The sequence below is a fragment of the Rhinichthys klamathensis genome, unplaced genomic scaffold, assembly GCF_029890125.1.
Source record: "Rhinichthys klamathensis goyatoka isolate OS25496 unplaced genomic scaffold, OSU_Roscu_1.1 h1tg000174l_1, whole genome shotgun sequence".
Taxonomy (NCBI): Eukaryota; Metazoa; Chordata; class Actinopteri; order Cypriniformes; family Leuciscidae; genus Rhinichthys; species Rhinichthys klamathensis.
Genome location: NW_026606704.1, coordinates 566,998 through 639,086, shown reverse-complemented (window position 1 = coordinate 639,086; position 72,089 = coordinate 566,998). Strand labels below are relative to the sequence as shown.

Genomic DNA, 72,089 nt, shown 5'->3' with positions numbered 1-72,089 from the left:
TCTATAGTCTACATACATGTTTTTATATCCACATTTTGTTCTAATGTCACAAGTAATAATCTCAGGGTTTACTGGATTTTACGTACACGATTCTTTTTGTAGTGTTATTGGTGGTGATGTAGCCTACTAAAATAAACATCGTCACGTGTGGACCTTTCTTCTTCTCACCGTTGATTCCTGATGGTTAAGAGGACAATTACTCGAGTCGCCCCGTCGTTTCACAGAATAGTACAATGGCGAGCGCGTCGAGTATAAACGCCTCGTCCGTTTGGGGAGGTGCGCGTGGAGTCAGCGGAGACTCGCGCTGCAGAGACCCCCTGTCTCCGTCTCCGTCTCCATTTCCCTCTCTCCTTCGCACCGGCAGCTATGTCACTCAAATCGATCTCTATGGCAACGGTGCGCACGCACCACTAGACAGAACTTTACACACAAGCAAACACGGCTTGGGTAACGCAGGAAAGCGCGTTCCTATAGTATAGTAAAGTAGTGTAGTTACCGATATTTTTAGTGTAATGCGTTACTTTACTTCGTTACCCAAAAAAGTAATATCGTTACTGTAATCCGTTACTTTGTAACTCGTTACCCCCAACACTGGTTGTGGACAACACTAAAGTGCAGGGCCGTAAACACCACAGACACTGAGAAATGGACCAGTTTTCCCTCTCCGTTTTTGATATTGATGCTGCTCTATTTGTTGTTAGAATAACAAAGGTTTCAAAAGTTACATTTTTAGGTCAGTCTGCCTCAGAGGTCTAACAACACTCGTCTATAGCCCTATCGGACGGGACTAGTGTAACATGGAGAGGTGGGGTTTTCCACGTTTTTTTCAAGTATTGAGGTGCTTGATGAAGTATTCAGTTCTTTTGCACAAATCTGTGGCATATAAATCTAGCTTATATGTGTTTGCACACATGATATCAGGAAGCAACGTAACACACACATGACGACAGGGAGGTGACGGCGCTGTGTAAATCCAGTTACTCTCCCACTTCTGCTAGTTTTACTGAGATCTCTTATCGTGTGCTTTATGCGCATCTAAGCAATTAATACGGCTCTATCACAGTGCTTGCCATCTAGACATGACGTAAAACACACGACATGTTGTAATGGAGGGCATGGAGTTAGCCAATCACAGCAGTGCCCGTTTACTTCCGTCTGGATGGAGAATAATTTGGTGCAAATAACTTTTAATTCCTTTAAATAATAAGGCCATACAACCCTTCCTCCCCCAATATTCAAGTTGTGGTCATGGCTTTGCTGTTATGGCTTTGCCTTCTTGACTTTCCTTTGAGGTTTAAGGATTTGGTGCATGAACACACTTTGATTGAGGCACTGGTATTGCATGTAGGGCATGTTCAAAGCATCCTCAAAGTGGTTGTTTCTCATCACATGACCATCCTTGCTCTGGTTGTTTGAAGAATCCCCCACAGCACATCCATGCTCTTCCAGGAGAAAAAGTGACACTTATCAAAGCTCTGCGACAGAAGCTCTACCTGCCAGAGTACTGAATAATGGCATAAGATGATATAACCATTGAAGAGAGGAAAGGGAATGAGATGAACTATACCGTTTAAAACTCAATAATACAATCCCCTGTAGAGTCATTATGCTAATAGCTTATTATACCTGTTAGAATGCGATTATTGGTAGAATCAATCACAGAACTGGACATAAAACTGACACTCCAATTTTACATGCACTGTAAAAAAGAAAAGAAAAAAGATAACTTGCATTTCTCATTTAACACCATGTTTTGTTGGCACATATTAATATATTTAGTGTGGTACATTATATTTTTAAGTAAAGTAAAATTTGTTGATTTGGATGTTACCAAGAGAGTCAGCTTTGAGCAGAAGTCATGATGTCTACTACTACTATCTACTACTAATCAAACTATTATTGCATACGAAATTATGATTGGTTTATGTTTTTTGCTGATGATACTCAATCAGTGAACATAATCTCATTTACATTCATGGGTATTAAACACACTTCCATTATTGTACATTTGGAAGAACTGACTATTGTATTCATGAGATATTAAATGGAATTGGTTCCAGCTAGATCGACAATGACAGCGTTTCATTCTGTCCTGTGTGATTTTTAAAGATAATGGTAAGAACCATTGTGACATCAACACAACTCAACAACTTATGTGTGCTAATTATTTCATCATTCATGCAAAAAATGCAAATGACTTTTATTAGTTCCACTTGCATCATATTTATAAATATATTTGCTATTGTTATACTGGTGTAGCCTGACATATTCATTTTGATTCAGTCATATTAAATTAAATCTTTTTTGACTTTAGTAAAACTTTTTTTTTTTCAGTAGAGCACTTCATAATGTAAAGGAAATTAATTTCAAAAGATAATTGCCTTTGCACTATCAAGTGCATATCTTTTCAAATCTTCTCCACTTAGCTATCCATTGTGAATGCATTTGAATAATGTAGTACTTTCAATTTCATTTAATAACTCACATTTTATGATCTGACATAATCTTCCACATGCATTTATCAAAGTAATAACCTGTAGAAATGGCTGTATCAAAGCTATTGCAATACTGTATATAACAGTGTATGCATATTGATAACGCATTCAATTGCTACGTCGTAGGGATAGATAGAGCAATGTAAAAGAACAGCTAATCCCAAAATGAAAAATTCCATCTATTAAAACCCACAAACATCAAGCCGAAACCATATGCTGTTTTTCCCAAAGTATTGTATAAGAGTCCAACATTTATCAGGCTTCAAAAAATATAACAACTTTTAATTCAAACTTCAAACAATCCTAAACAATCCTGTCATATTTACCTGTGCCCTTCCTTCCTGTCTAACACATACAGAACAATATACAGAAATTGAATAAAGTTATCAAACAGTCTGCACTGCATTAGATTAAATATAGACTAATCCTTATTAAAGCTACAGAAGTTCTTTAGTCAAGAGCAGGGAGTAATTTCCTCTGTTCGCTTTGTTCTTTGATTAACTTTGATGATAGACGGCTTTCTTGGCTGCTGTCACTTTAAAACCAGCCGCTGCTGATCTCATTCTCTCACAACTCTTTAATTTAAGACTTTATTTAACTCATTTAAGTCTGCTCTTATGTTATGAGGATACTCGACAAAACGGATTGGCATAATTGTGTGTGTTATGGTTCGTTCAAGCGCGAAAGAGAAATGTATTCTGGCACACAGTCTGCGCACACGATACTGGCGTGTGTCGTGTGTGTGTGTGTGTGTGTGTGTGTGTGTGCCTCACATAGACAGAACATTCACAGTCAGCGTGTTCTTGTCACGCTCGAATGGTTTTAAAGCATTTGCATGAATAAGAGCAGGATCATATAATGTAACGCCACGCTAGCCAAAGGATGACGGTAAAACGGATGCTGCGTTAACTGTGTTAAACTGGACAAAAATAATAGCATGCGTTAACACGTTGACAGCTCTAATAAATATATAATTACAAAATTGACAGCTGATTTTTATAAAAATGTAGTTTGATCACTAACATCTCAGTTTTTTAAAAGATTAAAGCAATTATCAAAGTTTGATCAATGTTTGATAAAATGCAAAGCAGATTTATATCTGTGCAAATCTATGGGATTTATGTGCATTTACAACTGCATCACTTCTTGGGAATTGGATTCTGCATGTCATGATTACACTTTGTAACAAGAGGAGGCTCACACACACAGCACTGTATTCTAGAGGTCATCTTTATTAAAGCAGAAAAACACACATTACTATTTACTGCCAAGACGTTGTTAGTTAAACTAACTACTCAGCCTTTTATCCCGGCAATTTTTAGATCTACCCCACCAATTCATTGAAATGTCTTCTGGGTTCATTTAGAGATTAGTAAAACTGCTCCTATGGGAAACATGTTGCAGTTCCCTTTCGTAGTCACTCCGAGTTACGTCGGATGACGGAGAATGGGGGTTTCGCCAGAAAGCCAATCCTCTTCGAGTATTAAAAAACGAGCCAATGGCAAAGAAATGCCATGGGTCTGCGGAATTTGCATAATGTATCTCCGCCTCACTGCGTGAGTATTTAAGGAGAAACACCTGCAACAGCAGATCATGTTTTCGCTTCGGAGCCAAGAGAACCTCTTCACTCCACAGCCACATCTGAGTTTACAAGTGACTCACCTCTTCGAGACGAGCGAACTCTCCAGTGTTGGTGTGACGGCGGTACCCAGCGAGTCTTCACATTGCCTGCGATCTGTGCAGTGGTCTGCCTGACTTTGTGTTTTCTCCCTGGTCGCCTCAGCATTGCAGAGTTTTTCCTCTCCTAAAAGAGCTGCACGTGGCACGTCTTTTTAAAGATGTCTCGCCCGTGTTCTTCTGGTTGCGGTCGATATTTGTCATCTTCTGATGGGCACGAGCGCTGCTTTGTGTGTCTGGGCTTTGATCACGCTAAAGCAGCGCTCGTGGATGACTCATGTTCCTTCTGTGGGAACATGGCCATCGCAACACTAAGATTAAGACTCAATGATCTTTCAGTGAGAGTCCCCGCGTCCACCACCCGTTCTGCTTCCTCCACGAGAGGTGGTAGTTCGGCTGGGGGACAGGGTGATCTGAGGGTGACGGTGTGGAGCAATCCGACGATGCGTCCTCGGACCACGCCCCCCTCCGCTGTGTTGCAACCCGCGAGTGCCGCGGTGATTCAGGCGGGCTCTTCTTCGGAAGCCCCGCGTGTTTCATTCGGCGCTCCAGAGGATGACGCGATGTCGATCGCGGCATCACAAGGTGGGCTTGAGTCTTCAGGAAGTGAGGATGCGGCTGCGTTGCCTCCTTCGGGAGTCCCAGCGTTGCCCGTATCGGATCCTGAGATGACAGCCATGCTGTCCCGGGCAGCCGTGAGCATCGGGCTAGAGTGGAACCCTCCGCCCTGCCCCGAGCGCTCGCGGTTGGACGATTGGTTTTTGGGTGCGGCTGCCGCCTCACGGCCTCAGCCAACCCCAATTCCTTTCTTCCCGGAGCTGCATGAGGAGCTGTCGAGATCATGGAAGGCTCCTTTGACCTCCCGTGAACGCTCGTCAGCTTTCTCCGCCTTTCCTCCCCTCGATGGCGCAGCTGCCCATGGGTACACTGGGATTCCCCCGGTGGAGCGCTCTGTTGCGATGCAACTGTGTCCTCAGAGCGCCTCCTCTCGTGGCAATCCTAAGCACCCGTCCAAGGCCTGTAGATTCTCGTCATCTATGGTGGCGAGGTCTCACAGAGCTGCAGGACAGGCGGCTGCTGCCCTGCATGCGATGAGCACCTTGCAGGTCTACCAGGCCCAGCTGCTCAGAAACATGCACGAGGGCAGGACTGACCCAGGGACGTTCGACGAACTGCGTGCCGCCACTGACCTCGCTCTCCGGGCGACGAAAGTGGCCTCACGCTCCCTGGGTCAGGTGATGGCCACTAATGTGGTCCAGGAGCGTCACCTATGGCTGAACCTGGCCGATATGCGGGACGTTGAGCGGACTCGTCTGCTCGATGCTCCCATATCCCAGGCCGGCCTCTTCGGCGGAGCGGTTGAAGACTTCGCCCAGCAGTTTTCAACCGCACAGAAGCAGTCTGAGGCGATCAAACATATTCTGCCCCGACGGCCAGCTGCTGCCTCCACCCTGCCGTCGGCACAGACGCCTCAGCCTGCTCGCCGCCGAGGGCGCCCTCCTGTGGCTCCCGCCCCTCCCGCACGGCCCCAGCAGCAGCCTTCACCCGGGCCGCGTCGTGGAGGAAGCCGCAGGAAGGCGTCCCAGCCCCCTCAGGCCCCGCGCCCCGCTAAACGCCAGGCCAAGCGGCGCTCCTGAGACGGGCTGCTCAGTGATGGTGTCGGTTTTTTCACAGGAGGCGGTTGCAGGCCCCCTCCTTCCCCCGGTGGAGGGCCGGGGGAGAATCTTTTGTTCTCCACTCCCCGCTGCTCACCCACGGGTGGGCAGCACCCTAATGTGGTTAAAGAAAGAACCGAAATGTCCATCACTGAGCACACAGAGCCGGATGACAGTGCGCGACGCCCCCGTGCCTCGCCACTCTCGTCCTCCTCTGTCTCTGAGGGCGAGGATGACAGTGCGTGCCGTCCCCGGACCACACCACTCTCATCCCCCTCTATCGCCAGACCCCTGGCAGAGCAGACCCCCGTGGAACGCTGGTCCTTCCCTGGTCTCCTCTGTCAGGGCGCGGAGCTTGGCTGTGCACACGCTCAGGGCCGCTATGCCACCCTTGCCTGTGCCGGTCACTCCGCTCCGCTGCCCCTCCGGGGGGACGCCTGTGGCTCGGATGATTCCGCTGGATAAGTTTTTGGCGGCTTGGTTAGAGCTCCCCAATCTGTCCCATTGGGTCGCCCGAACTATCAGGCTCGGCTATGCGATTCAGTTCGCACGGTCTCCTCCCCGCTTCAGGGGAGTCCGCTTTACTATGGTCGGTGGCAATGCCCCGGTCATGAGAGCGGAGGTTGCTACCCTGCTGGCGAAGGGTGCAATCGAGGCTGTCCCTCCAGCCGAGATGAGGTCAGGGTTCTACAGCCCCTACTTCATTGTCCCCAAGAAAACCGGTGGGTTACGGCCAATCCTGGACTTGCGCGTCCTGAACCGCTCCCTTCACAGGCTGCCGTTCAAGATGCTCACGGCCAAACGCATTTTCGAATGCGTGCGGCCACAGGATTGGTTTGCAGCGATAGACCTGAAGGACGCCTACTTTCATGTCTCCATTTTACCTCGACACAGACCGTTTCTTCGGTTTGCTTTCGAGGGGCAGGCATACCAGTACGAGGTTCTCCCATTCGGGTTGGCTCTGTCTCCTCGCGTCTTTACGAAGGTCGTCGAGGCAGCCCTTGTTCCCCTACGCGAACACGGGGTTCGCATCCTGAATTATCTCGACGACTGGCTAATATTAGCTCACTCTCGAGATCAGGTTTGCGAACACAGAGACCTTGTGCTCCGGCACCTAGCCCGTCTGGGCCTTCGGGTCAACTGGGAGAAGAGCAAACTTTGCCCCGTGCAGAGGATCTCTTTTCTCGGTATGGAGATAGACTCGGTCGCCATGTCCGCGCAGCTTACGAGCGAGCGCGCACACTCACTGCTGACTTGTCTTCGACAGTTCGAGGGCAAGAGTGCGGTCCCACTGAAACTTTTTCAGAGGCTCCTGGGGCATATGGCATCCGCAGCCGCGGCAACGCCACTCGGATTGCTTCATATGAGACCGCTTCAGCTGTGGCTTCGCGATCGAGTCCCGAGGTGGGCATGGCATCGCGGTACGCTCAGAGTTCCAATAACTCCGACCTGCCGTCAGACCTTCACCCCGTGGCGGAACCTCAGCTTTCTACGGGCCGGAGTTCCCCTAGAACGAGTTTCCAGGCATGTTGTCGTCTCCACAGATGCCTCTGCCACGGGCTGGGGCGCCATGTGCAACGGTCATGCAGCCGCGGGCTCCTGGACAGGACCCCAGCGCCTTCTGCATGTCAATTGCCTCGAGTTGCTGGCAGTACGCCTTGCCCTGCACCGCTTCCACGCGTTGCTCCTGGGTCAACACGTACTTGTCCGCTCGGACAATACCGCGACAGTAGCGTACATCAACCGTCAGGGTGGTCTACGCTCTCGCCGTATGTCGCAACTCGCACGCCACCTCCTCTTATGGAGTCAGAAGCACCTGAGGTCCCTTCGTGCTATTTACATTCCTGGAGTGCGGAACCTTGCAGCCGACGAGCTGTCACGGCTCCGGCCAACCTCTGGCGAATGGAGACTCCATCCCCAGTCGGTCCAGCTGATATGGGACCAGTTCGGGGACGCACAGATAGATCTGTTTGCCTCCCTCGACTCATCCCATTGCGCCCTGTATTACTCCCTGACCGAGGGCACGCTCGGCACGGATGCACTGGCGCACAGCTGGCCGCAGGGCCTACGCAAGTATGCGTTTCCCCCAGTGAGCCTTCTCGCACGTACTCTGTGCAAGATCAAGGAGGACGAGGAGCAGGTCATATTGGTCGCCCCATACTGGCCCACCAAGACCTGGTTCTCCGAACTGATACTCCTCGCGACAGCACCTCCTTGGCCAATTCCTCTGAGGAAGGACCTCCTTTCTCAGAGACGGGGCACCCTATGGCACCCTCGTCCCGATCTTTGGAGACTCCACGTGTGGCTCCTGGACGGGACGAGGCAGGTTTGAGTACCCTGCCACCAGCGGTGGCGGCTACCATCACTTCCGCTAGAGCATCGTCCACGAGACATGTCTATGCGTTGAAGTGGAACCTCTTCGTTAACTGGTGCTCTTCTCGCCGAGAAGACCCCAGGAGATGCTCGATCAGCGTTGTGCTTTCCTTCCTGCAAGACGGGTTGGAGCGAAGGCTGTCTCCCTCCACCCTGAAGGTGTATGTGGCCGCTATCGCCGCATATCACGAAGCAGTTGAAGGTAAGTCTCTTGGAAAACACGACCTGATCCTCAGGTTCCTGAGAGGAGCGAGGAGACTGAATCCTCCTCGCCCTCCTCTCGTTCCCTCTTGGGACCTCTCAGTGGTCTTAAGTGCCCTGCAGAGGGCTCCCTTTGAGCCTCTGCAATCAGCTGAGCTTAAGATCCTGTCAATAAAGACAGCGCTCCTGGTTGCGTTGGCCTCCATCAAGAGGGTAGGGGACCTGCACGCATTCTCCGTTGACGAAGCGTGCCTGGAGTTCGGGCCCGGTCACTCTCACGTGATCCTGAGACCCCGGCCTGGATATGTGCCCAAGGTTCCCACCACTCCCTTCCGGGACCAGGTGGTGAACCTGCAAGCGCTGCCCCGGGAGGAGGCAGACCCAGCCTTGGCACTGCTCTGTCCAGTACGCGCACTCCGTGCTTACGTAGACAGGACGCAGTGTTTCAGGACCTCAGACCAGCTCTTTGTCTGTTATGGTGGGAAGCTGAAGGGAAAGGCTCTCTCCAAACAAAGGTTGTCTCACTGGATAGTGGACGCCATTGCTTTGGCATACCAGCAGCAAGGTCGACCATGCCCCCTTGGTGTGACCGCCCACTCCACCCGGAGTGTGGCGTCCTCTTGGGCTTTAGCGCGTGGCGCCTCGCTAACAGACATCTGCAGAGCTGCAGGCTGGGCGACACCTAACACATTCGCCAGATTCTACAATCTCCGAGTGGAGCCAGTCTCCGCCCATGTACTGTCTTTTTCAAGCTAACATGGGAGCTGTTAAGTGTCTCGCTTGCTCGCCATTCCACTCCACGGACTGGATACGTGCGATATTTCCTCAGGTAGCCTTCCTCTCTGAAGCCCTGAGTCCTCCAGCACTGTTGACGCTGGCGCCAGTGTCTATTGCCTGTGCGTCGGCTAGGTGCCTCCGTGTGCATGGTTCCTCCTCTGAGTAACCCCCACATGTGTATTTTCCACTGTAAGCCTCTTTGAGCATGTGTCTTTCCCTCGGCAAGTCACCTGCCACTCCTGGAGTTGAAAGTAGATGCCACCCTACGGGCTGGTCACTCCAGTGTTCCTCCATATGTAGCCCCCTTGGGCCATATGTGTATTCTTAAGTCCTCCCCTTGGGTAGGCATGCTGCGGCATATCTCCCTGAGATATGCTTCCCAGTGTACCTTGGTATTCCTGTGTTAAGTAGGACTCCTTCGTCCGTGCCTATATCACGACAGGGAGGTCAGACTTCGCAGGGCACTGGAAGACAGCTGTGAAGGTGGCGTGATTACACGGGGACCCCCATTCTCCGTCATCCGACGTAACTCGGAGTGACTACGAAAGGGAACGTCTCGGTTACGGATGTAACCCTCGTTCCCTGAGTAGGGAACGGAGACGTTAAGTCTCCGTGCCACTTCCGCTGTACCGCTGGGTAGACGCCTGAGTTCAGTCTCGGCTCCTCAGCGAAGACATGATCTGCTGTTGCAGGTGTTTCTCCTTAAATACTCACGCAGTGAGGCGGAGATACATTATGCAAATTCCGCAGACCCATGGCATTTCTTTGCCATTGGCTCGTTTTTTAATACTCGAAGAGGATTGGCTTTCTGGCGAAACCCCCATTCTCCGTCATCCGACGTAACGTCTCCCTTCCCTACTCAGGGAACGAGGGTTACATCCGTAACCGAGACGTTTTCCATAATCCTGGACTTGAGGTGAAATGTATCGCTGGTATGGCCAGTGTGTCTTTCTTCTTTTCTCTGTTTCTCCTGTGTTGCTTGTATGTTTTGTAGCCTATATCTATTAATATGTGAAATTGTACTGTCCTGAAAATGTTGTATCAGAATTAGACTTTCCTGAATAAATACAGAATAAATGTTGCATAATCATATTTGGTTTGAGAGCTCTGGTGAAGGGAAAGATTTTTTTCCAAATAACGACTTTGTCTCATACATAGACATACAGCCTCATAAGATGCCTTTTGGTGTTTTTTTTTAGACTTGAACTACATGGTCACAATGAACAGCATTGAACAGCGTAAAAAATCTTCAAATATGTTTAACAGATGAAGAAAAAAAACACCATAAAGGTTTTGAGCAACATGATGGCGAGTAAATAATGTTTTATTTTCTTTCTTTTTTTTGTGTGCAAAAAATCCTGTAAAGTGTGTCATTTTGAACCCAGCCTGTTGGAAAACAGATTGCTCTGTCCAAAACTCACTGGTTGAGGATTGCAATTCAGTTTGATGCAAAAAAAAAAAAAAACATAAATAAATACTCTCTCACTGCACCTTTAAAGAGAATAGCACATGAAAGATGTCACTAAAGCATTCTGAGTCAAGTAACATTTCAAAGGACCCACAATTAATATGCTAAAATTACTTAACCAATAATCTTGGATTCAGATCATTTGGGGGTTGATCATATTTGTAAACTTCATATGTGATTGTCCTCCATCCTCAGTGGCACACACAACATTTAAAAGCACAGTATTACATTCATAACGTCTTTCATTCTGAAAGCAAATCCGCCACAGTTTGTTCCAAAAGTGCAATGCAATGCGTGATTTACCAAAGGTCTATAAATAGAAAGTCAAGGAAGAAAGAAAGCTAGAGGCTTGGAATTTTCTTAAGGTATGCATTGTGTATACATGAATATATTTTTTAAATTGACAGAAACTCAAATAATAGAAAAATAAATAAGGCAAGTGCAGGCTAATTGCATTTTTATAATACATTAGTTGCATTAATGACTTTAAAAATCTGAACTAACTGTAATTGAATCCTTTTTACTGGCTTCCCCACTTCTCTGGTAACCAGTCAGAGAAGTAAAATATAATATTTTATGATTATTTTGTGAGATGCCTTCCTGTAAATTAAAGAGTAAAGCACGCGCTAGCAACGCCAAGGTTATGGGTTTGATCCCCAGAGAAAGCAACCGATAAAATGTGTACATTATTTGAGCATCCGCCAAATGCGTAAACATGAATGTAGATCCCATCCGCAAAACATGGTAGGCAACATGATGGACAGAGCTGTGGAATGCTAAGGCTATTCGTCTTAGTATAAAAAAATTTCAAAGCACTTCTGAAAAACATTTTTATGAGTTCCTCTCGCGCTGCAAACTTACTTACCCAATGTGTTTCCGACCAGAGATACAAGGAAAACCATGATATATCCAGCTATGAGCACCCATTCATATTGTTTAGGATGCAAATATTCCCTCCAAATGTACTTGAGAAGTTCGTCGTCGTCATCAACATGAGAATGCGAGTAAATTTCCGTGGAGTTCAGATGCAGCGCTGGTGTGGAACAGGCATCGCACGCGTCATTAGCGGTGATCGCGGACATGTTGCGCGCGGAGCCGGGCTCTCTCTCCAGCATCGCGGATGACTGACATGAGTGAGTGAAGGGGAAAGAGAGAGGGGAAGGGGGATACAACTCAGAGTTGATGGCGTCGTGACGCAACGTGCACCTCTCAGCCTATTATCAATTAGTTACCAAGACAGAGAAGCGTTATATGAAGTCAGAGACGCTATAGATTCTATCGAGTGCTTGCTGCATGGTTCTTAATGTCTCATGAGGATACTCATGTTTATTCAAGTGTAGCTGTCAGTTGTATGTCGCAAAATAAATGATAGCCTACCCACAGTCAAACAATCTTATTATGCTGTACTAGAATTTTTTTTTCCCTCTTTGTGACAGGTTCATCATGTTGAATTATAATGATTTATGGTAAATAATAAAGTAGAACACAATGCGATTTTGGACATCACTTTTAATGATGCATGGAGGTTTATATCTTCACATAGGCCTAATGGTGCCCAAATAGTGTTGCATTTAAATGGAATTTAGTTAGTTTGGACTTTTAGGCTGCGTCCGGAAACTAGTTTAGACCACACTTTTTTTCAACTAAAAAATGTAAAAGTTTTTATGCGTTTTGGCCATTCATTTACAGGACAACAGCATTTTTTTGGGGGCCTGAAACCGTAAAATTTAGGAAAAGGGGTTTCAAGGTTTTGAAAACGAGGCCTTTACAGTCTCTTAATTTGTGCAAACGGTGACGTCATTTTACGCAGGGTGTTTCTTGACAAAGAGACATCGCCATCTACTGGCCTGACAGCAGAATACAGCCTTTTAAATCATTTTTGTAGATCCGTGTGAACGTCTCGGTTACATATGGTAACCCTCATTCCCTGAAGTCGGAAGTCCAGCCAAGTCGGAGTGATTCCAATGATAGGAATCTCGCTAGAGAGTCAATCTACTTCGAGTGTAACTAAACAAGCCAATGCACATTGGCGTACATTCATTTGCAGCAGCTGCTCTGCCACTTTCAGATTGCACTTCAGTTTTTCGCTGAGGAGCCGAGCAGTTGGCCCGGCCGCACAGCGGGGTACAGGACATGTGGCGAGGGGACGTACGTCTACGTTCCCTCCATCAGGCAACGAGGGTTACCATACGTAACCGAGACGTTCCCTTTCAGTCAGTCACATTCGACGCCACGTCGGAGTGATCCGACTAATAGGAATCCCTACCAAAGTGCCAAAGCTGCTGCCCCCTTCCAGCACCCTGTGCAAACCGCCTGCCCCTTCTTGCCTGGAAGGACGATAGGAGAGGGCTTACACAGAGAGTGTCTGTCACTGTGGCAGTGCTGAAGCGGCCTCACATGGAGCAGCCTGAGCGGTGTTTCTGCTGCTGCCACTGCCATATGCCCCAGGAGCCTCTGAAAAGAGTTCAGTGGGACCGCCGTCCTGAAAAGAAACGTATTCAAGCAGTTCAGCAACGATCGAGCGCGTTCCTCTGTGAGGAGTGCTGTCCGTGCGACCAAATCCAAATCCATACCGAGAAAAGAGATCCTCTGCACGGGGGAAGAGTTTGCTCTTTTCCCAGTTGACCTGAAGACCCAACTGGCTGAGGTGACTGAGCACCATGTCCCTGTGTTCGCATAGCTGATCTCGAGAGTGTACTAGTATGAGCCAGTCGTCGAGATAGTTAAGGATGCGAACACCCTGTTCTCTCATGGGAACAAGGACCTCCTCCGTGACCTTCGAAAAGACGCGGGGAGACAGAGACACTCCGAAGGGCAGGACCTTGTACTGATATGCTCGACCCTCGAACGCAAAGCGCAGAAACGGTCTGTGGCGAGGGAGAACCGAGACATGAAAATACGCGTCCTTCAGGTAAATCGCAGCAAAGCAGTCTCGGGGACGGATGCATTCAAAAATGCGTTTCTGCGTGAGCATTTTGAACAATAACTTGCGGAGACTTCAAGATCGGTCGAAACCCATCGCTTTTCTTGGGTACAATGAAGTAGGGACTGTAGTACCCTGACCTCAGGGGGAGTTAAGGAACACAAGACACAGCCATAGATGTTATGGAGCTAGAAATGTGTCTTTATTACATGCGAGAAAATGAATGATCTGAGAGAAAAAAAAAAGTTTGAGAGAAAAAATTATCACACTGATAGCAAAAAAAGCATTTCATGAGAAAAAAATTATATTTGAGAGAAAAAAATGTCATATCAATAGCAAAAGATAATATTTGAGACTAAAAAAAGTTGAGAAAAAGTATTTTCTCATAGAACATAAAAAAATATAAATTAGAATTTTTTTTTATTATTTCTGAGAAAAAAAATCTCTCTCAAAATACTTTGAAAAAAATCTTAAACATATATTTTTTTGCTATCAGTGTGAAAACATTTTCTCTAAAAAAAAGTTTCTCTCAAACCGCTTTTCTTTGTTCTTAATGCATTTTGTTGCTCTCGTGTCAGGATTTTGCTTCCGCTGTGAAAATTGTGTCATGGGCGGGGCCACGTTCTTTTTTTCCTATTGGAACGTTCCTATTGGCCAGTCGGGTGAGCATCGTCTTGTCTTGGGAGTCGAACTGAATCATTACACCATTGTTCGCGTTCGGTTCACCGTCCTAGATAGATGCCGCCTCTGCCTTAGTTGAGCACGGACACTCCAATGTTTGGGTATATGATGACACACACAACTCGATGGGTAGCTGGCTGAGCAAGTTCAGCATTACTGAAGATTAAACATTAAAAAATAGCACTCATGCAAGTTTACCAATCATGATGGCTAATTAATAATTAGCTTTACTAGCGATTAGCAAGCTAATAATATAATACACATTAATTCATGAATATGAGTGCTATTTTTAATGTTTAATCTTCAGTGATGCTGAACTTGCTCAGCCAGCTAACATTCAGTTGTATGTGTCATCATCTTTTGCGGGAGTCCCACAAATCGTTTTATTCTCCCTGAACCCTCACACACAGAGTGAGTGCATTACAGCCCGCGCTCGCACTAGGCCATCAAATCTAGTCCCCGCCGCACTCTTTTGCGTTGGGAGTGCACGTCTCTAGATCAAAGGCCCGGCCCGAGGATAGTGACGGGAAATATCGACCTGACCTCGGGCTCGGGCAGAGAATCTAAAGGCAGAGGAGGCATCCATCTAGGTCATAGGTCGGCAACCCGCGGTTCTAGAGCCGGATGCGGCTCTTAAGCGCCGCCCTAGTGGCTCCCTGGAGCTTTTTCAAAAATTTGAAAATGGAAAAAATATTTTTTGTTTTAATATAATTTCTTAAGGAGGAAAAACATGACAAACATTCTTAAAGTTTTTCAACGTTGTAAAAATGTGTATAATAAATATTTAATTTCAACATTTCTGTCAACGAAGAATTTACGTCATAGACTGTGACACACGTGTCTGTCAGATCGGCGTGATGCCAGACCGGTGGCTGACAAACTAACCGGGTTGGGTTGCCGACAACATTTTGGGTTGCCGACCCCTGATCTAGGTGAACCGGACAATGGTGTAATGATTCAGTTCGACTCCCAAGACAAGACGATGCTCACCCGACTGGCCAATAGGAACGTTCCAATAGGAAAAAAAGAACGTGGCCCCGCCCATGACACAATTTTCACAGCGAAAGCAAAATCCTGACACGAGAGCAAAAAAATGCATTGAGAGCAAAGAAAAGCGGTTTGAGAGAAACACTTTTTTTTGTTTTGAGAAAATGTTTTCATACTGATAGCAAAAAATATATATTTAAGATTTTTTTTCAAAGTATTTTGAGAGAGATTTTTTTTCTCAGATATAATTTTAAAAATTTCAAAAACATTTTTTTTTATGTTCTATGAGAAAATACTTTCTCTCAAAACTTTTTTTAGTCTCAAATATTATTTTTTGCTATTGATATGAAAACTTTTTCTCTCATGAAATGTTTTTTTTTTGCTGTCAGTGTGATAACTTTTTCTCTCAAACTTTTTTTTTCTCTCTCAGATCATTTATTTTCTCGCATGTAATAAAGACACATTTCTAGCTCCATAGAGATGGCGTTCCTGGACCACCATGGTGGACATCGCATGACCGACTCTCTGCGGAGCTTCTCTGGCTCTTCTCTTCTCAGCCCCTATTAGAACTATGATATTCTATTCTATACTTTTATGAATTCTATTGAGAAACCATGAGAAAAAGGTGAATAAAGACTGAGTCAATGTTCAGAAATTATTATAATGTTTTGAACTATGCTGATATTTTCATTATTAAAAAATGCCATTATTTTATATGAAAAAGTTATTAATTATATTTTATTGACAAAATATTTCAGTTTGTCTTGTACATTTTTTGATTAGATCAGATAACATTGGGGGCGTGTTGTTCACATTTCACTTCCGTTCTGTCAGGGTAAATCAAGAAAAAACTATACACGGTATTAATGTATAAGTGGATTTACACAAACTGAGAAAGTCAAAAAGTGTTTGGTTTGCCCCGATACATCGTTGTAAACATACCATTAGGCAGCTGACTTTCCTCGCTGCCCTATCATGCAATGACTTTGTCAGCTTTTGTGCATGAAGATACCTCATGAAACTGTTTTCTGACAGACTTCTAAAGCAGCTACGGTTTAATGATCTACAGCAAAACAGAGTGAGCTTTGGTGATAACTAAGCAAATATTTAATAAATTTCTCGCTATAAATGACATCAGAAGTGGAAAACGTTGGTCAAAAACATACATTTACACACAAACTGAGGATTGTGGGATATCATAGGCAGCGAATGATACATATGCTACCTTTTAAAAATTGCTCAGATGAAGGTTTCTCAGGAGACAAGAAGTGGAACTAACATTGGATTAGGATGTGTCTTGATGCCTTTCTACCTTTGAATGCATTCTGCAAAGCCAGCAGGTTTCGGATGCAGCTATTGTTTGTTTATTGCCTGTTTCCGGTTTTCTTTGTTCTAGTTTTCCCGCCAGTCAACTGTTACCATGGATATTCATTTAATTATCACAGCTGATCATTACTGAGTTCATTATCATTGAGTATTTAAGTTCCTCATTTCCTTTCTGTCTTGATCCGGTATTGTTGGTGTCTGTCTCGAGTTCTTCGCTTTTGTTAATAAACCTTGTTACTATATTGAAACTCTTAACCTGCCTTCATCATCTTTAAATGTGACGTATATATTTAGTAGACTACAAATTAATCATTATCTTTACATATATTACCATCACTTTATTAATCTTAGGCTTACTAATGTAATTTTTTATTCAGTGTGCTTAAGGAAGACACCAAATGACACTATAATTCTGATAGAGTGACTCGTAAAAACAATTCTAAATCTTAAAAACAAAGGTTTCAAAAAGAAGTTATTGCAGCGATCCAATATAAACACTAATTTTATACTATTTCAACAGTTATTAAATAAACTTTTTTTTCTAAGTGTGAAGAAATTTTTTATATAATCTAAAGAACCATTTTCCACTATAAATATCCTTTTGTGGAATATAAATGTTTCATGAATGTTAAAGGTTCTTCATGAAACCATCAATGCCAATAAAGAACTATGAATTCAGATGGAATGATTTCAATCAATTTGGCTATATGTTATGATGAAGGGCCTTGACAAAGGCTGTTGTTGTGCTGAAATGTTGGTAATAAATGTGCTTAAGAGAGTATGGAGTTATTTTTTCTTTGCAAAAACAACAGCAACAACATGCTACCGGGGGCTTTCTGCCCCAATTTTGAGGGGCTCATCTTACCGCAAGGGTCTCACTTTAACTTTTCACTTCAAACTTTACCCTATAAATATCAATGAATAACTGTGTCTGCAAATCAGCCATCAACAAACAGACATAAAAACTTTTAATATTCAATAAATTCCCCGATCACTATTATCCAGTAAAAAGAAAATTTAACCTTAAAACTATTCAGCTGCTCAAATCTAAATCTGGTTTCCGTCCCCACCATAGCACTGAGACTGCTCTAGTCAGAATAACCAATGAACTACTGCTGGCAGCTGACTCTGGGCTTTTAACCATACTAGTCCTTCTTGACTTGAGCGCTGCCTTTAATACTGTCTCACATAGGTTCCTTTTTGACACGTTAGTTTCTGTTGGTATTACTGGCACTGCTCTGTCTTGGTTTAGGTCATATCTATCTGGACACAGAGTCAACGAATTCAATTAAAAAGTTTTAGATCACGAATATCTACAGTCACCACTGGTGTTCCCCAGGGTTCTGTTTTGGGCCCGCTTCTTTTCATTATTTATATGCTCCCTCTTGGTTATATTTTGAGGAAAAATGTTATTAATTTTCACTGTTATGCGGATGACATCCAACTTTACCTGTCTGCCAAGCCCACCAGTTCTTTTCCTCCATCGTCTTTGTCCAGCTGTTTAGCTGAAATTAAAAAGATTGGCTTTCGGCTAACTTTTTGAAGGTAAATGGCAAAACTGAGGCTCTGCTTGTTGGCACTAGATCTGCTGTGTCTAAATCTAATTGTTTTTCTTTGTACATTGACAATACTGCAATCTGTCCTTCATCACAGGTTAAAAGTTTGAGTGTTATCATGGATGGCACACTATCCTTTGAAGCTCAAATTAATAATATCACGCGGATTGCATACTTCTACTTGCGTAATATTAACCGTCTCCGTCTCTTTCTTTCAAATAATAATACTGCCGTTCTTATTCACGCACTGGTCACTTCACGTATAGACTACTGTAATGCTCTTCTCACAGGTGTTCCCTCCAAACTGCTACATAAGCTTCAGGTGGTTCAGAATTCTGCCGCTCGTGTTCTCTCTAGAACACATTATACCGAGCACATTTCTCCAGTTCTTCAGCAATTGCACTGGCTTCCAGTAAAGTATAGAGTTGAATTCAAAATCTTGCTACTTACTTATAAAGCACTACAATACCTTACTCAACTTCTCAATGATTACACTCCTTCATGTGCTCTCAGATCTTCATCTTCAATTTCTCATATCCTCCTGAGACCCAGAAAAAAAAAAGTTTTTTGAATTGAGTTTTTTTCCATGTCATCACACTGTTTAGAGCACAATAAACAAATGGTAAAAAAACACATATATAAAATAATATTTTATTCATACGTTATGCTATGTCCTCTGTAGTGGACGCCAGGACTAAGTTGTTTAAAAAATAAAATGACATGAAATTATATGTATAGGCAAAAACAATGGGATTTTTTTTCAATCACCAATAAATGTTGGGGTTTCAGGATTTTTTCAACCAAAATTTGTATAAAGATTATTCTCAACTATGTTATGAAAGAAATAATGGAATAAATTGATACACCATTTTACTTTTAGCAATATGTGGGTAAAATGGCCATAAATTAATATTCCCATTCAATGCAATGAATCTAATTTGCACATTAATGTGTTCTTGGAGCAACATTTAATGAAAAAAGAAGTGTAATAATTGCAGTAATAATTGGCAACATTTTAATAATAATATCTAATATTTCATAGGAATATTGATGTATAATTTATTTCCATATTCACTTGTTGTGTCTCCAGAATGCCTGATAAACATGATTTAAGTCCTGATGTCCTCTACAGTGGACACGTTTGAAATCAATGCCCTGTTCTGTAACAGAAAGTATTTTTTTTATTTGAAGCCCCTTAACATTTTTCTGAGATGTTTTTTTTATGAAATACAATTTGAAAAAGTAGTCCAATTTAAATTATAATTACAATATATTATCATATTTCCATAAGAATGCTACATTTGATCACTAAATTAATGTCAGACATTTTTAAAGATCAAGGAGAAGTTGTTTTCATGGTGAAACCTTCAAACATTTGGTATCTCTGAAAAGTCCTGAATGTGCTCTTTGCAGGACACCCAGGCTGTGTCATGTGACATGTATGATGTCAGAGATATTCACTAAAATATAATGTCCACTGCAGTGGACAAAAGTCTATTGTTGGGTCCGGTACCTCGGATTCGACTTACTGCCATGGGTGCCAGATCTTTTAGTTATGCTCCCCGCCCGCCTATATATGGAACTCTCTTCCCATTGATGTTCGCAAGCGAGTGCTTGTTGACTTTTAAAACGCGTCTTAACACATATCTTTTTTATACAGGCTTTTTTATAACATGTTTTATTGAGACTTTACTGCACTTTACTGTATATGCGACTTGTTTGTTGTGTGTTTTGTTGTATATTGCTTGTGAGGTGACCTTGGGTGTTACAAAAGGCGCCATTAAATAAAATGCATTATTATTATTATTATTATTATTATTAAAGTATTAATGCCGCTTTTCAAACTTTTTCTCTATTTTCTCAAGTCAGGTAGAACAGATAAAACATTTTTGGCCTTCTTCTGTATAGACAGCCAAGTTTAATTAAAAAAGCCCATTTGCCAGCATGGACCCTGTGCATCGTACCTAATTACACGAATATGTAACCAGCTAATTTCATGTGTGCCTCACGGTATTTTCTACAAAACTGTGTTGAAATTCAATGAAAAGATCCTGTATGTTGTAGAAAGAGATATCAAATTAAGACTGACGGATATTTACCTAATTGGTACCAGGTCCTTAATTGGCCCGCCACTGTATGCTATGAATACAAATTGGATTTTACACTGGAAAAATGCTTTAAATTTACTACCTATAGCTCTATTAAAACCAACATGAAACCAAAAAAGTCAACAGAAGTAGAATTTCATTGTGCCCTGAACAGCATGTTTATATATACTATATATATATATATATATATATATATATATATTTAAGTCATGCTTTAATCATTTGAATATATGTTTGTAAATTAATTTTGAATATCCCTTTAAATTTTGCCTCAGCCAACATATCGTTACAGCAGTCATACAGAGAGTGCCTGTAGTTGTATGGCATTGAGGGAATACTGTGAAATGCGAAACACACTAAAGGTTTCCAGGTAATACGGCTAAAACGAGCACAGGCTGAGATCCCATGGGAGGGAGGGATAATCAGGCAATGCATTCCTGACCACTCCAAGGTCAACCTTGGAAGCATGTTTCTAGATAGATGCTGATATAGAAATACGAGATATGTTCGTGAGGAAATCACATATGAGGGTGGCTTTAAAAAGCACAAATTAAAACTCTGTTCTTTTAAATCATTTACATATGAATAAATAAATTTTTACAGTTGAAAGAGGTTGTCAAACAGAAATGTGCAAGAATTCCAGTTCACGGTGAAATCTACCCTTCAATAATACAGATGCACTAAAAGTTAAATATTTTGCTCCATTTTCAGGAACAGATAAATGTATCCTGGAGGTTGGTGTTCGTATGAACCATGCATTATCCCCTGGCTTACAACAACCTGGCAGAAATGATTTTGTTATCTGTGTCTCACTGGTATTGAATGCACATCATCTATAGCAGAAAGGTCCACAGATTTGTGCAGAACACCTGCCTGTTGGTTCACACCTGGAACATTATTATTTTGTAAAGTAAAGGTTGTGCAAAGTATCATTATGAGCATAATTGTCATTTTTAATTAAAATATTTTCATTTCACAAACTCATCTGAGATAAGCTCATTTAGCAGTGTTATTTTAGTATCATTGAGATACTATAGTTTTCTTTATTATTTTTAATTTGTATAACTATAATATCCCTGTGGGTTAGGGTTGCATTAGAATATGTACTTGTAAGAAAACGTAAGATTTATTGGTAAACCGTGAAGGATCAGCCCTTCTGGAGCAGATTGTACATATGAGTGTTGTTGTCTGATGTCTACAAATCCACTCATATGCCAAGGAGGATCAACATCTGCATCTCTTCAGCCGTCAGATGATGAACTGCTGCTGTTTCACTGCATCTACCCTGATGTCTTTACCGTTCAGTGCAAGATGGACCTCAAAGACACTTACACCCTTACATTTCAATAAAAGCAGTCAGTCTATCCACATAATTACTAACACATTTTAGTTGCCTGCATGGATTCTCCCAAAGGCTTTCTTTTCCCTCAGGTATCTAACATCAAACGGGCAGTTTCCTATGGCTTGCACACCAGGGGACTAAAGATATCATGTTCTGTGAACTGTATTACATGTTATGTATAAGTATTATGACATGACTTTCAGTTAACATTTTAGGGGTGGATGATAATACCAAAATCTTAAACACCATTATTTCTATGTGTTTTTACCAGTTGATGCACATCACCAAATAGTAATCAGGCTTGTCACCAGCGTTGGAGAAAGAAATGTTATGCATCAAAAAAGCAACAAATTAACTTTTCTATTACTTTTTCTCACCTGGGCTGAGCTTGCTTGCAAAAATAAATAAATAAACTATTTTGGTAAATGTAAAGGCCCTTTCTCACCAAAAGGGAAATTACTCAAACAAACCTTTTAGCTGTGCTTCAGTCTGGATGGCAGAAGAATAGAAAACAGGAGAAGAGAGTTCAACACTCTTACAGCAGCAATAAAAAAAAGAAGAAGAAAGACACACAAATCTGATGTTTAACTTAAGTAATTTTACTTATTAGTATGGTTAAAGATTAGATTAAACACATAAAGTATAATTGTATAAAAAAGTATAAAAACCATGTGTAATGGGAAAAGTGCTGTAAACATTTTTTTTTGCCAAATCTTAAAATAGAAAATGTCCTGAGAGTGTTGAATAATGCACTACTGTTGAATAATGTACTGCAGTTTCAGCTTAAAATAGATCATTGAATTAGCTTTTTCCCCAAATGGACTTATGACAAAAGAAGACTATGGACAACAATAGATGCACTTTTCTTATTAAAATGTTTTACCTCTAAAGAAATTAAAAGTAGATTTGGTCCCATTTTATATGTACTAACATTTAATCAATCAATAATTTATTTCTAAAGCACATTTAAAAACAACACGAGTTGACCAAAGTGCTTTACAGACTCAGCATGTCGACAAAATTACACAAACACCAAAAAGCACAAGACACTCAACACCACATGTGCCTAAGAGCAGCGGAGAATAAATAAGTCTTCAACATAGATTTAAAGCACTCAATGGAATCACAGGATTTGATATACAGTATATAGAAAGACTATTCCAAAGACTCGGTGCCGCCACCGCAAAGGATCAATCTCCCTTAGTTTTCCTTAGTTATTTTAATTATTTAAAATAATAATTTGATACAATGCACTACCTTTGTACATGTTTTACATTGTACTTATATATATATATATTAAAATCCCTGCATGTACAGTAATTACAGCTGTAGATTACATCTATAATTACACTGTTGACCTTCCCTTATACTATAACCCATGATTACCCATCCTTAAACCTATACCCATACCAGCAAACCTGTCCTAACCTTACCCATATCCAGCTCAATAACAGCACAAGTGTTTTGCAATACAATATGAACACAATAATTGTAGTAGTAAAGGACACCTAATATAAAGTGTAACCACAAATTGGACAGCTTAAACTGATGTGCACATGAAATTATGAAAAAGCTGTTTGGGTTTTGGCGTAAACCGCCTCAGTGGATTGTCACATGACCAGACAAATCTCAGTAACCAGATACTTTTGCCTTTGTGTGATGCTTAATCCTCACCAATAGGTGTCAGTATAAAGTCCAGGACTACTGACCATATTTGCTGCCTGTCAACTCATATAGGTCAAAATATTTCGTTTATTTCCTTGTAGTAAAATGACAGTATTTCATATAGCACTTCATGGCCTCTTTCTTTTCGCATCATAAAATAGTTTTAAGTCAAATCAGTTTCATGACCATTCATTTATTTGGTAAGTACCCTGTTAGTTTACAAGCAACAGTGATAGAGTTTTTATTTTATTTTAAAAAGACATGATATTGCAACCATATTGTAAAAGAATGGCATTCTGACATTGTTTGTCCTTTCCAATATACTTTACTGTACATGTGCACTTTGTGAAATGAGAGCCATTAATGAATGGCTTTTAAATAAAAAAACAGTTTCATAACACAATCTAAACACAAACAAAATCATGACCTATATATAGTGCAAAGCCAGTATATGTCAGTATTGTAAGTCACCCTTAAAGATATCTAAGCACCATTTACCCACAAACCAGCATTTGTTCCAGCATTTCAATGTCAATTAAACAACAACAATCTGGGTTATATCGGAAGAGGGTTCGAACAGGCTGAAGAGCAATTTAAGGTTGTATGGATGATTGACTAAAGCTTTTAATCAGACCAAATTAGAGGTTTTGTCCTCAGGAAATGTTTCATAATTGCTTTGATTCAAGTGACAGAATTATAAAGCCAATCGGCTCATATCCCCACTCCAGACATGCTTTTAAATTTACCAATATTATTGGTGAAAAATACTAGTACAAAGTAACAGTGTAATAGTCCTTGCAGCATTTTTCACCAGTTATATTGCAAACCTTCAACACTGGCGTTAGCGATAACGCATTCAAGTAAACAGCACCGTTCTACTTTTAAAACATTTTTGGATCTGAAAATACTCTCTCCTATCCGAGTTAAATACGCAGAACCAATTTAAACAAACCATTCGAGCACGAGCATCCCAACCGGTCTGACATAACAAGCTTGGCTCAATCAAGTTAGAGGCAGGACGATCTGTAAGTCTGACCAATGGAAGGGGAATGGTAGTGCTTGAGAAAACTGTTTGAAAACAATTATTTGTGCAATGTTTGCAAATCCATTTGGTCAGTCTAGTGGTGCACATGTCAGCTCAGTTCACTTTCAGTACTTATTCTTGTGTATTAAATTTCCAACCCTTTGAATGAACCGGCCGAATCTGTTGTCTTGCCCCTGTGATGTATAAGTGTTGTGGTCATTCGTTGGTTGTGTTCTTAAAAAGACAGTATTCCTTGTTTTGTCACTTACGTGGCTCTGTGGAGACACATGGGCAGGCTGGCCCGCTGCGGGACGCCTGGGTTCAAATGAGCAAAGCGGCTCAAATCTGCTATACAGCCTGTTTGCTGATACTTGTTGCTTTGGCAACAGATCTGATCTTGTTGGTCGCGAGTCTGTCTTCTCTTTCTGAGCAATAACCGAGGATTGTTCCTGTGTGTTGGAAGTCTCTGCACTTGCAGGTGTGTGAGGCGGAAGAAGCTCTTCAGTGCTAAAGCGAGGCGCAGATGTCTCTCCCGCCAGGCCTTCATCTCCAGGGATCTTCCCATTAGCTGGCCTCAGTCGGATGCTCTCAACAGACTTGGTGGAATTGGCAGTGCTTCCATGGTATTTCTTGTCTCCTACGGTGTCATCATAATCCGAGAGAAGTGTATCCGTGCTGCTTCCCATTTTAAGACTTTGTGCATTCTTTCCTTTCGTTGAGCCGTCCCCCTTTTGTGGGATGTTTAGAAAGGATTTTATTTTCTTGGTGCTCTTTTTCAAGAAGCGTTGTGATGATGCACTGTTTGGTTTCGAAGGCGGACTGTCCTCTTGGTCCAGAAGCGATGCGGACACAGTTCTCAAAGGAGGATCTTGCCATGTGTTTCCTGAGGTAGTTGTGCTCTCATCTGCCTTTTTGAAATCATGATGTGAGACGGACCTTTGGTCCTCTTTGAAATTTGGAGTGTACGCTTGATTTCTGGGATTCTCCTGAACAGACGCATTGCAGTTTCTGTGTTTTCTAGGTAAAGATGCATACATGTAACTGGAAGGCCCGTTTGAGTCACTGTTATATGTATTGCCCCTGGGATCGGCCAAACTGTGCCTCTTGTATCTGTCCTCTTGCTCATTGTTTGGAAATCTACTTTTGGCTCGGTTTAAACTTGCATATATTGCATCCCTCCCGGAGCTATAGGTTGCATTACTCCCTGAGTTTTCCAAAATCTGTAAACTGCGCCTCTTTAGCATGAAGTCATCGTGCTGTGCTGTCTGATTCCAGTTTGATGAAGAATAAATCTGAATCTGAGCATTTGGCTGAATTCGTGCTGGATCGTGGTTGGAGGACGATGAATTATTGGAGTAGCTGTTCATCTCTGGTTGTTCCTGTATGGTGGGCGTGAAAACAACCGATGACCTGATGCGAGAGTGTTGCGGAGGAGCCAATTTATTATCCTCGTATTGGTCCAGATAATCGTGGTTCTCTCCATAAGGTGCATCATTGTGGTTGTTGAGGTAAGACTCTAACCTCCACGTCCGAAGGAAAGACTTGGAAGTACTTGCTAAACTGGGCATGTTTTGCCTCATGTTGAGAATTTGTTTGTCGTGGCCATGGTACGATTGCCGCACGTTTGAGCCTCTGAACATCGGGTTGGTGACGTAACTTTCATACTGGTTGTCCACATGGTTGGAGTAACCACTGTAACGGTGGCTCTCTGCTGCCACGTTCCAATTACTAGAGCCAAACTTGGACAATTTCGACAGATATACAGGCTCCTGACGTTCACCCGCGTAGCTGTGTCTTTTGTAAAACTCTGATGTGTCTGGAAGGAGTCGAGCATGCGGTGTAACAACCGGCCTTTCTTCCACCTCTCTCAATGGTGAAATCCCTGATCTCCTTTCACAGGCTTGCCGGTAAACAGCGTCAAGTGTGTGCCTTAAATGATCTTTCCTTTCAAAGGGGTTGGTGGAATGTATCGAATAGCCATCCATTTTGCCATTGGGCTTCATCTCACACTGGTTCACGCTGGCAGTCTGAAACGGATCTGGGATTGTTGATCGGGCGTATAACGTCCGAAATTCCTCGTCATAAGTCTCCACTAAATGGCCTGTTATAACCTGAACCATGCTGAGGTTGATCTTCTCATAGGACCACATGAAGCTGCCAAACGAGAAATGAAGATAAATATAGCAATTCAATTCAGCCTTAGAAACATATGCAAATACTTTGGAATGCAGTTTATCTTGGGTAAGGTGTAAATAATTGCATAATATATGCTCTTTAAAAACAGGCATTTGATTGACAGCATGTTTGTTAACATGTGCTGAATGTTAAGCGTAAAAAGTTAAACATAAAATGCAGTAAGTCCTTATAAAAAAAGTGTTCCAAAATGTATTTGGTCACTTAAGCCCCATTTAAAAATGGTTTAGAATTATATAATCATTTCAAAACATGTGCAATTTATTTTAAAGAAACATGCACAATTTCAGAAAACAAAAATTCGGAGTGGAACTATAGAACTATAGAACTTGTGAGCCGGTGTCTACACGCCAATCTGATTGGACGAACGTAGTGACGACACAGAGTCCGAAAATAGACGCCAGAAATGTGTCGGCAGCTGCTTTGTCTTCAGACATGTGTCTGCCTTCAATCCTGTGTGCGTGTGTGATATAAGTCAGGAGTCAAGCTTCTCAACATGTCAGGGTTAACACCAAGCCCCCGCTTTATTTCGGCGGATGACTCACACCAAATGTGCCACAGATCTCGCCCTTCGTGCAACCGCTCAGGCCAGTGGTGTAGATCCTCTCAGCTTCTGATGCTTAGGTAGTCACAATAGAGGTAATGCAGTCACCAAGCAGAGTATGTCGCACTGAATTTCAGATTCTGTCACCCTCTTCTATGAGGCACGCAGGATGGCTTCGCCTCTAGGCATCAGGACCCACTCCACTAGGAGTGTAGAGTCTTAAGTTCTTGTGAGGGGTGCACATTTAAAGGATTTTTGTGGTGCTCTACGCACACATTCATCAGGTTCTACAGTTTAAACGTGAATTTAACCCCAGGAACTCGAGTCCTTCAGGGTTGACCCAAGTCTAGTCTGCGCTCAACAAGCTCATACACAGCCTTGTGGGCTCTGTTACCTTGGGTGTGGCGACGTTGATATTGAATTTCCGATAGCGTCAATGCCATGACCATAGACTGTAAAAAAATATGGACGTAGTGTCCGTGACGTTTCTGAAGAGCATTATTTAAGCCCAAAGAGGGCGGAGGCGGTCGTCGCCATCTTGTTAGCGTGTCACTCCCGGATAAACGAAAATGGGCAAAAAGGCAGAGATTAGTTGAGGTGACGTGACGCTTACAGAAAGCAGACAAACGGCTAGTAGTGACATCAGCGACAATCCACCTGTCACTCAAGTGGCCACGCCCCTTAATTATGCAGAACTTTAAGGCTTAATATAATTTAAACGGATGAGTTAAAAACAATTCACCCCCCTCACAGTTGAAATGAAGGGAAAAATTAGCAATATAGACCAAAACAACATATATTTTCTGCTGTAATGTTGGGCATTTTAACATGGGGGTCTCTAGTGGCCAGTCGATGAATTGCAGTTTAAGTCACTTCCGTGTCGAATTCAAGAGAGAGACCGGAAGGTTGCAGCTTGGCCATGACGCAGCGTCCAAGTTCCTCTTTGAACATCGCAGGTTACGAATGTAATACGGTTCCCTGAGAAGGGAACGAGATGCTGGGTTGCATTGCCACACCTCGGTTACACCTGTGCGTCTTCTTCAGACAATTACAATCTGTCAATGCTCATTTCTGGCATCTATTTATGTACTCTGTGACGCACTTTCTCTACGTCACGACATCCATACGTTCGGCCAATGAGAATGGCGTGTGTTGACGTGCTTCACGCGGAGAGTTTTCCACAGCGCCAACGCCATGACGCAGCGTCTCGTTCCCTTCTCGGGGAACCGGTTAAATACATTTTTAGGTGTAACATTATATTTACAAAATAGATATATTGTTCAAAATGAATACAAAGTATAATATAAATGATGTGATGAACTACAACTGTGGTTATTCTTCTATGACATATGTATGAACCTTGAAAACTAGAAAAGCAAAGTTAGTTCTGAAGAAAGTATAACATCGATATGCAGCTTGGTTTGACTTTCTTTTTTAATCTAATGCAATGAAATTCATAAATGTAAATGTGACATAGGTCGCATCTATATGGGAACACTGCCACTGCTTGCTGTTTTACAATCAGTCATTTGTTTGGTTCTGCTAAATAAATAAATAAATAATGCCGCCTCACCTGTATGATCCATAAAACACCTTTTGGCAGTCAATAAGAAGAAATTTCTGCTCCATTGCCCCGTGGAACTTTACCCCAGATCTGCAGAGGTATTCTTGGCCTTTCACTGTACGTATCCTCATAGTCTGCATTCAAGAAAAACACGTGTAGATAACTTTTAGCAAGAAAACAAGCAAATGTAAATGTGAAATGACATCTTAACTCTTTTGTTTAACTCAAATTCCTACTGTTAATGTGCATGATTCATTGATGAACATTGTATAAAAAATACACATTACATTTTGGTTATGAAAAGTTACGAATACAAGTCAAGTCAAATTGAATTATATAGCACATTTATTATTGTGTGCAGCAGAAATATCAGTGCCACAGCCTGTATGTTCAAATGTAATTAAGAGTTTTAAATATAGTTTTGCTCTAAGAGATTTCTCAAATTATTATTAAAAAAGTATTAATGAAAACATGATTGGTGTCACAGGTGGTTATATATACAAGTAGTGCACGAAGATGAAGGAATCAGGAAAACAGTCTTTAATATAAAACTCACACAGGAACATGCAGGAAAATGGGTCACACACACACCTCAACATTACCATAGACAGGACAAACGAACTCAGGAAACACAGGACTAAACCAAACAGGCGAATTAATTAGACAACAGGTGAACAGAGTGATTAATCAGACACACGGGGAAACCAGGTCAACTAATAATGCCAAAACTGAACATGACTCTGACAATAGGGTTGACTACTCAGACTACCGCCTCTGAAATAATTTCCCTTCTTGCTGACATCAGAAATGTTTATTTGAGATGAGATAAAGTTTTCATCCGGTCATTTCCCAATGGATAAAATAAAGTCCCCTCCAACATTTTTTCCCCATTGAATATCCTGTTTTGCTCATGTTTAGTGTTTCAAGTTGATTTTAAGATAAATTAAACAGAGACATTGTTCAGCAAAAACTAAACGAAAGGCAAACAAACCTCATTACTGCTTCGCAAACAAAGATAATGACAGCAAGTCTGTCTGTTGAAGCCAAGGGTTATTTCTTATCACCGCTGCTAAAGCGACAAGGCTGTTAAAGTGTATATCCCTTCTGTCTGACTACATCTGCACACCCAAACAACACTGACAACAGTGGGCATGTTGTGTGCAACGGTAAAATTCAAGTTTCTTGGGTCTACAGTGAGGAAAGTCTGTTGGCAGCTGTGGAAAATTGCCTCCCGCAAAGCGAGAAATTGTAGAGATACTTAAAACTTACAATTTTTACAAAGTAAATCAAGCATAGATATCCGTATCTGCTTCAGTAGCTTTTGCTGTGCTGTTACGTGACCTTTGAATGTACTGAGGTGTTATTCATAGAATAAATGTCAGTAGCAGAAAAATGCTGTGAGGATGGCACTTAGTGAGGTGTGGTGAGAAAAATCATAATTACCACTTGTTTTTCATATAATAATAGTTAATACCCTCTGGGAAGAAGTGGGAGGGACAGTGTTTCCAGCTCAAAGCTTCTTTATATGGCTCCTCATCACTTCACAAGAAAGTGCATAAATGAAGCAGAAAATGATTTGCTCACAAAGAGCAAAAACAGTATTCAGTTGAAAATATTTTCTTATTTCAATAATGTATATGTTTCTCAAAGAATGACTCACTGCGAACAACTTTCATTTCCTTTAGCGCATTGAACAAAGAAATAAAAGAGAGAGAGTGAGGAGAGCTCTGTAAAAAAAAAAAAAACAAGAGTAACCGCATGACAGGTTTGCAGATTGTTGTTGACGTTTTGTTTTTCTGGTTATGTGTTATGCCAGTCATGTTTTAAAACTGAATTCAGTCTCAGCTATCAACCAGAAGAGTATAATGCAGATAAATGAAGAAATCTGTATATATATATCTAATATATACGTATCTGATAACAAAAATATAATTTTTTGCCTTTGACACCTGCATTTTTAGGCTTTTGAATCAACGTGGCCACAACTATACTGAGATTCTGGTCAGTGTTTCAATCCGAAAGACAAAAAGCCTGTTAGGTTGCGGCAAATGTAGGTGTGTAACTGATGTTTTATTTATGTATTTCATCATTCTTATGCTGCCATAGAGAACAGGAATGCTGTCAATACTTCTCATTTTCAAGTTTTATGTTTCCATTCTCATATTAGTATCATGTCTTTCTCTTGTTTGATGCACACACACGCTTGGTTGAAGTCGGAGCTTCAGGTAAACTGAGTCTCGTTCTCTCACAGGTCATGATGAAATATGTGTGTGTGAGGTCAGATATAAAGACTGAGCTTGTGACCCTGTTTCTGCCGTTATGCTGTTGCTTCTGATCTTTTGACTGCTTTGTCACTATGATTTGTCATCTTTAACTCGTGGTGATTTGGTCAATGCTCTTCACAGTTAAAAAAAAAAAAAATCTCTAAAATCTTTCATTTGAATTCTTAACATTCTTACGAATTGTTAACCAAATGTAAGTTCATTTAATTTAATGCAAGTGATAGTTTATTATTTAGAAGTAAAAGTTTTAGAAAATGGTTTATTTAAAAAAACAAAACATAAACCAGTTAAATTAGTAGTATTTTTTGGCAAGCATTATTATTACTATTCTTCATTAGTGCACAAAACTTGAAATAAATAAGTCAATTAAAACAATCAATACCAATTTGTTTCCACCATTCAAATTCCTTCTCACTATCACTGCAAAAAAATACAATGTATTAAAAGTGCCTGTAGTGCATATTACAGCCTGTATATTTTACAACTTGTAACCAAATATTTCATAAGTGATATAATGTTAATATGCCAGACTACTTGAACAACCAAAATCAGTATTTGTTCATGTGCGCTCGTCTCGTAAATAAGGATTAAATTGGGCCAAAATGATCTGAAACAGAATTTTGACAGTTGGTTTGTCAATTCATTGCATTTCTTGTATGCTCCAGTTTGTTTTGATCCAGTACACACACATTCTGTCTCTTTTAGCGAGTGCACTCAATCGAGATAACTCTTTCATGCACAGGCTCATACATTAAGGAATATGCTTCAGTCAGTCAGTGGTTAACCTTGGTAAAGGTGGCGTATTTGTTCTCGTGAGCAGAACGAGACACTGCGTGCCTCTCTCTCACACACAAACACACACACACACACATACACACACACATACACTGCCTGCTCTCTGCTTCAGTGAAATCACACGATGAAACGCATCCAGATGCACCACACTTTCTGATATATATCCATTGATATGCAGTAGCAATGTTACTTGCTTTAGTAATAGTTGTATATCCGGTTGCAAAGCAAGAATCATACCACTGGATCAAAGCATACATAAGGGTGTTAGTGTTTTGAAATATTTATCCATCTGTATATTTTATGCATTTTATTATTTATTTATTTTTTGTACGTAGCCCCGCACATGACATATGTACAAAAATATATATCGTCATGACCATGAATTAAGAATTCACTTCCCTAACCTTTTTTTCAGATTTGTCTTGTTTTAGTAAGATCATGGTCACAAATTAACAATTCGTTCCTTTGTTTTGGTAAATTGTGGCCACTCTGTATTAATTTGTCCTCTTGTTTAAGGGAACGAATTGGTACGACATGGCTACGATTTGTCTAAAACGAAGAAATTAATTCTTAATTGGTGGACGAATATATATGTTTGTCCTTATATCAGCTGAAGGGGTTGTTTTGTTTTCTAGTAAATATAATGTAAGTAAAACTGTTAATATTTTAAATTATGCATTTGGTAACACTTTATTTTGATAGTCCACTTTAGAAATTCTATTAACTTTGCAACAACATGCCAACTAGCAGTCATTAGAGACTGTCTGATTAATATCTGATAACTCTTTATTGTGATGCTGAACAACAGATATTCTACTGATACATGTCAACTTATTCTACTAACCCTAACAGTCTACTGATAGTACAATGAGAATTAGGTGACACAGTTACACAGTTAGTAGAACGTCTAAAGTGGACAATCGAAATAAAGTGTAACCATGCATTTTTCCTTGGGATGGAGGGCATTTTGATTCTGACTTGACTTGACTTGAATGCAGCATGTGACCTGTGCATTAATATACATTATACCATGGTCTGGGTGAATACTCGATTCTGATTGGCTGCAGGGTGTCCATTAAAAAGTGATAGAGGACACCTAGTAAAGGAGTTCTGGTGAAACTGACTGTTTACCGTTCAAAATTAATAAATAAATGCGCTGGCTACATCAGCTGTGAGTAACCATAGCAACAGCCAGTCAAAGTATCCGTTTACAATTTATTGTATCAAAACAAACATCTAGTTAGCCGTTATACTATGCTTACCTGTGTTTTAATTATAGGTTAAAAAAAACGAAAGTGTAACGGCCATGGCTAGACAAGCCTAATACGTTAACTTTCTGGCTCGTAAGTTAGCTAAATTGTAGGGTTCTACAAGCTGAGCGGACTATGAATATCTCCGGTTTAACCCTTACGTAGAATATGGACACTTACCCTGAGTTTTTGGAGTTGGATGTCTTGTTTTTCTATCATAGTGAGGAAGCTTTTGAAGTGATTATGGTCGAGGAGAATGTAGACAGGAACACCCCTGACTGAGGCATCTACCACTTCTTTAAAGATGTCCACATCGGTGAAAACATCCATTGCGATTGCTATGACCTGTGTAGACATAAAAAGGAAAACATTATACACAGATCTGAAGGAAGCAGGGGTTGTCAGCTTCGTGTTTTTAAAACGGCACCCTTCGTTTCTCTGCGTAATCAAACAAATCTAGGTCGATTTCAATAACTTGAGAGGTGGCTTTCATGAACCTGACAGGGGATTCGCATTTTCTTGGGCACTGTGCCTAATATTAAACAGTAAGAAGTCCGGGGAGAAGACTATTTGCTTTGTTATATTAAACAATTTAGACATTTGTGTTTCAGGAAGACCAGCATTCCAGGATTCAAGCCTTGACAGGTTGAAGATGTTCTGTTAGCGCTAAAGGCCAGCGAGTCTTATAAGCTGTATCTCACCACACCCTGTAGAACAAATGATTAAATCGAGAATTTCTACAGAATTTGATGAGACTGGTTAATGTCATACAATACATAATCTTGAACCCAGTCTGACTGGGACATTTACAGTTTTGCATTTCAAATAAAGCAATAGTTCATAATTAGCATCAACTGTAGGCTGTTTGGGGGAATCTCGCAATAACATGTTGACTTCAATTGACTGAAGATGAAGATAGTCTTTATTTATAAAACTAAAGAGCATAATCCAACATGAAGATAACCCAAACAAATGAAGGCAATGTAAAAGAGCACAGACAACACCAGACACTGAGCTGACAGAACTGATGGCATTAGCAGTGGTGTGGGCAGGTTTCCTGAAATGAGGCAAAGTCCTTTTTATTAACTAAATGTAAATTCATCTCCCAGTTACACTTAATGTTGTCACATCTTCCTGCTTAAATAAACATCACATAAAAAAGAGAAACCAAATACAATTCTATTTTGTATTTTTACATGAAGTAATTAATGTTCTATTGATTAAAACCAAGTATACATTTCATCAAGTTACGGTAGTTTAATAATTTTTACATTTATTCCAAAATAATAACTAAAGGCACAATTTAAACATTATATTTTATTTGTGAACTGAGGTTCAGCTATTCTTTTTTATAGTCAACTTATTTTCTTCAGTTATCAAGCTCGGTAAACACCGTCACAGACCAAAATGTCCCTTTAATTTCACCAAGCTGATCGCTCACTAAAAACACCCCCACAGTCATCATGTTTTAAGTCCATTTCAAGCTTGATTGTGATGTGACATAAAGCAGTGATATCTAAGTGGCTGAGTTGCTTACTTACTTTTTAATAAGTCTTCCCATTAAACGACATTATTTTGTTCATTCAGAATGATTCGAGAATGCGCACGAAAACAAGAGGCGGGACTTATTGCATGAACCAATCATATCCAACCATAACCAATCATATCCAACCATAGCACGATGGAGGCATTTCATGTGACATTCCCCCATTTGTTCTCAATTACCCCCCATCAAACCAAGTGCACACTTAAGGGGGTCTGTTAAAACTTTAGTTTGCGTCCCTCTGCAAATTTAACCGCTGGTGTCGCTGTTGGACTGTGTCACTTTAGAAAAACCAGTGATTTATGCACTTTTTAATATTTGTAATATTTGCATTGATTATTTTCTCATCAAATCTTTTGAGGAGGCACTGCCTCCCTTGCCGTTCCTGATGCACAGAGAACTACTCTACAAATGAGGAACAGGTGTGTAATAATCAATGAGACAATTCATTTCTATGGGGCTGTTTACACCTGGCCACTTCATGCGTTTTCTGTGATCGGATAGCTGATCGTGAAAAGACCAGGTGTAAATGCCCTCCGAAACGCATTCGAGACGGATTTGAATCCGATCGCTCAAACCACTTCAGGAGGAGGTCTGGGCCGCATTACAGACGAAACTGGACAAGTGTAAATGATCTGGTTGTTGAAACCACATATATTTACTCCTCCCAAAAATGCTAAAAAATAAACGTGTGAGAGCGTGTTCTAGGCTATATTTCATGTTATAGTCAGATATGACGGCACTACTGCAACACGCATCACCTCAGATAAGCATCTATTCATCAAACCAACGCGCCGCAAACTATCGCAAATCAAAGTGAAAGTAAGTCGCAGACGCGTAACACACAATCATCTTCATTAAAAGTAAAGAAACGAAATGATCTTACCAGTTATGTTAAAGCTCTCTCTAATTGCGGTCTTTGATTTTGAAATTAGCTGATGATCAATAAAATGCAGCAATATCTGTTGCTTTCGGTGACGTGCACTCCATTAAATCTGCATGTAGCGCGGGAATTGAAGATCGGATTTATATCCGTTTTGCAAAAACACATTTATGTGACCAGGTGTAAATGGAATCGTTTTGATCAATCAGATAGCTATCCGATCTGAGAAAACACATGAAGTGGCCAGGTGTAAACAGCCCCTATGAAAACAGTGTCTGTGGAGTGATAAACAAAACTGGAACTTTTCGGCCCTATGGATCAGTGGTATGGATGGAGATAAGGATCAGCGATATGGATGGAGAGATGGAGCAACCATCCACTGTGAGGAGTAGATCACCTACCCTGGAGAGCAGCCGCTTGGGAGCCACTGCATTAGCTCTGTTTTGCTGCTGTTTAGCTTGAGTAGGTTAGATGACATCCAAGTTTTTATTTCATTCAGACAGTCAACAAGTGACAATGGGGGAAGCTGAGTGGATGGTTTGGTGCTGATATAGAGCTGTGTGTCATCAGCATAACAGTGGAAACTGAGACCATGGTGACGTATTATCTGGCCGAGGGGGATCATGTAAATGGTGAAAAGGAGGGGTCCAAGCACAAAGCCTTGAGGCACACCTTGTTTGACTGGGGCCGGGGGGGAGCTGGAGTCTCTAAAGGTGACGAACTGTTCCCTATTGGAGAGATATGTCTGGAGCCAGGAGAGTGCTGAGCCGGTGAGGCCAACACATTCAGATAGACGGTTGAGAAGAATAGTATGGGGAAACTGTGTCAAAGGCTGCTGAGAGATCTAGGAGAATGAGGATGCTGATATGTCCAGAGTCAGCAGCGATGAGGAGGTCATTGATGATTTCAATGAGTCCGATACGCTTTGTGGTCTGTGTCGACTCGATCATATGATACGCTCTTTGCTGTCTTGTCTCTGGATCGGAGCTGTGGTGGTTCTGTTTTACTTGAGTCCGGTCTTGGATTCGAGACGTTTTTCTATTGTCTTGGACTAGTTGGCATTAGCACATGGACTTGTCTCGGACTTGGTCATTGGTCTCGCCAAATGTTCTAGTTGGTCTCGACCGAGTCCAGCAATAGGCCTATATGCTTTTTTTCACCTTCAAAACAAAACCATTGATGGAGCGCGCTTGTTCAGAAAACGGGTCACGTTACTGGTTTAATTCACAATCCATCAAGAATGGGCATTGACATTAGTCGTCTGGTATATGTCACATGACACACACGAGCGCGGGCACATACACACACACAGCGGTCGCAGTGTAGTGAAGAAGCGAGTTGATAAAAGCTAACGTTACGTTCGTTACTGTAAGTACGTGCAATAAAACCTTTGTGAGTAAAAAGACAATATTTATTGACTTTGCTGCTGTAAACTTTAATGTTGCTGTTCTAGAAACAACATTTAGTTTTATTCAAATATTCTATTCTAAACCTGTAGTGAATTTAAAAACAACCCGGCAGCTAATATGCACACTTTAATATGCACACATGCGTTTTGATCATTACAAATAATAATGCAAAATTATTATCTTAGAATAGAAGATATGCTGTCTCTCGCATCACATACATGATCAACAGTTAAGTGCGTGGTCTTGAAGAGGATTCTTTTATTTCTGTCTCTGTCTTGACTGTCTCAGTTGGACTCGGTCTTGACTTTGACTCGAACCTCTTTGGACTTGGACTTGACTCGGCCTCGACTAGTCCTGGTCTTGGACTCGACAAAGGTGGACTTGACTACAGCCCTGTGTTTACGTGACACTAACGTGAAATCAGACCTTATTCGCCCCCATGTAAAGTATATTTACACTTTGGAATTGTTCCCTATCCCCTATATAGTGCACTATGTGATGTTCACCATGTAAAAAATACTAAATGTGTCAACAAGTGACCGATTTCAGCATCTGTTTATAATGCAGGGGGCGGTACTGTATTATAGGCTGTATAATGCGCTTATTATGGTTCTAAATCACCCTAGAGGACTGTTTACCCAATTAATGTCCAGTAACTAGAGAGCAGTAAATAAGCCAGAGTCATGGATCAGATTCACTCAATGTATTGATTAGGCAATGCAGAATGAACTCGTTATTCACAATTTCTCAATGGAAGTATAAATACACTCTAAAAATGCTGGGTTGTTTTAACCCAACTTTGGGTCAAATATGGACAAAACCAAACGTTGGGTTAAAAATGTAATTAAAAAATGTAACCCAACGGCTGAGTTTGTCCATAATTGACCCAAAGTTGGGTTAAAACAACCCAGCATTTTTTAGAGTGTATGTGTCAAATAAAATACAAAATAATACAGGCCTGCGCAGCTAATAAACAAACAACTAAATTGAATTAGACTATGATTCAAAAGATACAGTGAAGAAGAACTGGCAATGAGGTAGTGGAAAGGTGCTCAGTCTTAACAACTAGGGATCAATTAGTTTTCTGATACGATTCATATAACAAAGCGCTGTGTCATTATATGTGTCATTATCAAACACTACAGTCTGCAATGACGCACGTGGTGGAATTCACCAAACAATCCCAACAACGTACTCCAATCACACAACATCGGTCGCCCATACAATCTCAATCTGAACAACCCGAGCACTCTCTGCCCAAGATACCGCGTGATGACCTTAATCCACTTCAACTCGATAATTTACAATAATGCGTACCATATTTCTACCTTCTTCTTTCCATTGCCATCAAATCGCCTAACTCGCGAGACTTCAGAGATTAATCCACGCCTACTCTGTAGATGCAACACTCGAACAGAACGCTGTAAAACTATTATAATGTAATAAATCTAGCTTCAACATGACCTTTTGCACAGGGTTCAGATTCTAGAGAGTATTCGATTGGACAGAAAATTTGATGAGAAGCTGAAGAGCGGGGTGATGTCATTAAAATCATTGATGAGGGAAGTTGAGAGACTGTAAGTTTTGAACGCATATATTTTCTAAATGCGAATTTTGTTATTGTTTTGGAGCACACTAGCTTATTTATAACAGCGAGGCGAACATATTCATTGTAAAAGCCAAAAAACTTTAAATACAATCAAAGCAATTAACAACAGGTGTGCGTGATAATGAAATTAACAAGACATTATAGAAAGCAAAACAAACCCAGGAAACAGAGCTAGAACTCGTGCTAAAAACAATACAAAATGAACACAGGTAGGATACACAAGACAAAAGCATACTCAGAAATCACTTACATTTCCACCACATCAGATGCATTATAACAAAATAAACAGTCCAACAGATGAGGGCAGGAGGGGTCTTGAGGTGGAGAACGCCGGGCAATGAGGGAAGACCACAGGAACCAGAGCGGAGCAAACAGCGGGAGAAGCCAGGGAGGAGTAGCATGTGCATTTTTGTCTTGGGATCCCTTGATTTTCATCTCATCTTCCCTAAAATCTGTAATTATGTGATCTATCTTCAGATTTGCTGAAATCGACTGATGTAGTAAGGCTATTTCACTCTGATTCCTCCCCTTATCAGTGGTTTTTACACTTACAAATTTGAGGAAATAAACTGCATGGAGTTTTATAATTGCACATGGCTGGAATGAAGCATGGCCTGAATATTGCTCACTTTCAACCTATCCAAAGGATATCCTGTTTACTTAGACATAATAATAACCCATGTGTTTTTCTACATGTGCTTTTCATTTATGGCACATACATTCTTATTCAAAGTGTCTCCTCTCATCCCGAAGGAGCCGTTCAGCCTTTCTAATTTACTTCTTCATGAGGCATTGAAATACAGAAAAGGCATCATTACTATAATATGTTTACTGCTTTTAAAATGCCTTTATTCTGAAAACACACGTACAAGTAACGTGTACAAAACACAGCACTTGTAAATAGAAGTACACGTGTATTATGGCAATTACGGTGATTTAGGAAGCTTCCAAGAATGTCACTTTTGCACTCTTTTAAGCAAAAACACATTTACTGAAGAAGTTGCTGATGTGCTGAGATCTGCTTTAATTGAATCTTGGCTTGGCAGAGGCTAGTATATCAATCGATATCATTTGGCACACTAGATGAGAACACCCTCCCCAAACACACCCTGAGAAGATACTGTATACATCCGTCAAGTGTTTCATTACTCTAGAGAATACATGTAATCAGAGCGCCAGGACCACACGAGGCAGTTCATTCGACACACTGAAATTGGTTTAATAAATCTATGTCCCCCAAGAGATCGCCTATGTCACCTGTTGGGTCTGGCTCTGCACTGGGAACAATGATTTGTTGAAAAGTGATACATAATATGCTACGATTTTTGAGACCATTTAATTTCGTCCAAATGCAACAAGTTTAAGTTATACCAACAGAAATCCTTTTATAGAGTCTCTATTGTTTTATTGGTGAAAAATCGTTTAATGCATGTGGCGAGCAGGACGAGGTCGAGGGCCGCCACAATGCACATGGATTATCCCTTACTTAATAGATACAACTTTTTATTTTTTCATAATGTATTAGTAAATGTTGAAATGAACAGCGCTGTATTGATGAGATCCCATGTTGACGATATTGTAGTCAATCACGTCTATCTCAGTCCCTCAGTGTGCCATGTTCAGCAGAAGCTCAGACAGCTTTAATCATCTCTCATAATCAAAACACAAAGAAGACTGCATTGTTCAGAAGGAACACATTGTATTCTCACTTTTAACTAATGAGCTCCACACCCCATAGCAGAGCTTTCTTTGCATGACAAAATGTTTCTTTTTTTTGTGGTAAAGCTGGCTTCTCATGGGCACACCTAGATATTTCTGGCACTCCTGTGTCATCAACTGCAAAGGGAGCGATCATTTCAGCATAGCATATTGCACAACTTTATTGTTTGCTCTGTTTGTTCAGCACGGTTTAGCAGCCACTGTTGCTGGGGAAAGACTATTTGTACATGACTGATGCCTGAGGGAGAAAGTGATGTAGCCTACGTGACCTTATCACATCTTTAGCAAGAGTTTAACACGTGTGGGACTGGTTTCTAAAGCTGTGATTTAAAGGAAATCAATCTACTGTCTCCTCCGTGATTATGAGGGATTCTTGAGGTGCAGACAGGCAGGGCAGTGAAAACGGTTGGCACTTTTCCTATACTCATGAGAGGTTACATTTTCTGACAGACAACAATGCTGGTCTCATCAGGGCTTTCTTTATACAAAATTATTATGATTAAAAGATTATGGACTCATTAAAAATTATATTCATGGTAGGGGTGTAAGAAAATATCGACACTCGTGAATATTGCGATATTATGTTTGTCGATACTTCGATTCTCAAAAACACTGTATCGATATTTATTTATTAGCTTACATCCAAGATTTGCTTCAGTGGCTTTGTGTTCGGTTTAAACCTGACCGATGCTTACAAGACGATAGAATTATACTGTTCACAGCTGAAGTCTGGACTCATTTTGGCTGCCACTATAAAGAAACCACTAAGGAGATTGACAAGAGTTGATTGCAAAATAAGCAATGATAAAATACAATAGCTGCTCAGGAAATGCATTAAAGAGATCATTTATCCACGCTGCTTAGAGTGGCGTTTCTCTAGAGAAGCTCTCCAATGCAAGCGCTCCAGTGAAGGCATGCTTATTTATAAGGCACTTTATACAACAGATGTTGATGCTTTACAGCAAGTAATATATATATATATATATATATATACCAACGCATTCTCATCCTTTGGCATCATATAGGTGACGCCATATGACATTTCGTCGAAATCTTACGCACATGGCATCCTTTAGCGTCAATATAACACGCACTGTTATGGGTAGGTTTAGGTCTGGGGTAGGGTACGGTTATGACGCCTTGGGTTCTGCATCTCATATTCACGCTAAACGATGCCATGTGCGTAAGATTTCAACGAAATGTACAAAGCGTCACATGTATGACGCCAAAGGATGAGAACGGGCTGATATATACACACTGAACAAAATTATAAACGCAACACTTTTTTTTTTGCCCCCATTTTTCATGAGCTGAACTCAAAGATCTAAGACTTTTTCTATGTACACAAAAGGCCTATTTCTCTCAAATATTGTTCACAAATCTGTCTGAGCACTTCTCCTTTGCCGAGATAATCCATCCACCTCACAGGTGTGGCATATCAAGATGCTGATGAGACAGCAGGATTATTGCACAGGTGTGCCTTAGGCTGTCCACAATAAAAGGCCACTCTAAAATGTGCAGTAAAAAAAAAAAAAAAAAAAAAAAGGTTGTTGATTGTGGCCTGTGGGATGTTGGTCCACTCCTCTTCAATGGCAGTGCGAAGTTGCTGGATATTGGCAGGACCTGCAACAAGCTGTCGTATATGCCGATCCAGAGCATCCCGAACATGCTCAATGGGTGACATGTCCGGTGAGTGTGCTGGCCATGCAAGAACTGGTATGTTTTCAGCTTCCAGGAATCGTGTACAGGTCCTCCAACATGGGGCCGTGCATTATCATGCTGCAACATGAGGTGATGGGTGTGGATGAATGGAAAAACAATGGGCCTCAGGATCTCGTCACGGTATCTCTGTGCATTCAAAATGCCATCAATAAAATGCACCTGTGTTCGTTGTCCATAACATACGCCTGCCCAAATTCTAAAATTAGACCAAGAAATATCCCCCTTCTTATCGCAATAAATCACAATATACCGTATCGTAACCCCTGTATCATGATAGGTATCGCATCGCCAGATTCTTGGCAATACACAGCCCTAATTCGGACACAGAACTACATAGCCAATTTAAGGCTTTAAATGAAACCCAAATTTAAAAAGAAAGAAATAAGAAATGATATTTTGATTGCATTGTGACATTATTTTCATGACAATTAAGCACATTCAAACCTTAGTGCTCATTACCGTAAATCATTACAATCATAAAAACAGCACTTTATTTTAGTCCTCTTCTGTATGTGTGCATGTTAATACAATAACCAATGTTTAACCATGATAAGTCAATGTAGTTTATTCATACTCACTACTTTCTTGTGCACACAATGTAAAATAAAGTGCAAGCAAAAAAATCTAATCTGCATAAAAGTCGGCATGAAATAAATATGCTTAATTGTCATAAAAATAATGGCACATTGCCCTAAAGGTAAGTTACTATTTTTCTTTTAATTTAGAAAACAATGTATGTAATAATTGATTTTATTTCAGCCACAGAGTACTCTGAGAGCCTGATGTTTTCATGTTGCATACCAATATTTATTTAGAAAGACGTATCTTTAGGCAGGGAAAGATTTCACTTTACTTTCAAGGTAGAAGATGTCTGCTATGCTAAAGAAGCATGATAGGTGATTCCTGTGTAGATCAAAGACGTACGTTGTATCCCTACAGTTAAAAGAGATTTGCTCATATTGCCTTGATCTGTTGCTATTAGGCCCTGAAGAAAAACAGCAAGCTGCAAAAAAAAAAAAAAAACTCACTATCTAGATCAGTGGTCTCAAACTCACGGCCCTGATATTTTGTGGCCCCCTACTTGACTTTGAAGTTTAATGTTAGTGCGGCCCATCGTTGCGTGTGCCGCGTTTTTTTTTTTTTTTATCCCTTATGGGCTACCATAGATAGTCTCGTGACAGCTTACGGGTGGGTTTGTTGTCAATAGTTGTCATAGACAACCGCGAAGTACAAACATACATACTGCGCCTGGAAAAAATGAGTGTGTCGCTTCAATTATGAGCGCGCTTGCCGCGCCTACATTTGAAATAACGAACTTGAGCGCGCAAAATATGTGAGCGCGATATGTGAACGGCCCCTTGGCGAGCTACCACCAATCAGGCCACGAGCTACTGGTAGCTCACGAGCGACGTGTTGGAGACCCCTGCTCTAAAACAATCTGAGAGTAATAATTTTGAGCTTGTAATATGTGGCCAACAGGTTGATAAGAAGGTTTGCTTTGATTTGTGCAAGGTCAGTAATTTGCCTGAGACACTATATATGTGTAGAAAGAACTCAATAAGACGGGCAGACATGACTGCAAATATTTGTATTTCAAAAGCAATAATTGTTTTTCTAAGTATAATAAAAGGAACTGTGCCTTCCAAAAAAAGATTCAATATCATATTGAAAATAAAAAGGACATGAGCAAATATAAGAATCACAAAGATGTTGTGTAAAAGGAAAAGACAAAGAAAGTTTGTAAAATGAGCTTCAACTGTCAGAAGGACAGCTCATGAAGAACCAATCATGTACAGAAATGAATGTTCAAATTCAGAGGAACAGTTCAGAAGAAACGTTAATAATAAAGATTGAGAAGATTGGATCAGTTGTGCTCCTTTTTTGGAATACTTGAATACTATTTTTTTGTGGAATACTTGATGCGGCCCAGCCTGACTCAGACTCTACCTCCAGCGACCCCCAGTTAAGTTGAGTTTGAGACCCCTGATCTAGATGATGGCAAGAGACTTTATTTGAGATAAACTATTTAAACTAACAAATTACGTAAATTGGTATGACCAGCCTAATGGTTAAAAAATTTAACATTTCGCTTTTTTATTTAGTGGTGTCCCCCTTTGCTAGCTACATTGGATCATTTTCACCATTTTATTTTTCCCATAGGCATTCAAATTAAATATGGGCAAACCGAACATAAAGCAAAACAGTATTTTCAGAATTTTTTGTACATAATTTGTTTTTTAATGAGTGAATGAACCACTCACTCCATGAAGCAGTACGAATTATGTAATCAAATATCAAACAATAACACAATATACAATTATTGACTTTAAAGTGGTACTTCACCGCTGGCCAAATGGGCTTTCAATGAAACCTATACAGTAGAAAGTGCAGAACAGAGAAAAAGGCTGTTGTCTTCCTTTTTGCCAAATATGTAGGAAAACTCCAACACCCATAATGTACTGGGCATGTTGCCATGCAGTCTGCTATGGAAATGTTTACTAGAATCTAACACCGCCTAGATTTAGTAGTAAATACTCCTTAGTTAACTTTTGGTCATAATGGTGTCGAGTTGTATTGTTACCGGGTACGAGAACTGTTGTTTTCATGAAAGCCCTGGAGCTGTCAAAAGATTTGCTGACAAATTAACATGAATTTCTCGGCCCAGATAACATGGAGAATGAGTAAATATTGTTCATTTACATATACTACCTACATTGTAACAATACAAAGCAGAGAAAATTAAACTTTAAGTCATTGATTATAGGTACACTGCAAAATGCTATTCAAATTTATACAAATAAATATGTTGTTTGACATCCGTTTTTGCTTCAGGATTGTGTGTAGTGTACTTCTTCACTAGAATTTGCTAAATAAACACTGGCTTGTGGCTTCTACAGACGCGTATTTTATCGCTTAAGCCTTAGAGCTCATGGCAGGCCTTTCTTGAAACAATTTTGTTTCAAAATATTGTTAAAACAATATTTCTACAAATCTATTTCTCTATAAAAAAACGAATGGGCCATCCAACATCTGACTGTGCACTCTATATAGCCTTTGAAAGATTTGGTCATGTATTTATCAGACACTCAACAGGGTGACAGTGAAAAGATTTTTCCGAAGAGTGACCTTATCAACATGCTGACATTCAGATTTTTCTGAATGTCAGATTGCTTATTTGGCTCAAGATAAGGATTTATTGAGTCCACATTTCATAAAAACAAGAAACTCTGCTTCTAACCACAGATCGAGAGCTGTCACTCCAAACACACAACTGTGCGATGCTGTTTGCGAATGTTCGTTGAAACTGTAGTTTCGGGAAACACTGACTCGTTGAACTATGCTGATAACGACAGAACTTGCGACCGTAGTTGTCTAACGCTGCTTTTGAGAAACACACCCCTGTCCAACACCACCCCAGGGCTGCATTTCTCAAAAGCATCGCAAGCCTAAGTAGATCGTAGAACCATTGGCAACAATGATCTCTATGATCAACTTAGTTCACGATGCTTTAGAGAAAGGCACCCCAGAACAGTTAGTGCTTTAAGGTAACAACCCGAGTGTGGAGCATGGACCCGCTATGGACCCTATCATACGCGCGACGCAAGTGTGTTCTGCTAGTTTCAGCCCGACGCAGTTTTCATTTTCACGTCCTGCGCCACGTTGTTTAAATAGCAAATGCATTTGTGCCCGTCTGTGCGCCCATGAGCTGCTGGTCTGAGAACGAGTGTGTGTTCAGGCACATTGTTGGTGTGTTGCTATTTTGAGGAACTGAAATAGACTGAGCTAATTTTTTTTTTTTGGTTATTTAAAGAGCGCATTAGCAATGTGCACATATAGGCGGGTCCACAACACATGTACACTGCTTATTACACACACACACTGCTTATTACACACACACAGGGACACGCAGCAGCACAAAAACATGCCAAATATTAAAAATAAAAGGATTACAATGTAAAAGATTATTATTAATGTGTACATAAAGAAATGGTGGAATCCGGCTTGTCCCGTAGATGGTCTGCTTGGTTTAACCTCACACACACACACACACACAGCTTTAACCTCGCGCACGAGCAGATCCATTTCAGAGAAGCGTTCCGTTTTTCCGCTTGCAAATGCTCCCGTGTAAATAGTGAATCCGCCATGGCGCGAGCGCAACTGGCTTTTAAAGGGAATGGGAGATGAGACTCTGATTGGTTTATTGCACGTAAAGCCCAAAACACACCCATTACTCATTAAGAGAATTGAGACAAAACACACCCATTACTCATTAAGAGAATTGGGACAACCCTTTTAGATCATGGGCCGGGAGCGCCGACCATTTTTCCCGTCGATAAACTAGCAAAAGTGTATTTGGACCGACCTAAGTGCACTTGCGGCGTGCGCTTTAGACCATGAGCTTAGATCTTTAAAACAGAGCCCCATGCCTGCTTATGTGTTTCTTAACTCCGAGTGCAGCTCAAACGCACATGATCTGAAGGACTGGTTTTGAAGAGGCGTTTATTTACACCCTTTTCAGCATGCTGTTTTATCAACATTACCTGCCTGGCATCCTGTATTTGTTTGCGGATCACTTCCTTGATAGTGGGGCTGTTTTGCCTCGGCGGGTGGAAGAGCAGGTCGATGCTGGTCTCAAGCCTTCGGTGCGGGACTTCTGGCCAGCCTAACTCCAGGTTTGGCGGATCAGTGTCTGAGTGTGTGGGCCAGTATGTACCGGTGGAGGACGTGTCGACCTGCGGACAGTCCACTTCTTCTGAGTGGGTGCTTGTTGGCGGCTGTACAGCGCTCTGTGTAATATGCTTGATTTCCTCCTCAGAGAGGAAACTGCATATGCCTTCCTCTTTGATGAAATGTTGATAAGAAACTTCTCCCTCTTTGACTAGGCAGTCGATGGCTAACCGATACGCTTCCTTGTAATGCGGCTGTATGAAATCTTCTGCCTTGAACTCTCCCTTTAAGGAGGACAGCAGTGACAAATCGGATTCCATCACGGTGTTGATGTGGATCCCTCTAACGCCGTACAGCCTTCGCCACCTAAGAAACAACACACATCATGTTCATCTAGGACAATTCTGTACATCAAAAATATAACACATCATCTAGGTGCATGTACAATTGCATCTTGCATAGATATTTTGTTGCAATATAAATTGGAGCATTTTTTCTATCTTATTCATCTTTGCTAATAAGGCCTGGTTTTCCAAGCTTTGCACATTATTGGGTTTTTGGTTTCAGCCGCTTACAGAGTGATACGGGGATGACATTCTTTTGTAGGACAAAAGCCAGAAACGAGATGCATTTGAGCACTTCCTGAACCATCAAAAATGAACCATCACTGAACGGACTGAGACGCTATTTTCTTCTAGAAACAAACTTTGTTGCATTATCTTTCTGTAAAGCTGCTTTGAATCAATCTGTATTGTAAAAAGTGCTATATAAATAAAGCTGACTTGACCTCCGGTTACATCATCAACAGGTTTTGGGTTAAATGAGGATTTGCTGAAATGCCTGTTCAAACTCAAACTTTCTGGAAATTTTAAATAAAGGCTGAAAGAGTTGTCAGAAACCTTGTTTAAGAATCATAAACTTTTGTTGGTCGCAGAGCTTATTTTCTGCTACTGTATAATCCAAAAGCCAATGGAAAAATGCTATTAAGTGTTTGACAAGGGAACCAGGGTGATGCAAACTTACGGGTTGGCCTAATAAAAAAATATCACTGCACCACTCTTTCTTCAAATGCCTCCAATTAGACCCTCAAAGGACATTTATCACTGGCTTGTAGACAAGTTTTATTATACAACCCAAAATATACTGTAGCTTTGAGATTGAGGTCCTGCCACTTGTCACACCTCTGTGGCATTTATGGTGTGTTTCATTGTAGGGACTGCTTGTTTGAACATGTTATTTCTCCACGCTCATTTGGTGTGAAATGATGGATCCCACACATCAATACCATCACACTCGTGAGCTGTTCATATGATGTGCCTTTAAAGACATGGGCCGCATTTACACTGCAGGTCTTGATGCCCAAATCTCGATTTGTTGACTATATCTTTAAGAGTGACCCATATCCGATATCTATGGAAGCAATTCTGACTTTTTATCTCTGAATTGCATGACATAAAGTTGCAATTGTGTGTTATGTGTATTTCTTAGTTAACTGACGTGTGTCTGTGGAGGGAAAAGTCCGCTTTGCGCGGGTGCAAAATAGGAATGATACATGCGTCAGTGTACAAAGTCGTTTGCGCCGGGTGCAAGATAGGGCCCATAGTCAACAAAAAAAAAAGTAAGTAAAAAACGTGCGCAACCCGATCACACTAAATGCGTCTGTATAGCACGCAGTGTGTTTATCGTGTAATTTATACGCGAAAATGAGTATTTACGTGCATATGATACGCAGTTTTCATTGACATCTGATCTGTCTGCTTATATGGCAGGCGCAAATGCACATATCCGATTCATATCAGATTTATTTCCACATATGAATGAGGACTGAAACCGATCTGAGATTTTCAGAGTTCATGTGCTTTTTTCCTGCTTACATGGTCATTGTTAATATCCGATCTGAAAAAATCTGAATTGGGTCACTTGAATCATGCAATGTAAACGTGGCCATAATAGGCCATTTCCTCTTATTTTGTCCAGTAAAATCCTCCCTACCCTAAACCACCTGACACCAAGTTGCAATAGAAAGTAGAACATTTTCGTCAGGAACTATTCTGTTAATTATGTGTAAAACTTTTTTTTCTTTTTAATGAGTCCATATTTAAAAAGATAAAGCACTGAGTAACAGCAGTGAGTATAGTCTCCAGATGTAACATGTTCTGCTGATGATGAAACTGAGTGACTCACTGTTCCTGTAATGAGAAAGCTGCTCTGTTATTAACATTTCTTCGTCTGAAAATGTGAGAAAATGTTAATGTTATTGCATCACGCTGCTTTGTTACGGAGTCAGGGCTTCTCAGTTCGTAGATAGTTAAAAAATCTTTAAATGTTCCCCACTAAGTAGGTCTAGAGTAGGCCTAAAGTTATCCCTCAATGGTTATATCTCAAAGGTTATATCTCAATGGTTATATATCAATGGTTTTATGTCAATGGTTATATATCAATGGTTATATCTCAATGGTTATATCTCAATGGTTATATCTCAATGGTTATATCTCAATGGTTATATCTCAATGGTTATATATCAATGGTTATATCTCAATGGTTATCCCTCAATTGTTATATCTCAATGGTTATATCTCAATGGTTATATCTCAATGGTTATATCTCAATGGTTATCCCTTAATGGTTATATCTCAGTGGTTATCCCTCAATGGTTATCCCTCAATGGTTATATCTCAATGGTTATCCCTTAATGGTTATCCCTCAATGGTTATATCTCAATGGTTATCCCTCAATGGTTATATATCAATGGTTATATCTCAATGGTTATCCCTCAATGGATTATATCTCAATGGTTATATCTCAATAGTTATATCTCAATGGTTATATCTCAATGGTTATATCTCAATGGTTATATCTCAATGGTTATATATCAATGGTTATCCCTCAATGGTTATATCTCAATGGTTATATCTCAATGGTTATATCTCAATGGTTATCCGTCAATGGTTATATCTCGATGGTTATATCTCAATGGTTATCCCTCAATGGTTATATCTCGATGGTTATATCTCAATGGTTATATCTCAATGGTTATCCCTTAATGGTTATATCTCAGTGGTTATCCCTCAAAGGTTATCCCTCAATGGTTATATCTCAATGGTTATCCCTTAATGGTTATATCTCAGTGGTTATATCTCAATGGTTATCCCTCAATGGTTATCCCTCAATGGTTATATCTCAATGGTTATATCTCAATGGTTATCCCACAATGGTTATATCTCAATGGTTATATCTCAATGGTTATATCTCAATGGTTATCCCTCAATGGTTATATCTCAATGGTTATATCTCAATGGTTATATCTCAATGGTTATATCTCAATGGTTATCCCTTAATGGTTATATCTCAATGGTTATATCTCAATGGTTATATCTCAATGGTTATATCTCAATGGTTATATCTCAATGGTTGCTCAACTGGTGCCTTTTGCTCATTGACACTCAGAAACAATCACACTAGCTGCATTTGGCATTGATAATTACTCTAGAGCTGCAGGAGAATTATGTTATGACAAAGATGATTGTCCAGTGCCACCAATCCCTTAATTCACTATTATCCTGAGTCCATTCACGCTTTTAAGAGTCGGTCAGTAAAAAAACCTGGCAAAACATCTACTATAATATAATGATATATTTACAGTTCGAATGAGGCTTTTAAAAAAAAATTATGTACTTCGCCTTCAAAGAAACAAATTGGGACTGTTAATGAAACCGTGGGCGAGTCAATAGACCTTTGATGTGGAATTAGTCAACATTAAGGATTTCATAGAGTATTGTGGAGTAAAAAAAAAAAAAATTAACAAATAGGGATTAAGAGTTCTTCAGAAACAACCAAATCATTCATTTGGAAACTGTCTGTCACGTTATATTGGTGTTTTTTGTTTCAGTTTCAGTTTCTTTTCTTGTTTTCCCTATAAATAAGCTTTTGCGCAATGGAAAGTTTCCATGGATGTTAAAGGTTCTTGAAGGAACGCCATCAATGCCAATAAAGAACCTTTATTTTTAAGAATGAACGCACCAGTTATAGGCACAGGTGAACAAAACTGTAACATGCATTCAGAAATCCATACACTAGAAAACCTTAATGCCATTTAATGTTATTTCCCAGAATCCGTCAGTGTTACTCATATTTCAAATTCATCCCATCCGGCATAATTCATTTATTTAACTTGACTGGACTTGATCAGCAGGTGCTGAGATGTCCACAGGCCTGAAGCGATCCCATGGGGTTGGTGCTCAGCGCTGGAGCGATCTGAGCCCCACCTGCTCTGATTAATGCTGACTACAGTACAGGCCGGTTTAGTCAACCTAAACTAAATGCAGGGTGTTAAATAAGTTTCTGTGAGAGAAACTTGTTACAGCAATAATATTCTCTTCACTGGTGTAGGATAATTATACTGTATATTTATATATAACTTATATAAAAAGTTAGTTTAGTTTCACTAAACAGTTCATTTTGAGAGATTACAGGCAAATTTTTATGAAAATTTAAATAATGGTTCAATGCAGTTTATGAGAGTTGTGTGGGAGAGAGTCATGATATTGGCTGTTACTATCGCACAAGGGTTGCGACTCTTTTCTCCATTGAAATATAGGCCTACAGTTCTACAATAATTTGTCTAGAAAGTGAACGGATCTGTGATCAAATGCAATTTCACAGTTTTATACGCATACATTTATATTCAAAAGATCTTAAATTCATTCACTTCACTAAACACTTAATTCAAAACAAGAATAATAAAAAGCTAATTTTGAGAGATTTCAGGCAACTTTTCTAAGATTTGTTCATCTAAGAGACCATAAGACATCAGCGGTTCATAATATGCTTTTATTAATATATGCCCTCCCCCCTCGCCAAACCACTCCCCCCCCCCCCCCCTTTTTTTTTGGGGGGGGGGGGGTTCTTTTCTTACTTTTACATCTCTTGGCAAATTATTTTCAATAGGTAAATTATATAATTTTTCTTGCTGACTATTGAACTATAACTTGTTTATTGTCTGAAAGTTTGTTTTTGTATCTTAGGTTTGTTGAAATTTGCATTGAATTTTTAAAAAAAAAATAAGACATCAGCGCATTCCAAGATAAAACTAGAACTAAAATCCATGATTAGAAAATATTGTTTGTCTGTGAGAACCCTTAGTTAATCCTATACCTTTTCAGAACTAGTCTGTAAAAGCGTCATGCATTGTGCTTAAGTACTGAAACGTATGCACAAAACAAGCAGATATATATCAAAGTAACCTGTCTGCAAACTACCTCCAACATATTCAGCATCTACTTCATGAAATATGACATTCAAGCCTATGCCATTTGTAAAAAAGTGACTTACTCAAGAGGAAATCATCATGCGGGGTCTCTTAGCATTCCTATCCTGTGTTGTTCCAGTGCAGATGAGGTATGAAACAAGCCGAAGTATTAGACAACCTGAATGTGTTTTAACATGAGAAGTGCTGAGAACCTGGTGAAGGGTGGGGACTCAAGTTTTCACATGCAAATAATAAGAGCGTCTCACTGGCCAGAGGCAGTAAACCTGTCCGACACACCGAGGACACACCTCTTCCCCTCTATCTCTCGCCCCGTGTCTCGATCCTTTCAGTTCATAGTTCACTCAGATAAGGCTGACAGTTTCTATTTCTGACAGATTCTATCTTCTTCTCACTGACAGAGTGAGACGTTTTGTAAATGTGACATGTACAATGTTTCAATGACTTCTTTCTTGTTGCACTAAATCAAGCGCTTCACAGTGGGCATAGGAAGCTAAAGCATTCTAATGCTGGCGTCTTGCTGAGAGGAAAGCTTTTTACGAATCAATTCACTTATTTCTTAAAAGCATGTTTTGATATATCAACACAATGCTGACGCTGTTTATGTTCTGTGAATTGTTGACTTTAATAAAAGATCAAGGAGGCTGTCAAAAAGCTTCTGGGACGTATTTGTGCTTGCCATAAATGAACCATCTCGACTTCAGTTCTTTATGTAGAAGAACTCAGGGAGTTTTCATGTGGGCGGATCTGTCGGTTTATCTCCATACATCTTTTGTAACTGAACATTTCATCATCATTGTGATGATTCACTTGTAGGATTGAGAATTGAGTTTGAGAACATTTAGTGAAGAAACTGAATGGTTTTCATGTTCTGTTCTCGATGTAAGACACAGCCGTGGCAAAAGCAATTGCTTTTGTCTTGAGGGATCAGGATGCTGTAACAATCACATGACCAGAATACAAACAGTGCGATACAGAGACCACAGTGAAATAACATATTTAAAACCTGTTTCAAAACACACAAAAAAACTCTGAATCTGTCAAATGCATGTGTTATTAGTGCATGTAAGGCTTGTGAAACACAAATCAGTGTAATGAACTGGTGGGACATGTGACCAGGCGCTGTAAAAACCTTAAATTCAGCAGCAAACATCAGCTGTCTTTGAGACATGCCAGACCGGTATCCACATAATTGGGAAAAACCCTGTTATTATCTCCTTATCTCCTCTTGCCAAGGAAAAGAATTATTTCACACACACACACACACACACACACACACACACACACAGTCTGGTTCGCTATCTTTGTGAGGACTCTCCAGACGTAATGGTGTTTATGCTGTAAACTGTATATTCGGTCCCCTTATACTGTACTAACCCTAAACCTACCCATCACAAACACACACACACACACACACTAACCTGACCTCTAAACCTACCCATCACAGAAAACTTTCTGCATTTTTACATTTTTCCACAAAAAAAAACACTCATTCTGTATGATTTATAAGCTTGTGTTCCTCAATTTAGGTCCCACAATGACACGAGTCCCCATGAGGTTCAAGTCCTCACCGGGATAGAAAAACATGTACAAACACACACACACACACACACACACACACACACACACACACACACACACACAGTCTGGTTCGCTATCTTTGTGGGGACTCTCCAGACGTAATGGTGTTTATGCTGTAAACTGTATATTCTGTCCCCTTATACTGTACTAACCCTAAACCTACCCATCACAAACACACACACACAGACACACACACACACACTAACCTGACCTCTAAACCTACCCATCACAGAAAACTTTCTGGATTTGTACATTTAAAAAAAAAAAAAAAAAAAAAAACACTCATTCCGTATGATTTATAAGCTTGTGTTCCTCAATTTAGGTCCCACAATGACACGAGTCCCCATGAGGTTCAAGTCCTCACCGGGATAGAAAAACATGTACACACACACACACACAGGTAAGTCTTGTGTCACAAACACACCAGAGGGCTTTTTCAGTAGTACGAGGCATATCATTTGGCAGCATTGTTCCGCTGTGGCTTGAGGATCTCAGAAGCAGGTGCAGTCTTACAGGCCACATTAGGCACATTTACACATTCACAACAGGTTTCTGTCCCTGGAGGTAACTGCATCACACTCGAGTAATGCTATCCGAAAGGGAAAATCTTAATGCTAGCAGCCCACACTGTAATATACGTCACCTGAGCTGCATCGGCTTGTTCCAGCAAGCATTCCTTCAATAGTGTGTATGACGGCAGACAATCTTACTCGTCTGACTAAATGTGATTATTTCAGTGTTTATCTGCGTTTCTATGGCCCTAAAGGACAACTGAGGTTGCCAAATTCATCAAATCACCTGATTTAAAAAAAAAAAGGGTCTCATAAAAACTGTCAAGAAAATGCCTGTGTCATATTTCACCCCGATATCGAAAGTAATGAGATTTTGGAATGAAAATATCATGAAAATTATGGCACAATGTTGAGTTGTGTGAGAGTCATGATATCAGTTGTACTACTGTGTGTTGCACAAGATGATTTTGTTCATCTTGAAATATTTATGTGCAGTTCTCCAGCGTTATAATTTGTCTAGGTGGAAAGTGCACTGCTATGTGTGCAAAGGTATGTGATAGTATGGCATTAAAATGTATAGAATGACTTTAAATTTAATTGGTAACACTTTAGAATAATGGTCCGTCAGTGATAAGTAATTATGCAGGAAGTAATATAGGAATAACGAGTAGTACTATATTAACACTTTTACTATTAGCTAATATAGAAACAAGCTTAACGAATCAGTGAGTAATATCGAATTTAGGACTAAGATAGTTCCTTATTAGGTATCAATAATTACTTAATGGGATTGGCATCATTAAGAACGTAATTATGACAAATTAATTACTAATCACAACATTAATGTGTTCTGAGAGGCGTCATGAGACGTTAGCAATTGTCTTTTTTTTTACTCTCAACATGGTCATAAAATGCATCACTTATTACTCATGTGCTACCAAGTCACTATGCAGGAACTACTAGTGATCTGGACCATTATGAAAAATAAGTTTTTTTACTTTAAATGGGGTCCAGATCACTAGTAGTTCCTGTATAGTGACTAGGTAACACTAAATAATTAGTGATGCATTTTATGACTATATTCAGAGTAAAAATGATGACTGATTCTGTCTCAGACACACGATAATGTTCTTTATAATTTGTCAGTTACTTCATAGTTATTAATGAGGCTAATCTCATTAAGTAATTATTGATTACCTAAAAAGGAACTATCTCCTAAATTCGATATTACTTACTGATTCGTTAAGCTTGTTTCCATATTAGTTAATAATATTAGTTGTAGTGTTAATGTAGTACTACTCGTTAGTCCTGCATTACTTTCTGCATAGTTACTTATTAATGATGGACTATTATTCTAAAGTGTTACCATTTCATTCATTCTAATAACAGATGCAATGAAGTTGTATGTCCGTAAATGTTGCGCAGCATTTTGTTTTACAATGTGGTTAATTGCCACCAATTATTTAATTCAATTTAAAATGACAAATGCCATGCTATGCCATGTGATGAACAATCCTTAGAACACAGAAATAAATTGAAAGTACAAACACCCACCCTGTTAATAATAATAAAAAATAACTTTATTTTTATATAGCGCCTATAAAGCAGCTTCTCAAGGCGCTTTACATAATAGAACAAACAAGTTAAAATACAACACACACAGAGAAAAAAAAAACAGTCAAGTAAAAGCTAACCTAAAAAAATGCGTTTTTAAATTAGATTTAAAAATACTTAGTCTGTGCATCTCTGATATTTTGGAGGGAGTGTATTCCAAAGCCTAGGAGCGTAGGATGAGAAAGCCCTGTCCCCTACAGTACACAACCGAGTCTGTGGGACTGCCAATAGACCACCAGCTTGTGAGGAGTGTAAGTGACGCTTGGGTGAGTATAAAGTTAAAAGTGCAGACAGATACTGAGGGACCAAACCATGCAGTGCCCAGTGTTGGGAAAGTTCATTTTCTACATGAACTAGTTCAAAGTTCAGTTCACAAATTTTAAAGGAGAACTCCGGCGCAAAATGAACCTTTGGTCTAATTACACATTGTTACCTAGTCAACCGTTATCTGAGATTTGTTTTCATGATTATCGAATGTAAATAGTTTTATCTCTAAAAACAGTTTAGCCTATAAAGCTAGTATAACGCTAGTATATTGGGCATAGATCAATGACAAATAAAAATCGCTTGTTAATACCACTAACAAGGCTCAAAATAGCCCCACACTACCACGGTAGCATAATGAGGGTCCCTACCTTCAAACCGAAGCATTGAGAACTTTGTCAGTGTCCAGACAGTTTAATAAGAAGATATTTTAAACATACAGTCAACTTCGCGTATACAGGCAGGAGCCATCTTTGAAAAACAGTCTCTACCAGTCAATCTACAAACGCCGATCCAAGTGCGCTGGTGAGATGTGAACGAGCTATAAGTTGTGATAAGGTGAGCGCGAACAGCAGGCTTGGATCGGCGTTCGTAGATCGACTGGTAAAGGCTGTATTTCAAAGATGGCTTCTGCCTGTATTCGCGAAGTTGACTGTATGTTTAAAATATCTTCTTATTAAACTGTCTGGACACTTACAAAGTTCTCAATGCTTCGGTTTGAAGGTAGGGACCCTCATTATGCTACCGTGTTAGTGTGGGGCTATTTTCAGCCTTGTTAGTGGTATTAACAAGCGATTTTTATTTGTCATTACACTATGCCCAATATACTAGCGTTATACTAGCTTTATAGGCTAAACTGTTTTTAGAGATAAAACTATTTACATTCGATAATCATTAAAACAAATCTCAGATAACGGTTGACTAGGTAACAATGTGTAATTAGACCAAAGGTTCATTTTGCGCCGGAGTTCTCCTTTAAAATGAACTAGTTCAGTTCATAGTTCATACTTCAAAAAATGAACTAGTTCATAGTTCTTTTTTCCATATGTTGCTGCGAGCTATTTATTTATTTATTTTTAATTATTAGCACAGCCCATATACAACCACAGACAGCAAAAAAAATTATCGATGGGCAAAGTATGCACAGAAATGTGCGATTTTTCCCATCCTCACCGACCTTGTCATACATCTCGTTTAAAGGTGCTCTAAGCGATGTCACGCGTTTTTAAGGCCAAAACATTTTTTGTCACATACAGCAAACATCTCCTCACTAACCGCTGGCTGCCTGTCCCCTGAACACACTGTAAAGAAACGCGGTCTCTGTAGACAGCCCAGGCTCCACAAACAGCAACAAAAACAAACTGGGCTAACCCGCTCCACGAAACATGACAAACAGTTCCAGCCAATCACTGACAAGAAGGACTTGGGGGCGGGGTTTGGGGGGTTAGTGCGCTGATGATGAGGAGGGAGGGTCTAGCTAGCCTCCGTTTTGTTTGACAATACTTCAAACGGCAACAAGAAGTGACGTCACCCGACGTCGCTTAGAGAACCTTTAAATAATCATACGACACCTCCTCGCTCGCTGCTTTGTCGCATACATGCTGCTTTTTGTCCTGATGACGCATGCGGCGGCCGCGGTGCGACCGGGTGCAACACTGGTGGTTGGTGTTGCCAGATTGGGTGTTTTTTCGCTACATATTAAGGCCTGTTTACACATGTTTTAGCCGGGTTTTCGCCTGTAAGGTTCTATAGAAATCTGGCACCCTATTGAACGAAGTTACTGAGAGAGCGTGCGTTCACAGACACCAGAATGAACGCGTTCACCGTAACGTTCATCAGGCAGTAATACAGTACGTTCAGTTCACGTTCGCCCAAAATATGAACGAGTTCATGAACTATCTTTCATTGAACGCGTTCAGGCACAACACTGGCAGTGCCTTATATGTGAGCATGAGGATTTTAAAATCAACTCGGAACCTGACCGAGAGCCAGTGCAAAGACTTTAATATCGGTGTAATATGCTCATTTCTTCTGAATGCAGTCCGGATCCTTGCAGCTGAATTTTGCACATATTGCAGTTTGTTAAGCATGTTTTTAGGAACCCCAACAAGAAGCGCATTGCAGTAGTCAATGCGGGAAAAAACAAAGGTATTAATAATAAGCCTTTCAGTCACAGAGAGGGATAACATAGAGCGGCATCTAGAAATGTGTCTGAGATGAAATAAGGAGTTCTTAACAGTGTACCGCGCATGAGAGTCAAAGGACAGACTAGAATCAAATATAACTCATACGTTTTTTAATTTAGTTTGTGCTTCCAAATCAGAGCCATCTATGTTTAAAACTAGTGAGCCAGCCAGCTTTACTGATGAGAGGTGCCAATAAGCAAGACCTCAGTCTTATCACTATTAAGACACAAAAAATGTTGGGACATCCATGTTTTTATCTCAGAAATACAAAACAAAAAGGAACATCCAACTTTTGACCAGGCTTAGAGTGAATATAAATCTGAGTGTCATCTGCATAAAAGTGATAATTAAGCCCAAGTGATCTTAGAAGCAATCCAAGTGGAAATATGTAAATGCTAAAAAGTAGGGGGCCTAAAACTGAACCTTGAGGTACACCCGTATGGACAGAGCCGATCTCAGACCTGAAACCACTCATACAGACAAACTGTTGACGATCAGAGAGGTAAGATCTAAACCAGGTTAAAACAGTCTCAGAAACACCAAAGACAGTTTCCAGATGTTTGAGTAAAAGATTGTGATTGACAGTATCAAAAGCGGCACTAAGATCAAGAAGGATAAGAATAGAAAGAGAACCAGAATCTGAGGCTATTAACATTGGTGACCTTGACCAAGGCTGTCTCAGTACTATGACATTTTCGGAAAAAAAAAACAGACTGAAGGGGCTCAAAAAGATTATTTACTGTGAGATCTACTGTGTAGCTGCAAAGCCGCAACACGTTCTAGAATTTTTGCAAGGAACGGAAGATTTGATATAGGACGATAATTATTTAAGTTATCCAAATCTGCGTCATGCTTCTTAGGAACTGGTGTTACAACAGCAGTTTTCAATGCTGCAGGGAACAACACCAGTACGCAAGGATCCATTAACAATGTCAAGAACAGCTGGGACTGGAACACAGTGAGTCCAAACAAGATTTAAACAAGCTTGTAGGGAGGGGATCAAGTAAGCAAGTGGTTTCATGCGTGATACCTCCCTAGTTAGCAGCTCAGAGTCAATTTCAGAAAGGTAGTAAAGAATGTGCCAGAGAAACTAGACAAGCATAGTGCAGAAGAGGAAACAGGTGTTGCATGAATAATTGTATATGTAACGGAGGTATTTTTCTCTATGGGGACTTTTATTTTGACAGGTTTTTCTTTCTCCGCCGTGTTCGCGGGAGATGCAAAGACGTCTAGGAAGAAGAAGAGTGAGCGGTGTTACGAGGCAGACACGCCATGATCGTTGTACGAGAAGTCGACATTTTTTCCGCTGAAGCTGAAATGTAAGACAGTGGTGCACAGTAGGGATGGGCATCGTTAAGAAATTATCGATATCGATGCCATTGTCGAGTCTGCTTATCGATGCGATTCCTTATCGATTCCCATATCAATTCCTGTACCATTTGCTGAACACTTAAAGGGTGGCTTTGAGAGTTGTTGGCTTTGAATGTCTAATTTAAAGTGGTTTTAGAGAATGAAAACCAAGTGTGCAATATCTAGGGCCCTATGAAATCAGTTTTATTTTTTCCCAAATTCCGTTTTATTTTTTCCCAAATTCCGTTTTTTCCGTTTTAATTTTTGGGAATTCATTTTTTTACCCTTTAGGCTACTGTTATTTTAGTCATAAAAAGAGTGTGCTTTTAAAGTTAATGATTAAAATGTATACAAATAAAATAGGAATGACCTTAAATTACAGACATTTACTGAGTAGCCTTTTCAGGACAAATACTGCATGATGCCACATGACACTGCACTCTTCAAGTAACAACAAAATATGGTTATGAGCTTTAAACTGTCCAGTAAAATAAATTATATTAGTTTATATAAGTTTAAATAAAAGTCACACTCTGTCTCTCTCTCGCCCAGTTTCGCTCGCTTCGCTTTTGTCCAGTCCGGCGCCTCATAGACAGACGCGGTGTGTGTGTATGTTTGTGAGAGAGACGCGTGAGTGATAGAGAGACGGAGGGAGAGCGGGGAAAGGAAATAAAACGGAAAGAATACGCTGCGTGTTTTAAATAGCATAAAAAAATGAACGATACGCAATATGTGGCGGCCGGAGTTGATTTTGTGGCCGCGAATTAGTCTATGTGTGGGAAACACTGCATAAAAGTCACGTGCGAACTGCTCGGCTCGGTACTGAGGGCTTATAGCGTCGAGTTTCTTAACTTTTTCGCCGACGAAAGCAGAGCCGTGGAGAGCCGCTTCGCCATGCTTTCATTGTTTTGATGGCGTCATTGGAGCTGAAATGACGGGAGGGGTTGTGTCGCCCAGATTTGCTTCCCCCGGTCTGCATTTAGAATGAAGCCACACTCTCGATCGTTTACGTCTCGTAGGCATCGCGCTTTTGGGGGATTTAAAAATCCAGTCGCATACTGTAACGTCATCCTGCGACGCGGGAATGGATGGAACGGAACATTCGGAATCGTTAGTGGAATCGTTAACGTGTGGACGTGTACGATTCCGATGGATCGGAACGTTTGGAACCGGTTCCAAACCGGAACCTGGAACCGATTCCTAAGCCTAGTGCACAGTCAGATTAAGTTTTGTGAGTTTAGTGTGCTTTAACCTTGTTGTGTGAAACTGGAGACGCAGTTAAAGCAGCAGTTCGGTTGATTGCGTCATCGGACAGAGAACGGTGTTGGAGACTGGCTGAGAGCACGAGAGAGAGTTGCTTGAGCCGTGAGTTTCATTCAGAACACTGTTGTATTTTGACGTTATTCCGACTGAAAGCATTTTTTAGAGCATTTACTGTTTTTTTGAGTCATCCATGAACTGGTTTGGAGCGAGAGACACTGATTTCTTCCTGCGAATTATTTAAGTGCACTTGTTAGTGCGCGAGAATGGGTATGTGAGCTGGACGATCGGTTTTGAAGGAGTGAATCATTTTTTGCTGAGTTTTTCTGTTTTCAAGAGACTGACGATCGTCCATGATCAAGATAAGTTTTTGAAAGACATTTTTTTTTGTTATTCAGACCTTCCAGTCTATGCCGTGTGCGAGCTGAGCTGCCATTTTGTTCCAGAAATTTCCTGAGTTTTTCCTGGGCCGCGCTGAAACCTTTCTTGTGTTTTTTTGTTTATTACCCTGCCATCCTTACGACATCTCACTGTCCTGTCTCAGCACTTTATTAAGTCATCACAAGTCATCGCAAGTCATCACAAGTCATCGCATCAAAGTTGTCGTTGCCACAGACTGGTACAACAGTTCGATACACACACACACACACACACACACACATGAACATGAACATTTCACTGATACGGAGTGAACCGAACTATTTGTGTTTGAATGAACTGAGTCGAATGGAAATTGAATCATAAGAATCGTTTAAGCAAATTCAAGGTTATCTATTTGAAATTAGTTAATTGAAATTAGTTAATTGGAATGAACTATAAGAGTCATCAACATCCAGTGTTGTTTGCAAACAAAGTTTGTGCCCTAGTACTGACATTAAGTTTTGGGAAACACTTTTAAGGTGTTAAAAGAGGTTTGTTTGAAAGTGTTAACCATTTGAAGGTCTTTCAAGAAACACGAAATCTCTAAACTGTTTATTTTTATTTGTTTTTTGTTACTTTTTGTTATTTTATTATATTGAAACAGATCCTTCCAGCAGAAATATAATTTACTAAAGGAAGGAAAATAAATTACTAATTGTTAAAATTCAGATATTTGACAGTTATTTTGAACTTACCTTGGGGTAGGGGCGCTTCACTTACACTATTAGGATTAGGTGGGTGGGGAGGTGAATTTAAATTTATTGTTCACCACATACACTTCAGGAAGCCACCGTGTTGACCTACTCATCTGAAGCCTACACTACCTATTCCTGTAGTTTATTCTTAAATAGTGTAAGGTAACACATATACTCAACGTGCATATTGAGGCTCAAAGCACTGTGGGGACTAAGATCCTTTCCCTTTTAAGTCTTCCAGGGTTTTAATTTCCCCCTACGAGGGGAGACTTACAGTCCCGTTACATATAAACATTGTCAATTTTGAAGCTAAAGAAATTAAGAAAATCATTACACAACTGATTTGAGACAGGCAGAGAGGTACCAACATTAACTTTGAGAAGTCTGTGTATAGTTTGAAAGAGATGCCTAGGATTACTTGTGTAGCTCCCTCCAGTTAACAGACACGGACACAAGGCGTTCTTGTTTACGGGCATTTATTAGTCAAATCATTTCATCCTCGATGCCAAACATGCTGTGAGAACTAAATAAAACATAAAATCACATAAGTCACAGAAATAATAATATTCTCACAGAGAATAGCACATTAATAAATAAGAAACACAACGTTAGATTGACTGTTAATAAACCGTCACACAGTTATGCTTTACATTGATAATTACACATTAAAAGAAATGCATACCTCATTTTGCAGAGTCAGCAAAATCTGGCCGCGTTAACTCCAGGGGAGTGAAACAAACAGGTAACAAAGGCAACTTCTCTTCCTTGTGTCTCTCGGTGAACTTACAAATGTAATGACATTACCAAAAACTTAACGAGCCATTCTCTACATGACATTCTCCGATGCTACAATGCTGATGTAACATCAATAAACGTCTGAACCAACCGAACCTCAAAACAATAGTTCCGCTATATAAGCCTATAAACAAGTCCGCTTGTACATATATTTCAAAGTAAAAGAAATGCAGATAAATATAAATATATTATAATATATATAAACGTGGTTACTTATTTAAATTAAACCTATTTTATGGAACTTAAATTATGCAACTGTCTCTGCTGGCAGCTACACATTGATTGTTATCTATAATCTGAGAAAAATAAAGAGATCTGGCAGACTCAATTGCAGATCTATATTCCCCAGGTGGTCTTTCCAAGCTTGATAAAACAGTCAGGCCTGAGTCACGCCACTTGCGCTCCAGTTTACGGCAAGCTGCTTTCCTAAAGCGCAGGTCATCATTATACCAAGGAGCAGAACGAGTAAAAGAGACTCTGCGTGACTTCAAGGGAGCAAAAGAATCTAAATTAAAGGCAAGAACAGTATTCAAGTGTAAAATTGTATCTTTAAGAGCTGACGGAAGACCACTAAGAGAGGAGACAACAGAGTCAGCAAAATCTGACGGATCCATTGATTTCCATTTATGGAAATTAACAGTGTGAGGAAGACATACTGTACAAGCAAGAGGCAGTTCCAGGTTAAAAAAGATTGCCAGATGATCAGAGAGTCCAATATCAACTGAGGACAACTGTGACACAATTGCATCGTTTGCAATCACAAGATCTAATGTATGACCTTTGTTATGTGTTGGGCCGCTAATAAATAGTTTAAGATTAAAACAGTCCAATAAAAATAGGAAGTTGTAGCGCGTGGCTCGGTTTCTAGATCTTACTTTTTCAGACTATGAACCAGACTCAGAAGATTTCCGGATCGACTCGCTGAAGCAAAACTAGCCAAATTTATAGTAATAATAAATTCAAATGAATAAATCACTCAGACTACTGGACTGCAATTAATTAAATAAAAGGTAAGTATATTTTCTCTCTTTCTTGGTTGTTGGAATAATTATAGAAATGAAATAAAATAAAACAATTAAATGACATATACCAGAAAAACAAAAAAAAATGTCCTAATGTCACTTTTCTAAATCTCAACCTCATTATTTCAATTTCAAATTCAACAGTTGTTGTCTCAATAAAAAAAAAAAAGAAATAAGAATTTTCATTCATTGAATTCTTGTCTTCATTAAAATCCAGGTAAATTGGAAAAATATGCAATGTGTGTAGTTTTGTCCTACCCACTCAACACTTTTTACAGGTTTCCAGTGACGAAATTATGTGATGGCTCGCCAGTCCAATCAGGGATAGGAAATCCACAGCAGGACAGAAATCGGAATCTCAGCAGCAATTCAGGAACTCTCAACAGAGAATTTAGATCAAAAAAAAAAAAAAAACGCAGAGGAGAAATATAGATCAAAGAACAAGAGAAAAGGAATTTTCAAAAGGAAAGATTCGAAAATTTCTTCTATCTCTTCAGTATAGTTTCTGCACGACGAGTTTCTGCACGACCCCTTTCGAGGGAACTCCAACTGCGTCGAATGACACTTTGGGGGAACGCCCCTTAGCGTAGCGCCTCTGAAGCATTGGTGCAACGTCATGACGTAATGTGTGACGACACATAGGCGGAACTATAAAGGGACGACAGCACACATGAAATGTCAGCTTTCTGTTCTTCAGCAAGCGCCATCTGTGACTGTGTGTCTTATTTATTGTTGTCTGTCAAACTGAGCATATCTCTGGCGAAATGGCGAGCGCGAGTTTCAGAAAGTGTGTGCATCCTTGCCCTCGTTACATCACGGGCGGAGACACACATCGACCCTGCACGCACTGTCTCGGAATGCAGCACGTGCAGGCAGCTCTCGAGGGGGCTGCTTGCGAGGATTGTGAGAAAATGACAATCCGTGTGCTGCCTTCCCGGCTGGCTATCTTTGATGAAGATGGCCAGCCTCGCGAGCCCCGTGGTGCGGGACAAATGGATCTGTCAGGGAATCCCGAGGCTGCTGAGGCACCTTCTCGGGATTCTTCGGACAGTTCCGATTTCCTCGAGCCTCGCGTGGAAGCCCGCCCGGCAGCTTCTTCTGCGCGAGCCGAGGACCCGATGCTTGAACTGTCTGCCTCTGAGGAGGTAGACGTGCTCAGCATCGAGGGCGGGGACTTTGGGGATGACTCGCCACCCCATGTCCCTGCATATGAGGAGCTGGTGGAGGTTGTCTCTCGTGCTGAACATCAGTTGGCCACATGAGAAGCAGAAAGCGCTTTCTAAGAGCAAGTTGGATGAGCGCTTCCTGCAGTACAGAGAGCAACCTCATCACCAGGGCTTACCGTTTTTTCCCGACTTACACAACAAGTTGTGTAAGTCGTGGAACAGACCGCATTCATCTCGTGTGTCCAACCCCCCAGTACTTAATTATAGTAACATCTTGGGGGCACGAGAAAACGGTTATGGGATGAAGCCACGGGTGGAACTGCCACTGGCTAATTATTTATCCCCCGAATCGGCGTCATCCCTGAAAGCCCCGGTGCTGCCCACTAAACCCTGTAGGGATACATCTTCTTTAGTGGGCAGGTCATATATGGCTGCGGGTCGGGCTGGTGCGAGCCTTCACACCATGGCTCTGCTTCAGGCGTACCAGGCCGACCTTCTCAAAGATATCGATGAGGGCGAGGGTCCAACTCCTGATGACGTCGCGGAGTTGAGGAAGGCTGCTGACCTTGACCTGTCTCTCCGAGTCACCAAGGAGACGGCCCGTGCTATCGTCCGCTCCATGGCGGCAATGGTGGTCTCGGAGAGACATTTATTGTTAAATCTGTCGGGCATCAGGCAAAAGGAGGGGGATGATTTTCTTTCCTCCTTGATGCCCCGATTTCGCCTTCTGGCCTGTTCGGCGACGTCGTAAATACCGTCGTCGACAGGTTTCAGGAGGCGAAAAAACAGTCGGCGGCCTTCAAACAATATCTCCCTCGCCGCTCGAAATTGAAGAAATCTGCCCCTAGTGGGCAGCCGCAGCCACAGCCATCCACCAGCTCCTCCGCCTACAGACAGGCCCAAAAAGAGAGCGTTTCGTCTAGAGCCCTTCCTCAAGGAGCCTGGGGGCATAGACGGCGCTCTCAGGCGAAGCCTCAACAAAAGGAGGGCGACCTGAGAGCCGTCCTGCAGGCGAAAAAGGCTTCATCAAAGAGATCCTAGCCAGTCTAAGATCTCTGCGGGCGGCCCCACCCGTGGTAGAGCGACCGAGGTCGTCTCCTTCGCGGAGCCCGCAGGAAATCGATGTTGCTCTCCCGCCGTTAAACACGCTTCGGGACACATCGGTTTCCAGCGAACGCAGGTTGCACTGTCCGCCCCACAGGCTTGCGGTCAGGTAGCATTCGCATCCGCCCATCGAGAATCATTTTCGATTCAGCCCTACCGGGAATCCGCTTCAGGGGGCCGAGAACGAATCCCGATTAACACCCGAAGCCAGGCTCGAGAGCCTGGTTCCCTTGGTAAAATAATTTGATGCATGGAAAAATCTGACGAATATTTCTCCTTGGGCCCTCCGCACCATTCAAAATGGGTACAGGCTGCAGTTCAGTTTCCGCCCACCCAGATTCAACGGGGTGGTCTGGACTGTAGTCGACCCAGTGCAGGGTCGGGTATTGGAACAGGAAGTAAACTCCCTGCTGGCAAAGGAGCCTCCTATAGATCGTATTCCTCCACCGGACAGGAAGTCTGGGTTTTACAGCCGCTACTTCATAGTTCCCAAGAAGGATGGGGGGTTGCGTCCAATAATAGATCTCAGGCACCTGAACCGTTCTCTGAGGAGATTCAGGTTCAAGATGCTCACTTTTCCCATTATCATGAATCAAATTCAATCCGAGTATTGGTTTGTCACGATAGATCTAAAGGACGCATACTTCCACATATCCATCCTTCCATCTCACAGGAAGTTCCTGAGGTTCGCTTTCAGGGGCGAAGCGTACCAATATCGGGTTCTTCCGTTCGGCCTAGCTCTCTCCCCTTGCACATTTACCAAATGTATGGATGCAGCTCTGGCACTGCTGAGGCTTCAGGGCATCAGGGTGCTCAATTATATCGACGACTGGCTGATTTTAGCACAGTCACAAGAGCTGGCGGTTCGGCATCGAGATGTCGTCCTCGCCCACATCCAAAGCCTGGGGTTGAGACTCAACAAGAAAAAGAGCGTGTTGACACCAGCCCAGAGAACCACGTTCCTGGGAGTGGTGTGGGACTCGGTCACAATGCGGGCACAATTGTCTCCTGCACGGATCGAGTCCATCCTGACCACAGTGTCCGGGATAAAGCTAGGCCAAGCCATCACCGTAAAGCACTTCCAGAGAGTGTTGGGGCTCATGGCAGCAGCGTCCAATATCATTCCATTCGGCCTGCTGCACATGAGGGCCCTTCAGTGGTGGTTAAAAACCAAGGGGTTCTCCCCAAGGGGAAACCTGTTCCGCATGATCAGGGTTACGCGCAGATGCCTTCATTCCCTATCTATGTGGAAGAAAGCTTGGTTTCTGTCCCAAGGTCCAGTGTTGGGAGTGTCATGTCACCGGAGAACCGTTTCGACAGACGCCTCCCTCACGGGCTGGGGCGTGGACATGGACGGCCGCTTTATGACAGGCCTATGGCAGGACCATCATGCCTACTGGCACATAAACTGCCTGGAGATGTTGGCAGTGTTCCGAGCTCTGAGGAGCTTCCTGCCGGACCTCAAAGGTTATCATGTCCTTGTGAGGTCAGACAACATGTCGGTAGTGGCCTATATAAACCATCAGGGGGGTCTGAGGTCTCGCCCTCTATGCAGACTGGCGCATCAGATCCTCCTGTGGTCCCAGGGGAAACTGTTGTCTCTAAGAGCAACATACATCCTGGGGAGTCAAAATCAGGGAGCAGACATCCTGTCGAGACAGGGGCTGAGGCCCGGGGAATGGAGACTCCACCCCGAGGTGGTGGAGTCAATATCTCAGAGGTTCAGCCCAGTGGAAGTGGACCTGTTCGCATCTCGAGAGACGACCCACTGTCCACTGTGGTTTTCCCTCACCCATCCAGCCCCGCTGGGGTTGGATGCCATGGTGCAGACGTGGCCGAGGCTACCTCTGTACGCATTTCCCCCGATCGCTCTGCTCCCGGAAGTTCTAGAGAGGGTCCGTCGCGACGGGATCAGTCTAGTGCTTCTAGCCCCGTTGTGGCCGGCCCGAGTATGGTTCTCCGACATAATTTTGCTCCTGGACGGCCCTCCATGGGAGATTCCCATCAGGAGGGACCTGCTGACACAGGCAGAGGGCTCAATATTTCACCCTCGGCCTGAGTTATGGAAACTGTGGGTCTGGCCCCTGAGGGGTCACAGTACCTAGAGGCCAGCCTATCAGCTGGAGTAGTGGAGACCATACTCAGCTCTAGAGCTCCCTCCACAAGGAAATTGTACGGCTTAAAGTGGAACATCTTCACCGTTTGGTGTAGGGAGCGTGAGGTGGACCCAGTTAACTGCCCAGTGGCTTCAGTGCTGGAGTTTCTCCAAGATCGCTTCTCCACTGGTCTTACCCCGTCCACACTCAAAGTGTATGTGGCTGCCATTGCGGCTTTCCACACTCCTCTGAGTGATGGGCCTCTGGGGAGACACCAGTTGGTCGTACGTTTCCTCCGTGGGGCATGGAGGATGAGACCTGCGGCTCGTACCAGGGTTCCCACATGGGACCTGGCAGTGGTTCTTGAAGTGTTGGCCGAGGCCCCCTTTGAACCGCTGGAGTCGGCTGAGGCCAAGAACCTGTCGCTGAAGGTCGCTTTTATGTTGGCCATTACTTCTCTGAGGAGGGCAGGAGACCTCCAGGCGCTCTCCACATCTAACGAGTGCCTGGAGTTTGCTCCAGGCAACATTAAGGCCATCCTTCACCCTAGGCCTGGCCATCTGCCTAAGGTGCCGTCCAGTACGGCACGGCCTACGGTTCTGCAGGCTTTTCATCCTTCACCTCACGTGACAGCGGATGAAGAGAGACTTCACATGCTCTGCCCTGTCAGAGCACTAAGTATTTACATTCAGAGGTCCTCTTCATGGCGGAAGTCGGACCAGTTGCTGCTGTGTTTCGGGTCGGGTCAGACCATCAGCAATTGGATTGTCCATGCGATTTCTACGGCCTACCAGGTGCGCGGTATGCCTTCACCTTTGGCCGTGAGGGCTCATTCTACCAGAGGCATGGCGTCCTCTAGAGCCCTTCTCGCGGGGGCCCCCATCAAGGAGGTCTGCGATGCAGCAGGATGGGCTACCCCTCATACCTTTATTAGGTTTTATAGTCTGGACATTCCGTCAACACCCGGCTCTCTTGTGCTCTCATTCCTAAGTGTGCCTGTGAGCAGCCTCACACTAGGGCATGCAGGGCACGTTGTGGCGTAGTGGGCACTCGTTCCCCCAAAGTGTCATTCGACGCAGTTGGAGTTCCCTCGAAAGGGAACGTTCTCGGGTTACGACTGTAACCCTTGTTTCCTGAGAAAGGAAAGAGAGCTGCGTACCTTGGCCACGCCTTCCCCTGCCTGGGAGCGCTTGCTTCATCACAGAGGCTGACATTTCATGTGTGCCGGCATCCCTTTATAGTTCCGCCTATGTGTCGTCACACATTACGTCATGATGTTGCACCAATCGGAGATTGGCTTAGTTTCATTCATGCTTCAGAGGCGCTACACTGAGGGGCGTTCCCCCAAAGTGTCATTCGATGCAGTTCTCGTTCCCTTCTCAGGGAACAAGGGTCACAGTTGTAACCCGACGACGTTTTCAGGAGGCACTTTTCACACGCGATCTTTCTAAAGAACGAATACCTCATACATATACTATGCTTGTGTCACGACCCGGGCTAGAACTCGGGTCTCCGGTGTAAGAGCTAGGTGGTAATAACACTGAGCCACCAGAAAGTAGGGGTAGGATCCAATCGAAACACAGGATACAAGGTCTCAGGTAAGATAGTTTAATAAATAAAAAATGATGTCAAAAAACTTCAACAAAGGGTATTCTCAAAATGGAGGTAAAAAAAAACACAACAACAACAATAAAAACTCCAGGAGGGGAGAAAAATAAACAGATCCACAACTTTAAATAACAAACAAAAACCTTACTATATCACAGGGTCTCAAAAATCCAGAGAAACTCAGGGCACCAGGCAGACATCTCATACAAAGACCAAGTAACAAGGGAGAACCAAGACAGAGCTAATATACACAGGGGGAACGAGGTGCAGGTGAAGATGATTACACAAACGAGAAAACACAGGTGAGCGATATTACATCTAGTGGCACAACTAAGGAAACAGCAGTCCCAAATGCTGACAGCTTGTTAATAATTTATCACTAAATTATCACTGTTTATTCTTTCTTAACTCATTCAATCGACTTAAACGGCTAGTTCACCCAGAAATGAAAATTCTGTCAGCAATTACTCACCCTCATGTTGTTCCAACCCCGTAAGACTTTCGTTCATCTTCGGAACACAAATTAAAATATTTTTTATTAAATCTGAGAGCTGGATCACTCCTTCATAGGCTTCTTAAGGGATCGAAACTGACCGGCCCAAAGTTATGAAAGACATCGTTAAAATAGTCCGAGTGACTACAGTGGCTCAACCTTAAGTTTATCAAGCGACGAGAATACTTTTTGTGCGCAAAAAAAACAAACAAAAATAACGACTTAAATTGAGCGTCAGCGTCAGTTCTGGCAGGCCAGGTAGTCAAGCAGCTGCTTATGCTATTTGCTATCAACACTGTCCCGTCAGCTGATCTGCTCCAGCTGAGCCGCATTAGCTGGTTAACTCCCCTCGCTGTTCAATGGCCAAAGCTCAAACAAGGCGCCCTATTTAAAGCTCATTCACCCTGCTCATACATGCTTGCTGCTCGCTCTGCTGGCTCGCTGCTCGCTCTGCTGGCTCGCTGCTCGCTTCTGCTGCAAATATTGACACAGGACTCGACGTGATTCATTCTCCATTCATCTCTGAAAATCTTCACGAAGCTAAGTTCCTTTTTTCATTGCTAAAAGCTATCAGTGTGTTGGCAACATGCTTCTTGTTAATGCTATCAGTGTGTTGGCAACATGCTTCTTGTTAATGCTATCCGTGTGGCATTTGGGCTATCTAACTAGTCGTTTTCATAAAAATGCTTATGCGATCATATTGGCTACGTGCGTTATCTGTTGTCATTGGCAACTGATCGCGTTGCTCACGCTGGCTTTTACCACTATGCAGCGCAGATTCAAACAGCTTGCTGTGATAGGAATTAACTTCTGCGGACTGCCTCCGGATCGTATACAGCTACGCATTGTGCAACAACTACGGCGGCGACACTCGCTCCGGTTTAACCCTTTAAGCTATGGGGCGGTGGTTTCTGCTGCTTACGAACGATACCTCCGTCCCGATTTTCGGGATATTCTTGACGACCAGAAGCCATGAGCTCAAGTCTCTGATTTGTTTCGTTAATAAAACACATTTGATCATTATTTTGCTCGCGCTCTGCTCAGTATAACGCCCCTGAATGGGCTATCAGCTGTTAATTTATTCATCTAGCTCGTTCTCAGAGGTGGATTAGTCATCTATCCATAGAGCTTACACTGTAGACTGTCAAACAGTTTAAATACAGATAATCTAGGTAACAGCATGTTTTAGCTATTGCGGTCTTGATTAGTCATTTCAGTAATTAATTAATATTTTACTATTATAAATCGCTAAATTAGGGCGGCTCAGTCGACACCGTTCGAGACACTCAATTTTGTTTTGGGGGGAATAGCTCATGTGGTTAAATAATCATCCTCTGTATCACAGAGGATTGCCAGGTGTGGTTTTGTTTGGGGGGATATTCTAGCTCTCACAGTCTAAAACTGTGTGAGCGTTCCCTAATGCTGCTGCTGCTGTCCTCTGACTCTCTGCTATTTCATGGTGCTCATGAAAGGTCAGAGGACTCCCTGAACAGAGCCATACCGCCAAATTTCAATTCAGGAACATCAACCTGTTTGCAATCTATTCAAATAATTCTTAATTATTTTGTCTGTGTGTTCTTGACTTAATGGACCTGACAGAAATTGAGCGTCATCGTCAGTTCTGGCAGGCCAGGTAGTCAAGCTGCTGCTTATGCTATTTGCTATCAACACTGTCCCGTCAGCTGATCTGCTCCAGCTGAGCCGCATTAGCTGGTTAACTCCCCTCGCTGCTCAATGGCCAAAGCTCAAACAAGGCGCCCTATTTAAAGCTCATTCACCCTGCTCATACATGCTTGCTGCTCGCTCTGCTGGGTCGCTGCTCGCTCTGCTGCCCGCCACCTCCCCAGCTCCTCCTTATGCATAACGTGGCATTTGCTATGTCATGTTGCTGCTCTGTTCACAGGGGGATATTCTAGCTCTCACAGTCTAAAACTGTGTGAGCGTTCCCTAATGCTGCTGCTGCTGTCCTCTGACTCTCTGCTATTTCATGGTGCTCATGAAAGGTCAGAGGACTCCCTGAACAGAGCCATACCGCCTAATTTCAATTCAGTAACATCAACCTGTTTGCAATCTATTCAAATAATTCTTAATTATTTTGTCTGTGTGTTCTTGACTTTATGGACCTGACAGAATTCAACTAATCATTTCCTTCTCTGTGGGCCGTGATATGTCACGTAGTGATATTGCGCAAAGCTTCTAGGTTGCACGTCACACGTAG

At 41.5% G+C, this 72,089-nt stretch overlaps 2 protein-coding genes across 2 annotated transcripts in view; both read right to left on the bottom strand.

The window, feature by feature from the left end:
* The window catches only part of hcrtr2 (hypocretin (orexin) receptor 2), a 59,664-nt gene extending 47,857 nt beyond the window's left edge, over positions 1-11,807 (bottom strand). The window contains exon 1 of the mRNA XM_056260163.1: positions 11,512-11,807. Within this exon, the coding sequence (XP_056116138.1) occupies positions 11,512-11,761 (250 nt within the window). The 5' untranslated portion in view covers positions 11,762-11,807. The remainder of the gene's footprint in view (positions 1-11,511) is intronic.
* Positions 11,808-24,129: 12,322 nt separating this feature from the next.
* Positions 24,130-51,876, bottom strand: fam83b (family with sequence similarity 83 member B). The gene is made up of 5 exons (XM_056260162.1): positions 51,771-51,876; positions 46,313-46,805; positions 33,067-33,231; positions 28,569-28,693; positions 24,130-26,412 (listed from the first exon to the last, which is right to left on the bottom strand). Exons 2-5 carry the CDS (start codon positions 46,757-46,759, stop codon positions 24,384-24,386), a joined length of 2,766 nt encoding a protein of 921 aa, XP_056116137.1. The 5' UTR covers positions 46,760-46,805; positions 51,771-51,876; the 3' UTR covers positions 24,130-24,383.
* Positions 51,877-72,089: the final 20,213 nt, after the last annotated feature.

What these genes read in the sequence shown, in the direction of transcription:
- fam83b (XM_056260162.1), bottom strand. Translation starts at nt 46,759, where the DNA reads ATGGAATCCGATTTGTCACTGCTGTCCTCCTTAAAGGGAGAGTTCAAG. An exon ending in TCCAACTCCAAAAACTCAGG is followed by an intron (nt 28,694 to 33,066) that starts GTAAGTGTCCAT and finishes TCTTGAATGCAG; the next exon opens with ACTATGAGGATACGTACAGT. An exon ending in GTGTTTTATGGATCATACAG is followed by an intron (nt 26,413 to 28,568) that starts GTGAGGCGGCAT and finishes CTCGTTTGGCAG; the next exon opens with CTTCATGTGGTCCTATGAGA.